The sequence below is a fragment of the Teleopsis dalmanni genome, chromosome 2 (genome assembly GCF_002237135.1).
Source record: "Teleopsis dalmanni isolate 2A chromosome 2, ASM223713v2, whole genome shotgun sequence".
NCBI lineage: Eukaryota > Metazoa > Arthropoda > Insecta > Diptera > Diopsidae > Teleopsis > Teleopsis dalmanni.
The window spans coordinates 142,269,766-142,341,854 of record NC_051847.1 but is presented as its reverse complement, the minus strand read 5'-3'; the positions used below and the strand labels follow the sequence as shown (position 1 = coordinate 142,341,854).

At 30.0% G+C, this 72,089-nt stretch overlaps 4 protein-coding genes across 5 annotated transcripts; 3 read left to right on the top strand and 1 right to left on the bottom strand.

Moving 5' to 3' along the window:
* The first annotated feature begins 10,470 nt into the window (after positions 1-10,470).
* Positions 10,471-21,264, top strand: LOC119675864. The gene is given in 7 exon segments (XM_038087083.1): positions 10,471-10,504; positions 14,463-14,528; positions 18,969-19,064; positions 19,144-20,461; positions 20,528-20,638; positions 20,699-21,011; positions 21,078-21,264. Coding segments are annotated over 7 exon segments (2,097 nt in total). The 3' UTR covers positions 21,237-21,264.
* Positions 21,265-28,107: 6,843 nt separating this feature from the next.
* LOC119677359 (nicotinamidase-like) lies at positions 28,108-69,569 on the top strand (the record flags this gene model as incomplete). Of its 2 annotated transcripts, none has more annotated exon segments than XM_038088667.1 (8): positions 28,108-28,277; positions 54,631-54,779; positions 58,596-58,782; positions 65,275-65,379; positions 65,717-65,851; positions 65,928-66,225; positions 68,790-68,932; positions 69,030-69,569. In XM_038088667.1, coding segments are annotated over 7 exon segments (1,095 nt in total). In that variant the 5' UTR covers positions 28,108-28,277; positions 54,631-54,693.
* On the top strand, positions 34,192-35,460 carry LOC119675863 (protein ALP1-like). The gene is made up of 2 exons (XM_038087082.1): positions 34,192-34,276; positions 34,333-35,460. Exons 1-2 carry the CDS (start codon positions 34,217-34,219, stop codon positions 35,458-35,460), a joined length of 1,188 nt encoding a protein of 395 aa, XP_037943010.1. The 5' UTR covers positions 34,192-34,216.
* Positions 35,689-36,445, bottom strand: LOC119675862. Its single transcript, XM_038087081.1, has 2 exons — positions 36,180-36,445; positions 35,689-36,122 (listed from the first exon to the last, which is right to left on the bottom strand). The coding sequence occupies exons 1-2, from the start codon at positions 36,277-36,279 to the stop codon at positions 35,689-35,691; spliced, it is 534 nt and encodes a 177-aa protein (XP_037943009.1). The 5' UTR covers positions 36,280-36,445.
* Positions 69,570-72,089: the final 2,520 nt, after the last annotated feature.

Here is a 72,089-nt window from a genome sequence, read left to right as displayed (position 1 = left end):
TCGAGAAGCATTGAAGTTATTATACATATAGTATTTTATTAATATAATATATAATAATTATGAGGAAGTAACACTTTTCATATAGATTTAAAAACAGATTTTAAAAATATTGAATAGTTGTTATAGTACTTTATAATAAATTTTTTTATTTAAATAAAATGTTTTATTTAAAATATATTACCTAAATACTTTTTATTTTATAATGCAATCATTATTACTTTTACTAGAGAGTAAAAGTAAGTACTGTGTTTAATTATAAAAAAGAGTGCTCTAAGGAAAAGTTTGATTGCTTCCGGGTTATAAAACTTATCGCCAAAATAAGTAAAAGATATTAATATATTTAAACATTTGAACTTCAGTTTAACTTTAAATTAAGACGTATCCACACTATCTCATTATCAACTAATCTCATAATTATACATTTTACCAGATAGTTTTTCCAATAAACGTGACTAACATTTTAGGAGAAATTCAGGAAGTTGCAATGGCAATGAAAAGCAAAAGTTGTTGCGGTTTTGAGTTTTTCCACTGCTTGCATCTACTGTTGAAGTTGGAAATGCAAGTGCGATATTTGTAATTTTATAGCTTCAAAATGGTTGGAAGATTCAGTGTTGTTGTAATTTATCTTGAGTTATGCAACAGTGATAAATTAAAAAAAGTAGCAAAAATTTAATGATAAAATAATTTTAAATTTATTTTTAAAAGAAAAACGCGTTTTCCATGCATGACAAATACTGCAAACATAAAAAAACAGTAAAACTTGCTGGGAAGCTGGGAACTCTTGAACGTTGCTAAGCTTCAAGACGAGTGCGAATTGCATGGTTCGAATTCCAGTGATACAAAATATATGAACAGCAATTTACAGTAAATTTACAAATATAAATAATTTGACCAAATTTTTTTAATTATTGTTTATTTTTATTAATGACTCTTTCTACGCAAAATTATTATAAAAATGTAAAAATAAAATTAGTAGTTTGCGAATGGCAGCCGCGACAAAGCATGAATCATTGTTACAAAATAAAAGAAAATAAAAGTTGTTAACACCTTTTTTTACCCATAAGCACTTTCCGATTATGCACCAGTATCTCAACCTTACTCAATACCAAGCAAACAATCCGGATCCGTAAACCTAACCTTACCCAAGCAATTCATGGTAAATACAATTTTTGTGGATTGCGTCTTTGTGTTGAGCGTTGTGCCATTTTTCTTTTATTACGCATGGTTCATGGCATTTACTTACTCGTCGTATAAGTTATTGTTGAGAGCGCTTTATTTTCAATAAAAAACATTATACACATAAGTAAAATCCATTTGAACTTTCAGTAATCACAAATCACACACTATAATTGTTGCGTCTTCAGTACTACACTCAGTGCGGTTGTATTATTAGTTTGTGGTAAACGTCAATAACGTACTATACAAGCATATAGATAATAGAACAATCTTAATGTTTACATCAATCATAGATCGCCATTTAGTAAGTGCACTAAATTTTTATTAAATATTTGACTTTGAAGTAGTAAACATTTATAGATACGACAATATTTCTTTTTTTTTTTCTTCAGTGTAAAGCAGAATAAAATTCTGGCACTCAATCAGTTGATCATTGTGCCGCAAAAAAAAATTAAAAATTGCGGTATATAGTTTAAAAGATATCAGGTTACTCTAAATTGAATTGATTAGTTTTCTAAAAGAATCCAAGAATATTAGACAGAGAAGAAAAAAATGAAGACAGTAAGACAGAAAAAAAGAGAAAGAGAAAGTGGGATTCAAAGAGATATAAAGCAAGAAAGAGAGAGAGAGATACAGAAAGAGAAAGCAAGCTGAAACATCGTTCATACTCAAGACATCACAAATCAACAATTTAAACCTATTTTATGCAATTGCTGCGTAATAACAGAAGAAGTACTCTGCGTTATTCCATTCCGGAAACATAATTTGGATCCGTGTTGATTATAATAGTGGATATGACTCTGATCGGTACACTGAAGGCCTGTGTTTGTAGTTGCATAAAAAATTTTACAAGAAATTTCCACTGCCAGGTTTTATTGTAAAGCGTTTCGGTAAGTTGTAGGTTTTGATTTCCGACAATTATCTTGAATATTATGTATTGGATTACTATTGGACTTTTCTTGATTGTATATTATATATGTTATATACAGTTACTGGTACAATCATTACCAAAAACCGACTTGAAAGGATCATATAACAGCTAAGAGGAATTAACTGAAATAACGTTTTAGTCAACTTTGTTGACTGTTACATCCAAATTTTTATATATTACTTATGAATAATTTTTTATTCATAAGTAATTTTACTTTCAAATTTTTTTTTTGGATTCCAATCTGTTCTTATTGCTCTGAGATCAACAGAAACAATTAAAAATAATGACAATATTTGTTAATGCTGAGTGATACATTTCCTATACTCTGTAAAATATGCTCTAACCACATACTAGTAAAATTGACCTAATCATTTTGTTAGAGAAATTTTACCTCATGTGGTGAAGAGTAAGAATATTTTGACCTGAGATTTAGTTCAAATCAGGTTAAATCAACCAAATTATTTTTCTGAGTGTACTACGACATTTATTGCGAACTTAACATCAGTCTTGTTACAGAAAGAATAAAAAAAGTCAGCCTAAGATACACAACTAAATTGATGGTCAATGCAAAAATGAGATTTGTACCTATCACCCAAAGAGGTACAATGACGTCTAAAACGTGCCCAACCAACTGAACTAAATAATTTAAATTTTTATTTAGTTAAGACTTAATTAAGCTACACTTATTAATCTTATTTATACATACTTGTATATATATTATTTATGTATGAATAAATATTTTTTACTAGATGCAATGTTTAATCTTTACTTTTTATATTATCATAACAAATACTTAGTGTTGTATAAGTCATGTGTAATAAGCACTAAGAATAACTAAAATTATATAGTTATCGAAGAAGTTAGTAAAACCAGACTTAGAGTGCTACGAGTACATATTTGTATCTTTTAATTAAATACGAGTACGTACAGTAGCAATTTAGTTTTGAAGTTGTTTTATTATTTTTGATATTTAAGCTTCTTTTTGAGCCAATTTGTTTTGGGTTTAAATTTATTTATTTACTTATGGTTTCGTTTTGAGAAAGTATGTCGATCTTTTGTTTAAGTGAGCGGTACACTCGTACGCGTAACGAGCCCGGCTTACGGATTGACGTTCATGGTTCAGTTAAAGTATTTTTGTTATTATTTACTTTAGCCACTTGGCGCATAATATTGTGTCTGTGACATAATCTTTTGATATGCGATATGCAATGTGTGTTGTAATGGAATTTTTTTAAAGTTCCTTAATCAACAAATAAAATCTTCTTTTAGGTTTTCTTTAAAAAAAATTGCATAATAAGTATTTCAAAAAATTAATTTATTTTAAACGGAAAATAGATTACTAAGTAGCATTAAATAAACAATATTTGATTTTTTAGATAAATATTAATGTTCCTAATCTCAAAAAAACAACATAGACTTATTAATTATAATATAATATTGATGTTCAATAATGAAGTGTGACGCAGTAGTCAGTTGAAAGCGTATTTTATATATAGATCAAATTAACGTTCAGCAGAACAAGCATGCAAATTGCAATAAAATATATACAAAGTTAAAGATAAAAAACCTAAAATAAATTAAAAATATGTCTTAACTATAAATACAAGATATGAGGTTCATTTATTAGAAAATTAATATAACAAAATCGTACCACGAACCAAACTTCATCATGATTAACTCGCACAATCATGATGAAGCTTTGTCTGCGACACGATTTTGTTATATTAATTTTCTTATAAATAAACCTCCTATCTTGTATTTATGAGACATAATTAAAAAATATACAATAATGCAGACCTTTCTTGTAAAACTAATTTAAAAATGTTGAGAGTGTAACATAGATGCACAATAAATATCTAGATATGAAAACTTGGACTAAATATAAAATATACTCACAGTAACTATTAAGATAATTGATTGAAGTTTATATACGATTAATGAAGAAAGATTTAATAGAAGCAGGAATCATTTAATGTACGTAAAGTACAGTGATCTACATAATATATTTCGTTTAGGGTTTCAAAAAGTCGCATTTGTAACAATGCTGCAAAACAATACTGTTCAGCTGGAATATTATTTTGAAGGACAAAAAAGATTTAGTGAATTGTCTCACGACTTTGAATGAGGCTTGGGTCTCCTGTACATGTGATCCTGTACCGAACGAACAATTAGAAAGTGTTGCGAAGCTGGTTCCACGTTTTCGGACCACGATTGTGTGCAGTAATCTGCTAAGAAGGCGTTAGCATCTTAAAATTTTTTGCCAGCTTTTTTCGAATTGATAACCCAAAAAATTCAGTTTAAAATTGTAATCTTTTAAATTAATTATATACCAAATTTCGTGAAAAAAGACCCGTCATATAAATAAAAATGATCATCCATCAAGACAATGTAACTGCTTAAGAATAAGAATTGTTTAAACAATCACTTTATATGCCACATTTAGCTCTCTATGACTCTATTTGACCATTTCATTAATATCAAACAATATTTTTTTAGTCGCAAATAATTTCTATTAAGCGATAAGGTAATATTTTCCGCAAAAATGTATTTTGTAGATGTTCCGGAAAAACACCGTAGAGATGAGATTCCTAAATTGGAGGATGGTTAGAATATGTGTAGTTAAAGTTGAGAGAGAATATATATATTGAAAAATAAAATTCTTCAACAAAAAATCTGTTTCTTCACATCCCTCCGTTGCTAGTTCTTACAAACATAGCATTAAAGTATGGACTAACATAATTAAAAAAGAGATATACACATACATTTAATTTATGATCTTAAACTTAGTTATCTGTAAAATTCGTCATATTCAATATGAGTTTTTTGTTACTAATTTTCAATATTTATGAAATATATTATAGTTTCATATTATTAAATATTAAATTAGAAATATTTTATATTTTTTTATTTCTCTGTTCCAAAATGTTATTGGTATAAAATTTTTGGGTTAATCAACATTCACTTTAATCCAGAGTGAGTTTAACTTAAGCCGTGGCAAAACCGATGTATTTAATATGTTAAACATATATTAATATGTTGAGTAACAGGTTGAGCGTATAACAAGTTAAATTGATGCATTAAACATGTTACATCTACATGCAATTTCACTCAGTGGTGCACTGTAATTAAAAGAGGAAGTCTGAACTTAAATTTCCTTTACTTACTTTTTAAACAATCACGTTTCGAAAATAATAAAAGTAAAAATTTACTTTAAAGAGCTACTAAACGTTTTCACTTATTGTGACTTCATTTAAAGATTCGTTCGCTCGATCCTATTTACTTTTCACCTTATACAAAAACACAACTAATTATTTTATGAATTACTATATTATTAACAATAATATTTATTTTATGAATGTGGGTTGATGTGTTAATTTATTAAAATAAAATGCAGTTTTATAAGCCTTTTTAATGTTGTTGTCATCTTTTTTTTTGGTTACTTTTTGTACACTAAAAAGATTTTTTGCAAATTGTTATAAAGTTTTTGTTATGAGGAGAACTGATTTTAATTTCAATAAAAAATTGGACTTAATTTTCGTCACTTTCACTTGAATTTGTAATAAAAAGTGAATAATAAATATTTACAAAGATTGTGGGTGCTATTCATTGAGACGTTGGCCGACATCTGGTACACTGAAAACCAGATGAACACTCTTTTGCACTTCATTTGGGTGTGCATTGTCGCGATTTCAGTATTTCAGTGCCTTTGTTAAGCCAAAAATAATTAAAGACTCCGAGAGTGCAACCAACGACTTTTGTTGGTATTTCTTGTTTAATTTAATTAAATAAAATTATTTGCGCACGAGTTTTTATTTTGCAATTTTAAGTATTCGAAGAAGTGCAAAAATATAATACAAAAATAAAAATAATAATAATATTTAAATATCCGTTTTGTTGTAAGAAATTCACTTTTTAAAAAGTTTTTACTTCAACGTAATAAAATTTTGTTAATTAGCAGTTATATCAGATTCAAGTAAGTAATGTAGTATTAAAGTCATGTTTTAATGTTTTTTTAATATAGTTTATTTATTGAGAAAGATTAAAAAAGTATTTTCAGTGGTTATATAAAAAACCTTGTGGAAGTTAAAAATTTGTAATTACAGTTTTAAAATAAAATGAGGAATTCCTTATATGAAACCAATTAACTATGCATTAAATTAATCATAAAATTATATGTTTTTAGTTATTATGAATTTGTGTTGAAAATATACAATTAAATCTTATATTTAGGATAGCAATTATTATTTTTAATTAAGTTTAGTACAAATAAACTAATTTAAATCATGGTTTTTATTTATATGCTAATGTTATATGATAATGTTTCGGCATAGAAATCTTATAAAGCTTTAAATAGCAATAATAGCATTATTTATTAAAGGTGCTATTAGGAATAAAAACCTTCACAGAGACTTTTATAAGCGAACTTTTTAAACGAAGTTCATTGATGTAAAGTAAAGATACAGTAAAAGGCTTAGCGAACACGTTCATCCTACATCCAGAAATTAGGCATTCATTAATATAGTTTCGAGTTCAAAAAGAGTTGAATGCCTAGTCACCAACCCAAATTAGTTAAAAAAGCGAATAAGATATTAATATATTATTAATATAAATATTAATATGAAAATTAATATATGTCGAGGCAATTCAATTATCTAATAAAAATTTATTCCACCATTCAATAAATAAAATTATCATTTTTAAACAAAGCAAAATTTTAGAATGACTCTGTATGCGATTTTCAAATACTAACAAATATAGTTAAATCATTCAAACTGACTTGTAAAAACTCCAAACAACAATTACGGCTGAATAATTGATTAAAATTTTAATTTTACAAAAACAATAAGTCCAATAAACTAACTTACTTAGACCCTACATCTCATTATAATACTACTACTACTACTTAACACAGAACTTTAACGTTATAAGAATTACGAAAAATTTGAAGGCAGGATTATTTTGATCGTAGCGCTGGATATTTCTGTGAGAGAGCTAAAGACAAGTGACTAAGAGGTTTGTTCTGCTTCTAGCTAAAGCTGAATAGCTGTAGAAAAGCTGTTCAACTGTTTGTTTCTCTTTCTCATCTCCATAGCATCTGCAATATTTATAAGATAGTGTCCAATAAATCATTGTGATTAGTTATACATCACACGATCGTATAAATATGCTTTCTTTCTTGCTTTTTTGGTCTGAGTAAAGTTCTTGATAGTTTCTTATTAAGTTTTGGCAGTATTAACCTAGAGTCCCTTTTCTGTTAAATATAATTAAAAATAAAATAATTAATAATAATAATCATTAATTTAAATAAAAATAATAGTTTAAATTCTAAAAAACAAAATCGACTTTAAAATAATTAACAAGTTGTAATAGGTATTCCAATATCGCTTCTGCCTATGCTTAGGGGGAAATTAGTACCTCATCTGACAGGTTCATCAGCCTTGCAAGTTTACATTAAAATCGTTATGTCCCAGAACTCTTGTAAGGCGTACTCCAAAAACGGTGCTGATATTGTTTACAACTGTCAGACAATCCTGAGCACCTTTCAAATTTATACGAACGATTTCATAATATCATTATAGTATATACAGATATTCAACGTTGCTATGATTATAATCTGTTTGCATAGGTAGAAAGCTATTTCATTCAATGCTAACACCTCTGTCAAATTTATGAGAAACAGTACAGTGGTCAGGGAAACGATTAAACAATACCAGTCCTAAGTCTTTGAGTTTGAAAGACCCAAAACCAATTCTTTCGTTAAGCTTTAAACCACTTATGTAGAAGATCAGTCTCCTAGTACATGTATATGTACATGTATATAAAGAAAATAAAGGATAAAACAAAAAAAAAAATTAATTTTTATATAAATTAAAAAAATATTAAAAATGCCACTTTTGCTTTACTTTAGTTTTTTATGTAAAGCAACTTGAGTAGAAGTAGCACAAAAGATCAATCATGGTCGCAGTGCTCTGCTCAGAAGGGAGCTAGTACCCCGTTCTTTCTTAACTTGAGTAGAAAGGCACCTAAGCTACAATAAGTTAAAAAAAAACATTATTTATTAATATAATTAAATGAGGCTTTAAAAATATACTTATAGTATATTTATATATATAGTATACATTGTGACCGAAAGGTTTTCGGAGGTTCTCATTTAAAATTCGCGCGCTGTATATTTTTCGATATTTTAAGTTTATGTAGTTTGGCAGCACTGTCCTTAATTACTATGCCAAAAATGAGCGCGATCTGTCAGACAGTTCGTTTACGGCAGCTGTTGAAACCAGTTCACCTCAGTAGTGCGTTGCGAAAAAAACAATGGAAAAAAATATTGAACAAAGAGTTTGCATCAAATTTTGTTTTTCGAACGAAATTTCGTGTGCAGAATCGTTGCGAATGCTACAAAAGGCTTATGGGGAATCAGTTTTATCGAAAACTCAAGTTTATGAGTGGTACAAAGCCTTTCAGGACTGTCGTACGACCGTCGAAGACATGCCGCGTTCTGGACGACCTTCGACCTCTACCACCGACGAAAACATTGAAAAGGCAAAGGAAATCGTGTTCAAAAATCCTCATGTGAGTGTTAGAGAGATAGCACGAGAGCTAGGCATCGGTCGTGAGATGGCTCGTTTGATTTTGGTGGACAATTTGTGTATGCGACGTGTCAACGCCCGGCTTGTTCCGATTCACCTCAATTTGTTCAACATTATCAACGATTTTAAGGCCAAACATTCAATAAATACCATCGAACAGCCACCGTATTCACCTGATCTTGCACCGTGTGACTTTTTCCTGTTTCCCAACCTCAAATTACCACTCAGAGGAACGCGTTTTGAATCCATAGAAGACGTAAAACAGAATTCGCAGAGGGAACTCAAAGCCATACCGGAAAGCGCCTATAAAAAATGTTTTGATGATTGGAGAAACGTTGGCATTTGTGTATCGCTTCTAATGGAGCATATTTTGAAGGAGATAAAATAAATATTGATGAAGATTAAGAATTTTGCGTTTTATTTATTTATGACCGGAAACTTTTCGGTCACAATGTATATTATATATATAATATATTAATATATATAATATAATATAGTTTAATTAGCTCAGTTTCTCTGTGATACACTTCTTCTTCTTCAAAATTCTGCACCCAAAAACTTATTAAGAATATGGATACAATGTATGCAAATTAATTAATTTCTTATTGGATAATAAATAATAAAAAAATAAATGAATATATGCTATATATAACCTTTTATTAATTTTATAGCACTAGTTGTAAAAGCATTAAATACTTAACATTAGCATAAAACTAATTTTATATTAATCGCACCAAAACAATTTATTTAAATTATTATTGGTCAATTATTATAAGAAATGTATTATTAAAACTTTTTAAGTTAAATATATAAGTGTTTATTAAAAAAAATTATTTTTATTTAAATTAAAAAAATCTTAAAAATGTCACTTTTGCTTTACTTTAATTTTTTTGTGTAAAGCAACTTGAGTAGAAAGTGAGATTGAAATTGAAATATCTGTTGTGCCAAGTGATATCGCAACGATCTCCAATATCTTTAAATTTGCATACAATACAGACATTTAGAGCCTGAAGCCATTTTTCAAGATAAATTAAAACAGTAGTAAATTTTTTTTACTATTTGCTAAACAATAAAAGAAATACTTTGAATTATTTCGTTAACTTGTTGATCTAAAAGAATTTTCTCCAATTTCTTTTTTCAACTCAACTAAAACAGTTGTAGATATTTCTCAACATCACAGATGAATATCTTTAGGTGAAAACCATTTAAAATATATCACATTTATTTTGTGAGAAATTACAAAATAAATTAATGCCCATTTATTTTATTTACATTTACCTACAGAAATTTAACATTTAGTCGTTAATAAGTAAATTGTAGTTTTCACAAGAATATTTGAATACAAAAGTCTTTGTTTATTAACAATATTAAGGTATGAAACTATTTACTGTAAGGAAAATGACAATTAAAAGCTACATATACCATATATCTCTGCAATCAAATAATATTCTAATAATAACGTTTATACAATAAAATTTATAAGCCATTAAGTCGGAGAACACAACAATAAAAATTTGAAAAGGAGGACACTTAGTATTTTTACTATTATATATAAGCTAACTATCCTCTATGGGTTCGGGGAAGTAAGAATGGGTTCATAGAAAGGTTTGCCTGTTATAAAATGCGACTTAAATTCAAAAGTACTGGAAAGAGTTTCGTGTGAGCATAAGCTAGAAATGCCAGACATATTAACAGCTAGGATATGGTTTAAGGTCTCGGAACGTAACCAGAACCTATGATTTGAAAATACATATAAGAACATGGAATGTAAGAACAATGTTGCAAGCAGGAAAAATGTTTGAGGTTGCTGGTAAGATAATACGTAACAGAATTTTCGCGAGTGAAGTTAGAACAACGAGAAGAGAAGGAAGACCGAGAAAGAGATGGAGTAATAGTGTTTGACAAGATATGAATGTCATCAACTGGAAATAAAACCAAAAAAAGGAAGAATGGAGGAAGGTTGTAAAATAAGCTTAGGTCTTACATGGATTATATAGCTATGTATAATATGATGATAAAAGCTAAGTGTTTTCAATGACCACTAAGCGAAAAATTGTTCTGAGAAACCAATGAGAATTAAGGACAGATATAGACAACATAACAATATGTACTTGGGAAATTATTATAACAGGATGATATGATTTAACTATATAAAGATATAGTATATATATTAGTGACATTACCTTGACTTATACAAAATCTTAAAAACAATAACAATTTTAATTTATATTCGACTTATAAACAAGAAAATTCTAAATAGATATGCAAATGTATGTAACATAATATATAAATAAACATAGTTTTTTCAATAAAACTTCATTCGTAATCAAAATTATAGACAATGCCATAACTCTTTTCAGGAACAAGAATATTTCAGTATAGGTCAGTATCTTATCTGTAGCAAGTTGGCATGTGTCTTTTGGTATTCATAACTTCCTTTGTCATTTATTTTTGGTACGTATGATCAACTAATTAGCCACTGCCTGTTTATTACTTTTACTAGTGATTCTTACTATTACTTACTATTAGTTTACTACTACTTTATGGTCTTATCAACTAATTATCGAATAAAAATCTTAAACAATATTCAGGTGTTGATAGTAATTTTCTTATAAACAATAAAGTAATACGTAAATGAATCACGAGTATGATCCAGAACTGTCAAAAATGGTAAAAAAAATATTGGCAAAACATTGTGTAAAAAAAAAAATATGAAATAATTGTTTTGAGTTTTGGTTTTTTAAACAAAAAGATCAGATCAGATCAACTTTAAATGGAACAAATTCAATTGAGGACATATGCTCGATTCTAAATAAGATCTGCATACACTTGATTATCATAGAAAGAATCGAAGAAAAGAATTTTCTTAGCTGCCAATACCTTACAAAATAAGCCGATGAAAACAAAGGTTAAATTGAATTGTTTTGAATTGTTTCCCTAAACCCGGTAATCTTTTAATCTGCCCTCTAGCGATTATTGAGTGATAAGTTACATTCAGTTATAAAAGAAAGTATGATGATTTCCTTGAACCTCAAATTTTTAAAATACTCTTTGAATATTTTTTTCCTTATTCATACTAATAAACGAGTATACAGAAGTTCAATGCATAGCGATTTTATATATTTGAGTTGAACCCAAAAATTGACCCTTAATTAGTTTTCTTAGTGCTTAGTCAAATTAAATGATTGTTTTTGATATTTATTAATAGTTTTTACAATAAACGTGACTAGCAATTTAGGAGAAATTGAGGAAGTTGCAGTGGCCATGAAAAGCAAAAGTTGCTGCGGTTTTGAGTTTTTCCACTACTCATGTTGGTGTTGTGGTTGAAGTTGAAGTTGCAGATCCCAGTGGAGTATTTGTAATTTTATAAGTTCCAAATGATTGGAATTTTTAAATATCATGATAACTTATTTTGAGTTATGCAATAGCAATATATAAAATAAACAAGAAAAAATGCAACAGTAAAATAAATTAAAAATAAAATTTAAAAAAACGCGTTTTCCCAACGTGAAACAACAATAAAACTTGCAGTCAATGTTGGCATTCAGTTAAGTTTAGGAAAGTCATTAATGGCACAAGTTACGGATGCCACCAACACAAATAATTTAAATGCAATTTAGAGGAGATTTTCGTTTCGTTAAAAGTTTATAATTTATAATGATTTTACTAAAAAGTTAAATAGTTAATTCATATTATAATAAAATAAGCATTTTAAAATTTACGATTAACATTCAAACCAAAGTGCTAACAGATCGTTTTATTTTATCACTATTCGATCATGCATCAGTTTCTTAACCTTACACAATAGTTTGCGAACATTCTGGATCCCAAAAACCTAGCCTAACGCAATCTATTTCTGGGAAAACCAATGGTATTATGCCATTTTTCTTGCTTTATCTTCTGCTCAAAAAATATTCGGATTTTGTGGTTTGTTATCTACTCCTTATGTAATAGACCTTTTTCAAAAATTTTTGTTGTTATGTTGGTACACCCTTTATTGACATATGGTACAAATTTGAGCGCCATCTATCCATTAGTTTGTTTACAGCAGCTGTTAATGTGAGACTACCTCAAGTGCATTTATCGATTTTTATTATGGAAAATTCTAGTTGTACGCGTTTTTTTGACCAAACACGTCACCAATGTCATCGCTGAGGCACCATATTCGCCAGATCTGGCGCCTTGCGACTTTTTCCTGTTCGCGAAACTCAAATTGCCCATTCGTGGTAAGCGTTTTGAGTCGATTGAATAGGTAAAAGAGAATTCGCTGAAGGAACTAAAAGCCATACCTTCACGGGCCTACGAAAAGTGTGTTGAAGATTGGGTTAAGCGTTGGCATACATATGTTTATCGCTTCAGAAGGAGCATATTTTGAAGTAGATAAAATAAATTTGTAATAAAATTTAAACTAGTGTGTTTTATTTACAAAATCCAGAAGGTATGTGTAGTATAATCCAATTTAGCGTATAGTTTTTGTTTTCAATTTACTTTGAATATACATAAGAAAAAATGCATATAAAAGTAAGAACCATTTAAACTTTCAGTAATCATACATCATATACTTTAGATTTCCCATCTTCAGTACTTTAGTTCGGTGAATAGAATGCACTAAAGTTTTTGGCTTATTTACTCTTGCACGAAAGAAAAACTAACTAATTGCCAAGAAACCCATATTAAAGATTTGAAAGCTAATTTTAATAGGTAATTTATATGAGTACTTAGAGTTTATGAAGCCGAACCTAAAGCAGATACTTTATGGAGAAAATAATTTTTCATTTCTTTGAACAATTTTGTAAAATGCAATTTTAAAAACTGAAAAATATAAACCAGTCTCGATATAAAGTGGGAACTCTTTGACTACACTAAACAGTCTTCTCTGATTAAAACTTTTAATTAATTAAGGTTTTTTAACAGAGCGAGATCATACGAAAATGTATATATTTATATGGGTCATGAATGACAGTTGTTCCCCGTTGATGTTTTTCGACGCGACGTAAATATTCATGAGAATGTCTATTTTTAAAAAGTTTTCTAAAGTGGTGTCAACCAATGAACCCAACAATTTAGTATTAGAGAGAGAGAAAAAGACAGAGAGAGAGAGAGAGAGAGAGAGAGAGAGACAGAGATAGAGAGAGAGTTAACTCTCAATTCGTTGAACTTGTGCTTCCAAATAAAGCTGTAGTTTATAAGTTTATTCTAAATTAAAGCATGACTAGTGTTAATGTAATTAATTAAATAAAAAAGTGACAAAAAAACCTGGAACTAGAGCACTGTGGATAAACAAAACTAGGCTACTTGTGGATAAACACTCTTAGTCATCGCTTCAAATTTGACAGGTACGAAGTCTAAGTCTGGCACTTGCAGTCCAAACAAATTATATACGTACGGACTATAAACTAATTAATTAAACTAATAAAATTAACTATAATTTCCTTAGACACAGATGCTGCGTACTTGACAATACTCGAAACAGCGTTGTATGGTTAGCCAAATTTCAATAAATTAACTAAAATTTTTGTGTTTTCCCTTTCTTTCTTTGCTATTCGAAAACCCTCTAAATAAATTTTTTATCAATTTTTTTAATTGGTGCAATAAAATTAAGTTTAAAATAAAAAATGCATTATACTGAAATGATGCATATATATTAGCAACCTTATAATCGGCAAGACTAGCGATTCTGAGTTATGTAACTCGTAAGGAAATATATTATTATTATTGTAGTTTTAAGGTTATTTTATTCATTTCTAATATTTAAGCTACTTTTTGAGCCAATTTGTTTTGTATTTAAATTTTTATTTGCTCAGTGATTATTGTTTTGTTGTGGGAAAGTCTACGTCTGTCGATCTTTATTTAAGTAAGCAACGCACGCATAACGAACGCGGCTGACTGATTGGCGTTCATGGTTGAGTTGAAGTATTTTTGTAATATATTTCACTCAAAAAGCACTTGGTGTGTAATCTTATTGTAGTGACATAATCTCACGTTGATATGTATTGCAACTGTATTTTTTCAGGTTTCTTGGTTACTAAATTGCATAATATATGGAAAAACTTTTCTGAAGATATTTAATATAATTTTGGGTTTTTCTAGGCTTTTGTAATAAAAATTAGATTACATGCATATAAAAATAAATAAAGATTACGTTAGATTCTCATAAAAAAGAGTCAAGAACTGTATTAAGATTAAATTAAATAATTACTATAAATAATAAATAAGTTTAAATAAAAGTGAACAAATAAAACCTGCAATATTAGCTGACAAACAACAATACAATGTTATATACAACATTGTATTGTTGTATAGGATCTCAACTCATGCTGCAAAACCATATTCATCACCTCGAGTGTTGGCCATCTCTCAGCATGCCATATTAAATACATTAATCAAAAATGCAGTCTTATAACGTTTACCCTACAACGAAGTGACTAGCTCCGTTAATAAAATAATGGATAAAAATAAACTTTGAGGGACTACGTGAAATATTTTGTATCATGCCTATATAAAATTCTGATTTGGAACAAGTATATAGAAGCTATATAGAATTGCATTAGCTTATAAAAGCATCATCGTAGTTACTACTTGAATGCGAAATTCTAGTATATAATTTGTTAAGAAAGTCCATATAGAGTTATGGCATTCAAATGTGAAGAAACATTATTTCGATTAAAAGTTGAAATACTGCAAAGGTTATAACCGATGATCTTGAAGGTCGTAGTAAGTGTACCATGGATTACAAAAAAAGTCATTGTTTATAGAGATTTTGTGGGTGGTATAAAATGTTGCTCGATATAGCTGGCAGTATCCGTCAAAATCCCAATCAATTACTTTTAAGCTCTCACTTTGCAAAAGTTGACTAATAAATCGACTGAAAACGAGAGATGGTGTTGCCAATCATTATAACTCTAAATTATATAACTGATATTACTGTTATTTTCCAAGAATATTCAAGTTTTTTAAAATATTGGATATATAGGTTAACTAATACGATTCCATGTGATCATGCTTAATGTCAATAAGATCAAATAAAAAAACATTAAAAAAAAAGGATAATCAAGAGGAACATCAAGAACGAAATTAGGAATGAGACTTAAGATAGTGTAGAATATAGAGATAGATACAAAAAAGGTTCTTACATATATTCTGTCCCTAATTTGTTGAAGTTGTTGTATTTACAATAGGTTTTATTTAACAAGTAAGAAAAACACATGTATTTGATCAATTTGAACGTGTGTCTTGAAAAATAAAGTATTACTCTAGAACCTAGATTTGTGTAATCTTTGATAGTGCACAAATAATTTATGCACTATCATATAATTAATCATAATTATAATTATTATAAATAATAATTATAGATTTATTTATAGTAAACAAATGAATCCAGAATTTTATGTTCTCTAATGGTATATAAGACTCTTTGATAGTAAATAATTATTTAATAACAAATTAATCTGTGTGTACAAATATTGAAAGGTTCGGTATATAGCAAATCTATTATTTTTTTAAAATAATTTTCTATTTTTTGAATTAATTAAATGTGAAAATGAAAGTGTATTTAATTTCCCTGCTGATAACAAATATTAATAAGAGCACTCATAGATCCAAAAAATTGATAATGAATTAGCTTTAATAAATGTGCCAATCAAATAAACGATTAAAGTCAAGGTTGATTATTTTCTATTCATACAACTAGTTTCATATACATGTGAAATTATCTTTATTTGTAGTAAAATCCAAAAGCACCTAATTTGGAACAAAGCTATTTTTTGGAAACATTATGTATAACTATAAATCATTAGTTTGTGTGGTTTTTACGGTAAATAAAAATATAACGAAATGTTACAAATAATTCAACTGATAATAATTGCAGTGTAAAATAGTTTATATATACAATAAGTAATTTACCTTGTGAAAGAACATAATAACACAATATGTATTTTTTTTTAAGATACTATTATAAAGATACTTTTTTAAATCAAAAATAGAAATTTTTTCTTGGGTCTAAATAATTAGAAGAGTTTCTTATAATAGAAGAATAGACAAAATGTTGTGTTAGCAAATTTCGAAGTAATTTTTTATTTTCACTCTCAATGAAATTGCTTTCATCATTTATAATGAATTATTTCAGGAGAAATATCAATTATGTTATAATAATAAATTGCTGAGTTAATTTATTTATAATAAAAATTTGTTAGTATATTTAATTTAATTTATATTTTTTACTGAAAAGTTTTTTCTTATAATTATAATTCTCTTTACAAAAAAATAATATCGAGTTCTTTTAGTAGCATTGAATTAATTTCTATCACTTTCACTTAAGTTGTACGTAACAAAAAGCTAATAATAAATATTATACACAAATTGTGAATGAATCGTTTATCATTATTTTACATTGCAAATTTTTTTTGTACTTTGAGTATGAATTCTGGGAATTTTTAAAATAAATATTTATGGTTATAATATATTTTAGTATAATCATTCAAAAACACAAAAAATGTCATATAGAAATTTTAAACAGAAACGATAGGAAAGAACACTGAAAATCATTTCCTAAAGTAACTACATCAGTTTTTTTAGATTAAATGTATATATTTTTATACTTCAATTAAATACAAATTAAAACAAAACTGCACTTAATATTAAGTTTTTGGACTTTGACGCAATATTACGAGGGCGGTTTGATAAGTCAGCAACTTTTTGAGTTTCCCGCGCAGTTACTCCAAATGCAACAGTGCTGTCGTCAGCTGTAATCTACCAGTGAGCAACTTTTTAATTTTGGACAAGCTACGTCGTTCAGTTGGTGTTAGATAGCCGTTCAAAGCAGACAACCTCGTGAAGTTTTACGAAAATGGAAAAAAGACTCTGCTTTGAACGGCTATCAAACACCAACTGAACGTCGTAGCTTGCTCAAAATTAAAAAGTTGCCCACTGGTAGATCACAGCTGACGGCAGCACTGTTGTATTTGGAGTAACTGCGCGGGAAATTCAAAAAGTCACTGACTTATCAAACTGCCCTCGTATATAAAATTTCGGCAGTGAAATGCAAATTAACGCAATAGTTTAGCTAACTAAAGGCTAAGCACTAGCAACTTATGTCCCGGGGTCAAGTAAAATTTTTATAATTGTTTCAATTTTTTTTTCATTTTTTTTATTTTTTATTTTTTATATTAAATTGATTTTTAACGTGATTTTTGACGTAGGATACTCTTAATATAAAGAGTGCCTTTATTCTTAATATAAACTATTCTTTTCAACTTTTATAATTTATTAATTAAGTGAATTTCTTGAAATTATTTCTTATATGTAATTATTTGTACATAATTTTTTGAGCCTGCAAGCACCAAGAGTTAAACTCGTGAATTTGTTTTTACTTAACAATAATAAGGTATTGGTTCATTGTGAAAACAGTACACTTCATAAAAATTGTCCTAAATTTAATTTATATCAATAAGTCACATTTAATTGAAATGGTTCGTATTATTGCGAATATGAAATCTTACCCTCGAAGACGACTATTGTCTATTGAGTGTTGTTTCCAATATACATATACATGCAAATAACGAAGTAAATATGTTCACTTAATTTACGTTTTAAGTCTGTTTTCAACTTAGATCCAATATATGTGCAGATATTGTTATTTTATTATTAAGGCAGACCCCATAAATGCAGTCTTGGGACTCACGAAATTTTGGACCTGTTTTTCTATATTATGGGATAATCTTTCATTTTCCCACACAATTCTTATTAACCATCTGGTCTAAATAAAAAATTTTGAAAGTTTTCGTAGATTAACCAAATTTAATTCTGCCAACTCCTTTAGGAAGAAACTTCCCAAGAAATCACGTTTTTATTTGGAGAGAGCTTGGCATTGACATATATATTGTTGTATAGTTTTCTCTAAGTCACTATGTCCCTGCAAATAATAAACAATAACCAATCAAACAATAACCTGTAATGAACGGCGTCAGCATATTAAAACTACTTAAATTGTTCAACTTAGGAAAGTGTTAGTTTCAATGAACTAACACTCGTGCCAAGGAATGACATGATATTGTGATGACCTCCTTCAAGATAAGTTTCTGTGAAAAATGTCTATTGAGTGATTTATTACTTTAATATTGTAGTTGTAGATGACTTCATCAATTATTCACTAACCTTTACTAAGATAAATAATCATCGTTTACTTTTTACTCAGATATGTAGCTACGTCATTAATTATCACTTCATTAATTAAAAAATAGAAAACTTGAATGAGAAAATATTATTTTTGCTTTCAGTTCTTATCAGTTCCTGCTTCGTTATATGTAGAACATTAGCAGCTGATGAAGATTTTGATGATGATTACACACCTCGTCACTTAATGAACGATCAAGGTAAGTTAAGATGCCTTAGTAATTGCTAAGCAAACTAGTATAGTGTCAACTATTGGATTCATAACTACTTTTAAGGCAGCGTCTTTTTTTCAGTCTCCATTCTCACATGATAGTGCCAGAAGAGTGGGTAAAGCACAAAATTTAGCCAAAGATGAAACAGGAACTGCAGAAACATCATCTTTATCATCTGATTCCGACTCTGAAGATGAAGATGATGATGATGAATACTATGAGGATAGTGATGAGAGCATAAGCGAAAGTAGTAGTGATGAATCAGTGCCACGTTTATTGTCGCAATCTGCATTTAATCGTATATCTGAGACTTTGGGTGCTTTGAATACGGTTGGACATCTACTGGTAGATATGACACGTGGTGGACATGATGTTAAGTCAGATTCTACGGAAGTTTCTAGTACCACAGAAAATATTAAAAGTATTGGCACTACAACAGCATTTGCAGCAGTTAGAACAGAAAATGATGTTAATCCCACCGTGAGAATTATAACTGATTTAAATGAGAATAGCTTAAGAAACAATGGCAGCATAAATAACATACAAGTAGCAACTAAACGTATTGGTCAAGAAGAACCACTTGGTAAACCTATGTTTATTGAAACGAAAGACACAAAAAAGAAGAAGAAAAAGAAGAATAAGAATAAAAATAAAATAAAGAAACCAAATTCTGATTTGCCAGTAGAAGGCACTACTGCTAAGATCCAGTTAAGTAAATTGCCTACAACACTTAGACCAACCACAACAACATTAGCTACAACACATAAACCTATAGATTTATTACCACTGGCATCTGACGAATCATCAGCCAAAGATGTCGAAAATCGTTGTAAAACTCCAAACGGTAGGCCAGGACGATGTGAAGATCTTAGCAGTTGTCCAGCATTGCTATTAAATTTAAGCAGTCTGCGAGAATCTCTATGTTTTAAGAGTCTTTTTGTACCAGGCGTTTGTTGTCCAATTCCGGAAAGCTCCACCATATTAACTACTCAAAGACCGTTAAAATTAACAACTAAAGCAACAACAACCACTGCACGTCCTTCTACACACAAACCAGCTTCAAATCCAAGTTTGGTGTTAATACCACAACAACGACCAACAACAACTACCACCACCACAACCCCAAATCCACTTGATGTTATATCAAATGAATTAGATTTGTTGGGTGGTAATAATATAATAGATCCAGAAGAATGTGGGCAGCAGGAATATTCAACTGGGCGTATTGTAGGTGGTGTAGAGGCACCTAATGGACAATGGCCATGGATGGCGGCAATTTTTTTACATGGACCTAAACGTACAGAATTTTGGTGTGGTGGTTCTCTAATAGGCACTAAATATATACTCACAGCGGCACATTGCACGCGGGATTCAAGACAGAAACCGTAAGTTTTTTGTATAAATATATATGCAGTTATATTATTTAACTACGTTATTTCACGTCTTTTTAGTTTTGCTGCTCGTCAGTTTACAGTACGTCTGGGTGATATTGATCTATCAACAGATAATGAGCCATCGGCACCAGTTACATTTGCGGTTAAGGAGGTTCGCGCACATGAGAGGTAGTAAATGAGGTTTCAAAATCAAATTGAATTGATATACAATGAAAACTTTTGTTCCAGATTTTCAAGAATTGGTTTCTATAACGACATTGCTATATTGGTACTTGATAAACCAGTACGCAAATCAAAGTATGTGATACCAGTGTGCCTACCAAAAGGTACTCGCATGCCACCAAAAGAACGCTTACCAGGACGTAGAGCGACTGTTGTCGGTTGGGGTACCACGTACTATGGCGGAAAAGAATCTACAACACAAAGACAAGCGGAACTTCCAATTTGGCGTAATGAAGATTGTGACCGTTCGTATTTCCAACCAATCAATGAAAATTTTGTATGCGCTGGATATTCTGATGGCGGTGTTGATGCTTGTCAGGTAGGTGGAACTGTATTTTGTCATACAGCAAATTAATTATTATATTATCTGTTATGTTCTATTTAGGGTGATTCCGGTGGTCCACTTATGATGCGTTACGAATCACATTGGGTACAACTTGGAGTTGTATCGTTCGGTAATAAATGCGGTGAACCGGGCTATCCTGGTGTATATACGAGAGTTACACAATATTTGGACTGGATACGAGATCATACAAAAGATTAGCTACACATAGAACTGTTTAGTTAAAACTATTTTAAGTAATTTTACAAATTACTAGTCTACACTACTTATGTAAAATAATTTTGTATCTTTTTCTATTTATTAACAACGAACTATATTTTTAAGTTTTTAAATTATTTTTAATTTACGCTGTAGAATAAAATTGTACATTATAAAAATTTGTTTGATTTATACCATTTGATTATATAAAATGATAGGTGGACACTAAAATATGTATGTGGAGCATTAATATACGAGAGTAGAAGGAGAGATAAATAAAACGATCTGTAAAAATAGAGAGCGCTAAGGAAAGAGAGAGATAACGAAAAAAAGACTGAGAAAGAAATTAATTCACTCGCATTGCATTTCTATTGTAAATAATTATATAGTCATTTAGTTACAATCTAGTTTTCTTAAGAGTAACAATATATTTTTATATAAACAATGACATAATTGGAGAACTTGAACTAATGTGAAAATCATTAAAATTTGCCACAATTTAAAATATTTTGTTTTCATAAAATTTTACTTTTTTTCTTTGACTAAAATAGTTTAATTTTCTTATTATTTTTATTAATAATGTTTACTACTAATCACATTTTAAGTTATCATAACACTGTACGTAAGACCACGATAAGCAGAAAGCAGGTTAAGATAGATTATAAACCACGAAGAGAGAAATTACCTATTAAAAAGTTCCGCTATTTATCGTGATATGGTAGTTCATTAAATTCATCTACAAAGTGAAATCCCATGGAATGTGTGTATGATATAGTTTCTCCACCCTATTTGTGTTAGTGAACAATTATAATCAAATAATCAATAAAATAAAAGAAAACTAGGATTTCAAATGATTTATGCAATTTATAATTAAAATATACAACAATTTAGCATTTATTGTTTTACTCCTCTTAAATGTGGAGTAGTTTCTTGTACTTTATATCATTATCACTTTCATTTGTGTATTTTGATTAATTAACCCTTTCTTTAATATTTTTATAATTTCAACTATTAGAGGATTCATATCAAGAGTACTTGTGCATAGTACATGTGAACTTTAAACAGTCAGATTTCATTAACAGATATGTTTAATTATATACAAATAACTAGACTTTTATAGTATTGAAACGAATAAAAATTACAGTCCGGGCATCGATCAGGTTCAATTAAAAAATATTACACATCACTCAATAGGTGTTCGATCTTGTTAAGAAAAATACATTTTTGTGAAATTCGACTTGTCACAGCTCTTTCCTAGATTTCAAAAAATATGACTGCATCTACTAGTTACTAGAGACTAGACCTAAAGAGAATAAGATGGGTGAAAAATCGAAAAAAATACATTTAATTTAACCTTTTTGGTTGGATGAAAGAAAATGCGATACTCAAATATTATTTTCTGATATCTTTAATGTGTCAGATATTTCACGTAATTTTAAGGATCTATCGCATTCTGCAAAGAGTATTGTTTTCATCGATTTGTAACTTTTTGTTTTTGGGTCCAGTATAAGCAAACGCGTAACCCACTTCAAAAGCAACTTACGTTTCTTCAAATTTGCGTGTTGAATTGTTAATACTCGTTTCTGATATTTTCAAGATCTTAGCTTTTTTCAGTCATATCACTTTAGGGTCATTTACAAATATTTTTTGGAATACTGCAGAATGTACAGTGGCATTATTTTTGCATGATCTTGTTTAAATTCATCATACCAAAAATCGGTTTATTTTTGCTACAGATACTTTATAATTTGTTGTAGAAATTAAATAGTGACTTATCAATCCACAATTTGAACTCAACAACATTTTTTCGCAAAAAAATTTTTGTAAATTTATCTACTATAAAATTATCAGAATGTCTTGAAATTTTAACATGTGTCAAAATTACAATTATCTAAATTTTTATGTATACTCTCTACATATATTATGGATTTGTTTGTAGGGTCAAACAGGCTTTTCCATACATTTAATACTGTAGGCTTGAGTTATGTGATATAATGTTTTAGTTACGGATTTAGTTCCGAAGTATTTATATAATTGCTGTTATTGTGGTATTAAATTGTTACGGCTACCGACACCACAATATATTTAAATAGGGAGCGAATATAACAGATCTTTCAAAAATTTTTAAGCAAAAAAGCAGGAAAAAAGGCTGTCTGAACTCATATTTAAGTATATAGTTATCATTCGAACAACTTTCATTCTTAATATTTTTCATGTTTTTTATATACGCGCGTTTTAACATAAAACTCCAAAAATAATAATTATTATATTATTAATAATTATTATTATATTTATCAAAATCTTCGGGGGAGGCTGTAACCCCTAGAGGATGCGTCGCAGGTGGCGGATAGCGGATGCATTTCGTTTTAACGAGTGGTAGGAGGAAAATAAAATACCTCCCGCAGACCAAACAGTCCAAAGAAGGTCACTTCCCTAAAAAAACCTCTACTCGCAGGCTACCCACTGGATATTCGGAGGTCGTAGGTTGCGGATAGAGTTGCATGCTTAGACAGGAGTCTGTAAAAGACATGGCGGCGGAGGAACCGTAACTGGTCAACGGCGGCTCTCGCATACCTTCAAAAGGAGTACTATCACATCATTTTTCTGTCGCTCTGGAGGCAACAGTTGGCAGCCCCAATCGGATGCGGTAGGCCAATCACCTGCCAATCTTAAATCAACCGATTAACGAAACCGTAATAATTAATAACAGAAATAGCAACAACATATCGATGACGACCTTGAGCTTGAGCATGAAAAATAATACACGATTCGGAACCTGGAATGTGAAGACACTTTTCGAATCATCACGACTTGCGCAGCTGTGCAACGAATTTCAAATCTACAAACTTAATAAACAACAACAGGCGGGTACACTTAATTTTCTCTGGTAGTGGAATAAACCTGACCCGAAGAAATGGAGTCGGGTTTTTCTCTCAAAAGAGACCCGCAAAGCATTGATGAACTGGCAGGCTTTTTCAGACAGGGTCATTTCCATAAGATTACGGACCCTAGCTAGAAATGTATCTTGCATTCAATGCTACGCACCTACCGAAGATACGGACTTTTTCATTAAGGAGGAATTTCACAACTCCCTTGATAAAGCTATCTCATGTGTTCAGCGAGGCGATTTACTAATTGTAATGGGTGATTTCAACGCCCAAGTTGGCGCTGAAAACACGGGCTTAGAAGGCTGTATGAGCAAACATGGGATCGGTAGAAAACATTAAAATGGTTCGAGATTTACTGGAATGTGCGCAACGAACAACTTGGTTATAGGAGGGACAATATTTCCGCACAAGCGCATACATAAAATCACATGGATGTCGCCAGACCATAGAACTGAAAATCAAATCGACCACATCACCATCTCTAAGAAATGGCGTGGATCGATACTGGATGTACGGAATCGCAGAGGAGCGGACCTTTTTAGCGATCACCTAATCAGCGCCACATACGACTAAATATATGTGCAATAAGTGACAAGAAAGTCAAAATGCCGAAGAAAAATATCCAGTATTATGACAGGGTATACCAGTCATTTGAAACGTCACTAAACTCAACAACTACCGAAGAGTGCATGGAATGGCAAACTGTCAAAACCATCTTCACTGATGACGCTAAGGACCAAATTCGTTTCTATAATCGTTCACACCAACAATGGATGTCAGAGGAAACGTGGTGCTTAATTGAAAACAGAAAAGCTAAGAAAGCTGAAATAAATCATGCAAGCCCTACAACAGCAATATAAGCAATATAACCGTTCACGCAAGTAAAACGCAGTGCACGTAGCGACAAAAGAAAGTGGTACAATAATATAGCCAATGAAGCACAAACCGCAGCTGAACTACATAGAAGAAGTGATATGTACAAAGCTACTAGAAAGCTTACTGAAAATAACACCAGGAGCAGTAAGCCGCTAAAAGACGAGAATGGAGTACTGGTTACAGACCAATGCAAACAAATGGATCTGTGGTCCAAATTTTACAGTAATATGTTAACAAATGAACGTTCCGAGGCTCAATTGCACTGCGACTGTGATAGTCATTCTGAAAATAGCAACATTTCCACCTCCTGCCCCGATATTGCAGAGATTATAAGTGCAATAAAAACACTAAAGAACGGCAAAGCTCCAGGACCCGATGGTTTAGCACCGGAACTTCTGAAAACTGACCCACATACAAGTGCACAGATCGTCCACCCGTTAATAGAACGTTTTTGGTAGTCAGAGAACCTTTCATCCGAAGTCAAACAGGGTATTATCATAAAGCTTCCAAAAAAGAACGATCTCACAGAAAGAACTAATAGGCGAGGCACTACTCTGTTGAACATGATTAATAATATAATAGCGCATGTCATCATCAACAGACTTTCAACAGCATTAACAGCAACTTTGCGCAGAGAACAAGTTGGATTCCGCCCACACAAGTCTTGTTTTGATCACATAAACAGCCTAAGAGTAATCGTCGAACAGTCTGTAGAATGGAGATCAACTCTTTATTTATTATTTATAGACATCGAAAAAGCCTTTGATACACTATGTCACACCATCATTTGGAATGCGCTTGTTCATAAGGGTGTGCCGCAAAATATCATCAGGCTCAAGCCCTATACGAGGATGCAAATTGCCGGATACTGCACGAGAAATATCTAAGCGACAAAATACTCATAAAAATCGGCGTTCGACAGGATTGCGTAATGTCGCCGTTTCTGTTCAACATCGTCCTGGACGTAGTCTTGGCAGATGGGATTGGATCAAGGTGGCGGAATAACTTGGGGTTTTCAAGATAGCTTGTGTGATCTCGATTACGATGACTTATGTTTGATGGCACACAGATATAATGGTATATCTCGCAACCTAAATCGTTTGATAACTACAGCAAACAGAGCGGAACCTTGTTACGAAAACAAAAGTTATGCGCATTAATGCTAGCGTCCAAGATCATTTTATTATAAACAACTACTGTCTTGAGGATGTAGAGTCTTTTCGCTATCTTGGAAGCATCATATCAAAAAATGGTGGATCCAGTGCGGACATTGACAACCGTATCAAGAAGGCAAAACAAGCGTTCGGTCGCTTAAATAAAGTCTGGAAATCATCTCAGCTATCGCGTTGGACTAAAATACAAATATTTAACTCCAACATAAGATCTTGCCTTCTATACGGATGTCAATCCTGGAATACTACGGAAAACAGCATCAATGCACTACAAGTTTTTGTATAACAGTCATTACGCAAAATTGTTAAAGTTTTTTGGCCAATTACAATTTCAAACGATCGTATATGGTCTGTAACTCAGCAAACACCTATGAGAAACGAATTTAAAAAGCGCTCGGTCACTCTTTGCGTAGACCGACTGGTGACACCACAAGAATGGCGATTGAGTGGAACACGATGGGTAGCAGAAGAAGGGGCAAACCTGCTGTCACCTGGAGAAGACAAACCGATACCGAAATGTCACACATGTGGAAAGGCTAGGGAGAGTTGAAGCTATTGGCCATCAATCACACCGAGTGGAAGTTATTTCTTACGGTCCTATGCTCCTCCTAGGAGTTAAAGGATATATATATATATTTATCAAAAATAATTCTTACATTTTACTTTTTAATTGAAAATTCACAAATAACTGTTATTTTTGCCTTATAAATACAAAATCAAGAATAACACTTATTTTTGTAAATAAAATATAACTAACACTGGCTTGCCTGTTGTTTTTAAAAATGAAAATATAAAATGCATTTTTCATACAAGGTAGTTGTTTTTGTAATTTCATGCAAAATGTATTTAAGGATTAGTGCAGGTAAGGAGTTTCTTTTGGTTTTTGTATTTGTATTGTTTTGTGTACAAAAAAAAAAAATTAAACTAAATCTTTACCAAATAACAGTTATTTGTGCGTTTTAAAATAAAAAGCAGAATTTTAAGAGTTATTTCTGCGTGAAAAAATAAAAGGCACATGATAATAATTATTTTTAATGAATATACTCGTAATATAAAGAAAATTTAATGAATATTTTTTGATTTTTATTTTAAAATGCAAATGATAAGAGTTATAAGGTGATTTTTATTTTTTTATGATAATTGTTACGGTTCCTGTATTTGAATTTGTTATGAAAGCACGAGAACTCAATAATAATTATAATAATGATAGTAAACAAATTATATAAATATAGGAGTTATTTAGTTTTAATGAAATTAGTACCTTTTGTAGTACCTTTTTACTATTATTTATATTGTTCAAATTTGAATATATATCTGCGCGCCATTTACCTAATAACAAATTCGGTTGTTTATACATTAAGTGCTTTAAAATTCCTGTGAATCATTTTATGACCTGGATTTTTTCCATAAACATATCTATATCCATAAACAAAAGACATTAAAATATCATTAACAAGGGTTTTTAGAGGTATCTGTGAATGAGGCACCTAGTCTAGCTCTGAATTAAGCACATACATACATATTTATTTTAATCGAATTGTATAGATACAATATTAAATATTTTATATTATTATTAAAACTTAATCGTACTAGCGTCATAGCCCTTTAGCTAAAGAAATTAATTTTATTTATTGATTTCAATTAAAATCGAAATACAATAAAAAATTGTCATTCAATAGTTTTAATTAATCATTTAATTTTGTATTTTCTTGCGATTTAATAAAATTAAAAAATAAAAAAAAAATCCCAACAACAAAAAGCATGAGTAAGCATTCTTTCATATATAAACAAAAACAAAAACAAAAATAAAAACATGAATAATTTTTTAGCAAAAGTACTTATCTTCAGCATCGATTTGTCATAAAACCGGCAAATTCACAGCTGCTTTAGTTCGCGCTCTGCTTCGACGTTCACGAAAGCTTCAATTTTGTTTAGTACAGAAGAAGCCGTCGGTCGATTTTTATTTACGTTTCGTGCGGAAATTTCGGTGGCAATTAATTATCAAATTCTTTTCTATGATATAATTATATTTATAATGCATTACTAACAGAATAAACTTTGTCGTAACACTTGAATGATAAAAAAATCAACACAACCTATAAATTCCGGTGGGTTCTTATCAATTAATTTGTATTTTATTTCGTCATAATTGCGCGCACGTTCTTGTTATCAGAACCGCATTCACTCTCACCGCGTAACACGTGTGCAATAATCCAGAGAACTAATTCTTTCCTCTCGATGCACTTGTATTTACTTGAGTTGTGCATAAATTGTAGGATAGTTGAGTGCACTTTTATTAAATTTTCAATTTTATTTAATATTCGCACAAGCTTTGATGTGAAAAAGCCGAAAGAATACATTTGCATGTGAAGAGAACAACACACATTTTTTATTGTAGACTCATTTTTTTTATTATTTTATATTCTCCAAAAATAAGCTTTTCATTCATACACTTTTAAGCTTTCTATGGTGAATTCAATGTAGATATTTTGACAAAAGGTGGCGCTGTTATTTTTCTACACAAAAGCCATAAAGCACTTATTATAAAGAAAAATTTGTATATAAGTGCTTGTATTTAATTGTGGATTAGACGCATTTATTTAAAAATGTTGGCAAATATTTCGTTCTTTATTAAGAACTTCATCAGTGCTATATAATAACAAACATTAATTTAAAGATAAAATACTAACATCCAAATATATATACCTTATTTTTTATAAAATGCAATAATTTTCCTGTTCCACAATAGTCATTAGTAATTAAAATTGTATTAACAAATAAAAATAAAAAATTAAAACAATTAAAATTCACACATTAAAAATTAATAAACAATTTTTGGACATAAATAACGAGCATAACAAAACTAAAAAATTTTTTTTAATAATAATATTCCGCCAAAAATATTGATAATAATAAACGTTCTCTTTTTTATATCTCTTATTACTCAATAAGAAACTTAACAGCTGACTTTTATTTTCATTTATCTCTTATTTTTGATTAGCTTGTATTTATCCAATAAATTAGAGTAAAGTGTGCTAAAATTATCCGTGTCTCTCTTGTAGTTTACCACCTGTTCATTATTTAATATGATGTTAATAACTTCACTCATTAATCTTTTATGATAATTATTTTCAATTTCCAGAATTATTACTTTATCAAAGTTAAAGCTATGTCCTTTAGACATAGAATGTTCAGAAAGAGCTGTTTTTTTCCCATCATCTTTACGTTTACACGTACTTTTATGTTCACCAACTCTTTTTGCCAATCTTTGTTTGGTTGTTCCTATATAAGCTCTATTGCAATCATTACAATTGATCTTATAAATAAGATTTGACAAATTTTCTTTCTTTTCTTTGTCTTTAATCTTTGAGAATAAATTTCCTGTTGTTTTCAAGTTGTAAAGTACAATATCAATTATTTTCTCTAGTTTAAATAATTTTGAAATTTTTTGAGAGAGTCCCGGTATATTAGGGAACTTACATCTAGGTTTATTGTTATTGACATTGTCAACTGTATTTTTTGACGTTTTTGTGCATTTATAGGACAGAAAGATTTTATTTATAAAATACTTAGGATAATTATTATTCATAAGTATCTGTCTAATTTGTTTCTTGTTATCATCCATAAACTTGTCATCGCTGAGACTTGTAACTCTGCTAATCAAGTTTCTAACCGTATTAATTTTTTGGTGAATTGGGTGGTCTGATAGAAAATTAAGTAACCTTCCCGATGATGTAGGTTTCATATACCAGTTTGTAATAACTTTATTATTGTCCGATCTTATCACCATTATATCTAAAAACGGTATTGTTCCATTGCATTCAATCTCATAAGTGAATTGAATACTCGGATTTATATTATTAAAAATCTCTACTGTCTTCTCTACCTCTTCTTTTGGTATTGCAAAAAGAGTATCATCTACATAATACATTGCCAATTTTACTTCATATGGGAATTTTTCCAAAACATTTGATATGATAATTTCCATAATAAAAGCTAATGATGGTGAAGATGGGTTTCCCATTGATGTTCCATCCAATTGGTGTATAATTTTGTGATTGAATTTGAAAAAACTGTTGTCAAAAATAAACATTACAATTTCAATGATTTTAGCTTTTGAGATTGTAGTGTAACAACTTAAGTAATTCCAATGTTTTTTAATCATTTCAATCATTAATGTCCTGGGAATACTTGGAAAAAGAGAGACTACGTCTAATGAAATTAATATATATCCTTCAGGAATACTTGTTCTTTTTAAAATTTCTATTGCTTCAAATGAACTTTTTACACTTCTGTGAAAAGTTGAGCATACTTGGGAAAAGATTTTTTTGTGAATATAAGACGATAAATTATAAGTAGGAGAGTTGATGTTACTTATAACTGGTCTATAACCTATTGTATCTTCTTTGTGAGTTTTTCTAAGACCATAAGCTTTAGGACAAACACTATTATGTTTTTTCAGTTGATATAATTCAGTTTTCGATATATCTCCTGTTTTAAATAGCGAATCAATAATTGAATTGCTTTTATTTTCAACTACTAAAGTTGGATCTTTGTTAATAAACTCATATAGATGATCATTACTAAACAAATCGGTCATGTGTTGAATATATTCATCTTTATATACAATAACTGTAGAATTTCCTTTGTCTGCTCTCATTACTAAGATGTTACTATTTTCACGTAAAAATTGTTTGGTGTAATTCACATCTTGTCTTACATTAAGACTGAAAAGTTTTCGGAAATTCTCATTTAAAATTCGCGCGCTGTATATTTTTCGATATTTTAAGTTTATGTAGTTTGGCAGCACTGTCCTTATTTACTATGCCAAAAATGAGCGCGATCTGTCAGACAGTTCGTTTACGGCAGCTGTTGAAACCAGTTCACCTCAGTAGTGCGTTGCGAAATGTCTTTGACGGTCGTACGACCGTCCTGAAAAGCTTTGTACCACTCATAAACTTGAGTTTTCGATAAAACTGATTCCCCATAAGCCTTTTGTAGCATTCGCAACGATTCTGCACACGAAATTTCGTTCGAAACACAAAATTTGATGCAAACTCTTTGTTCAATATTTTTTTCCATTGTTTTTTTCGCAACGCACTACTGAGGTGAACTGGTTTCAACAGCTGCCGTAAACGAACTGTCTGACAGATCGCGCTCATTTTTGGCATAGTAATTGTCCTTAATTGCTGCCAAACTACATAAACTTAAAATATCGAAAAATATACAGCGCGCGAATTTTAAATGAGAATTTCCGAAAACTTTTCGGTCTTAATGTATGTTATTTGATTTGTTAAGACAATGTACATTAGAATAGAAATTGGTAATAATGTTTATCCCTTTCATTCTTAATTGATCTAATTTATTATTATTATATGGATGTTGTCTTACACCATATTCAAAATCTTTGATAATGGTACTCATGTTAACATCTTTTGCTTCTATTTGAAGGGAAAATTTTGGACCAACTTCTATTACACGTTGGACTCGTATTGGTATTTGAACATTCGTATAATTATTGATAAACTTCTTTTTACAAATTATGGTGTGTTCGTCATGTTTTATTGCTAGGTTTTGGAACTTCTTACAATTATGTTTCTTTGTTTTATCAAAAATGAAATTATATCTATGTTTTAATCTGTCATAAAAGTTGTTTAAAGTTATTACATCTATATATCGACTCAATTCTAATTTAGTTTTTGTTATTTCTTTGTTTGTTCTATCAAGTTTCCATATTGTTATTTTTATTTCAATGTTCAAAATTGATCGTCTGAATTTTTTTAATAACTTATCAGCTACATGTGGATTAGGCCATTAGATTTTTACAGGGTTAACTACTTTGTGCTTGCTAAAGTAAACGCATGAGTTAAACCATTTAATTTATATAGAGTTATTCGTTTTGTGATTCCAAAAGTAAACATAAAAAAGTAAACTGATGATGTTTGGTATCATCTTTTAAATGTACTCCACAGATCATCTTACAGAAATGTTTGATGACTTGAGAGGGTGGGAGAGTTTGAGGTTTGTGTCCGCATAAACATGATACAAAAAAGTGCAGTACTCCTAATTCACATAAAATATAATAAATTAAGTCAAACACCTGGCAATTTCGCACACAACAACAATAGGACGTACTGTGTGATTTGTGGCACCGTCCTCCTGTCAAGCTGCTATTTTCTTGTAACACCGATTTCAGAATGGATTTTAGTAGAGTCAGCTATTTTATATAAATTTTTTTACTGCACTATTTGCTAATATTGCTTACTACTCGGTATATCGATATTTAAAAGTGATATCTTTTTACATTGATTAAACTAACAGGAATTACACACACCATCTACTGTCAACTAGTAACAATAAGTCTTCTTGTTCTCGGAAAGTAGAAAACATTTAAATATGGCATAGTAGAAAAATCTGTATTGTGACAGATGGATGTGCCCGGGGAAGAATCATGACCATATTTTGATTTATTTGAACGTCGAAATATTTTAAAGACATTGCTTAATTGGCAAAGTAAAATATTGAAATTAACAACAAATGCATATTCAGTTTTTACTTGCTTCAGAAGATATGTAAAAATTTCTGTAATATTACACTAACAAAATCTATTGCGTTGGTTGGCTATAGCAAATTGTTACGAACCTCGAGACTGTCCACTTGGGCAGTCCTATGATTGAAATCTCATACAGAAGAAGACTCCATTTCCAGCTATTCCAATCAAGAATATGAAATTCAAGTCTGACATCAAAACTACAATTCATTTTCAAAGAACTAGAAGAAACAATTTTAAACATTCAAAACTAGCTTACACAAAAATTACAAAAACGTATATTCCCAAAATGAGCAGGCCACTTGTCTCTTGTCGTATTGAACTCAGTTGTATTTTAGGCTTAATATAAAGTAAAGCCAATGAGAATTTTAAATAATGTATTAAATAATAAACCACTTCAACCAAAAACAGAATTATAAAGGAATGTATTTTGTATCACAACTCTTTTTTGTTATGGCACACTTATCAAATGTTCTAATATGCAAGGGTAACACGATTAACGTAATTAAATTTTGTTAATAATTTTCATTCGGTTTAATTTCCATTTATAAAAAATAACTGAAATAATCGTAATGTAACGCAAGTCGGTTGCTCTATGACGTCTACTTTTTTGTGTAAAAACACAGCAAATTTACAAAAGTCCACTTTCCAGCATACAAGTTAAGTATGGATTTGGCGCAGTTGGCTAATTGAACACTGACTCTGAGCTTCAAATTTGGCAGGGCATGAGTTCAACATTTGGTACTTGCAGTCGCAAAATATTATTTACGGATAAATAAATATAAGAAATAATTCCAAGACCACTGATGATTGGTATTTGGCAATAGTCGAGACAGCTGTATGGTTAGCCATAAATTAATTAATTAAGATAATGTAAAAAAATAGAATTTTTGTTGTTATATTTCACTACTTTTCTCTACCAAATATACTAGTTTCTTTAAGTAAAATAGTTAGTTCCGTCTTATCAGACATTAAATTACGTCACTCACAGTACTAAGCGAAGTGCGATCAACTGTAACTGCCATTCATGTTACTGTCAGGGAAGATAATTATTCGAAAATTCGATATTCCTCAAAAAACATATTCCATGTCGATTCTTTCAGTTTAATGTTAATAAGATCCCATTTACGTAAGAATTAAATCCATTATTATACTGCAATATTGCGGTCAGGAAGGAATTCACTTCTATTTACGAAGCTATCACTACGTTTACGCGAGTCTTAAAATCACTTTTAAAACTGATTTTAAAATTTGTTCTTAGAGCGTTTACGCACAAGAATTAAAAGCACTTTTAAGGTAACTGTCAATCAATCAGCTGTTTAACAGCAAACATAAATGTTGATTTTAAACATTTTAAAAATGAATATGGTAAAACTACAAATTGTTTTACTTTTATTGCAAAAAAAAGATATTATAACCAAAATTGTAGAAAATAATAATAAAGCAACAATGCTGATTTTAAAATCATTCCGTAAAAAATTTACAAAATTACGAGAAATGCGATTGCAGCTCTTTAATAAAATGGCAATACGTTCTGCTAATGAGGCTTTAATGAATGTAAATGTTTTTATAAAGTTTTTCATAAAATATTTAGAATGCATTTTTGTTTTTAGCTTCCACCACGAATAAGAACTTTTAGCAAAAGGAAGAGAAGTTCGGAATGGTGGGATGTTGAAGTTCTGCAGTTCTATGACGATGAACAATGGATTGCTGATTTTCGAATGAATCGACAAATATTTTTCAGGCTTGTAGATTTGCTTAAGGATAAAATGGCACCAGCAGAAAACACTTTCGTTGAAGGGTTGTCTGTTGAAAAGAAAATAGCTATTGCAGTTTACAAACTTGCCTCTTGTGCTGAATACCGTGTAATTGCAAAGGGATTTGGAGTATCAAAAAGTACTGTTTGCTTATGTGTTCACAGTTTCTGTAAAGTTTTAATTGAAAATCAAGTCGGCAAAATATTATCCTGGCCAAATGCATTAGAATGTGAACGCATAGCCTCGAGATTTGAACAAAAATTTAAACTGCCAAATATTATTGGTGTTATAGACGGCACTCATGTGCCAATTAAACCCCCAAAAGACGGTGCTGCAGATTTTCGTAACAGAAAGGGTTATAGTTCCATTGCAGTGCAAGCTATTGTGGATGATCAATATTTATTTAAAAATATCACAGCACAAAATCCTGGCTGTGCACACGATGCATCAGTGCTTAGGGGCAGTTCTCTATACAAAAACCATAATACATTAATTCCTGAAAGCCATAGGGAAATCGCCGGAATTTACAACGCCTCAAATGAAGCTATGCTTTTTAAACTTCCTTATTATATTATTGGTGATGCAGCTTATCCGCTTTGTAACTGGATTATGAAAAATTATAGGGACGAGTTAACTGTTGAAGAGACATCCTTCAACTTATATTTGAATCAAGCACGAATTGTTGTGGAGCAAGCATTTGGTCGCTTGAAAGGAAGATGGAGAATACTTTATAAGAAGAGCGACCTAGATGTTTACAATATGCCGCATGTGATAATAGCGTGCGGAATTCTTCACAATTTTGTGGAGATATCTAAACAACGTTATAATTCCTCATGGGATGTAGAAAGAATCCACGGTGAAAGTGAATATCCCCAACCTGAACAGATGTACAATCGACAAAATTCGTCGTCCGGACATCTTATGCGAGATCATATATGCGCGCACTTGGCGAGAAAATATCCACTTCTACATAGAAGCAATTAAAAAAATAATGTAGAAAAAACCAATTTTTAATTAATTAATTTATACGTTTATTTATAACTAACAATATAATATATATAATATAATATATTTATAACAATTTATGTTTAATAATAAATTTAAATAATTGAAAATAATAAATTTAATATTAAATTGAAATATTTTTTCAATTTTTAGAGAATAAAAAATAAAAAGATTTTCAAATATAGAATAAAAAATAAATAATTTTAATTAATTTAAATTCTGCGATGCAATTAGACCTCTGATAGCACTTTCAATTGTCTCATTGCTACTACGCACCAAATTTTCATTGTGCTTACGCTGCTCTTCCAGCATTTTCGTTTCCCATTCACGCTGTTTTTCCGCTTCCTCGCTAAAGAATTTTTCTTGGCGGCTAATCATAATTTTGCATTCGCGAGACCAACTTTCATGAAAGCTGGACAATGCCTTTGCGTAACTTCCTCTGCCCTTCGATCGATCTAGTCGAATTTGCGTTGTGGTGGTATTTGATGAAGTTGACGTCGAAGGCAAGTCATCTATTCCTAACTCCCAATTCGTTTCATCTGCGTTATTCTGCGAGTTCAAAAATGCGGATGTCGAAGGCAAATCAAAGTCTGAATTGTGCTCATCTGTGTTGTCATTCAAATATTCTTCATTCCATTCGCCTACAATTAAAGAAATTAAAGTTCGGTAACAATATATTTACTTTTATGATAAATTACCATTTAAGTGTTCAATATCAAGAGTATCGCACCCGTTATTTTCAAGAATTGATGATGGTCTTGAGTCAAGGATTTCGCACATCAATGGATGGTATTCCATGCAACTGTTACCACTACAATTGTTATGTTTTTTTATTTCAGAGTATTGTCTCTTTAATACCTGCCACTTTTGTTTAATTTGCTGTACACTTCTGTACCAGCCACTGATTTCCAGTTCTTGGCGAACAATTTCATAAATTGTGTCCTTTCTATATTTTTTGCCGTCTAACAATTTAATTATTTGTTTTTCTGCAAATATTTTAATTAAACATTCTTCCTCCTCTTTCATCCAATTTTTTCTTTTCATTTCCCTTTTCTCCATATTTTTAGTTATTTGGTTAGTGTTATTTGTAATAAAATTCAAATTATTTGTACCTATTTACTGTTAACAGCTGACAATTCAAACCTTAAACTGCTTTTAAGGTGTTTACGCAAAGCGTAAAAGTGACATTTCTTACTAAAAGTGATGTTAAACTACTTTTAGTAAGCTAAAAGTGCTTTTAAGCAAAATTCAATTTAGGGTGTTTACGCGATCTTAAAATCGATTTTAAGAGCCTTAAAACAACTTTTAAGGCTCGCGTAAACGTAGTGTATGTTAATTAGTGAAATTGCAGATTGCAGTATGTACTGAGTCATTTGGACGGGTGGAATGATACTTATGGCCGAGACATGTTGAACGATTTGAATTTTATAAATGTGTTTTAAGGAGCATTTGTTTTCAATAGGATAATATCACATGTTTTAGAAATAAATCCATTTTCTGCCATTAATATTCTGTAATCTGACGCCTCTATATGGGTTTGCTATTTCAATAATAGTTTAATAAATCATTAATTTATGTTACTGAAATAAACTATTTCTACAAACGAATACCGATTACAGTCTTAAAAGTAAAAAAAATTGAACGCAAATTCGTCATTGGTATGTAGATCCTCTAAAGGTCAAATGTCCGAAATAATTTTTTATCATTCACTTCATTTATTTATCTTTGTTTCAATTTCAGAAAATACACCTTTGAAAAAAAAAGATCGTGTATTACTATAGTCTACATAGTTAGTAAAAATAGGATTGATCAGTTGAATTTATATTCAAAGTTGCATTTATAAGCTTTTATTTCGAATGTATTCTTTTATGGAAAACAAGTATTTTCTGAAAAATTTTAAAGGTAAATAGACTAAAATAGAACACAATTATCTTGTAAAAACTTTTAATGACGATGGGTGATTATTATATGGGTTATAGTGGAGACTTACGCCCAAAGCTCACTCGAGCTCAAATACAATGACTTCAATATATAATAATGTGATATCATTATATAGTTGCTATATAAATATATAACTCTGATTTGAATAGTGACTTTTTAAGAACTTTGTGTGAGAGTATTTAAGCCGTAATAAAACTCTATTTTCACAGCATAGGATTTTATTTACATAGTTTAAAATTTAATATGTTAGTGTTGCAATGTTATTTATATCATTTTTATATTATGAATACACTTTTTTAATGGAAGTAGCATATGAAATGGTGGTACCAACTGTTGGTCGGTGCAGATGATGAGTTGTGTTGCAGTAGCGAAAGGAGCAACACAACTCATCAATCTTTCAAACGTTTACACGTTTTTATTGCTCCAATAAGTTGGCAATGTTTTACTGGCCATTTTTAACTTCTTTTTATGAGTTTTTAGCATTTGTTTAGGTAAATTTATTTCTTGCACATAGCAAACAATAAAAAATTTTACTCAACACTAAATCAAGTAAAAGAATTTTTTATTGCACTCCTTTTCCAGTTTTTCACTTTTTATCTTTATAATTTTTCCATTATTTTTGCTATTTTTCTAATTTTTCCTCAGTTTCAAATGTCCTTTTTTGTTTCTCTCAGAAAACAACAAATCCGCATCTATAATTTATGGAGCAATTATGCAAGTGTGAGTTTGTGTGATTTTTTAATACCTTCTCCAACACCTAAAATATTCAACAATGTACGAGTAGTTTTAGGTTGAAGTTTTGCCATTTTGGCATTTTGTAAAATAAACCTCAAGCTTAAGGATTTGTCCTTTTTATCAGAAGCATTTTATTGTCACACTTGTGTACAATGCACAGCACACAGATTTGCCAGGAAGTCAAGTGAGCAGACTTTCAACCTTCTTTTCTCTTGGCATTTTTACCTTTTGACTTATTGCTTTTTGTTAACTGATTTTTATTGTGTTCATATCCGAGCCATACTTGCATGCGGTTTGGCTCGGATAAGGACACGGGTATGCCCGTCAGTATGGAGTACAGAAACACCTACTCTAATGCACACAAATGTAGTTACGTGCCGTTCTAATGTTTTTTGAAGTTGCTATGATGGCTGACACCAAATGTTACCAATTTTTATTATTTTTTTATATGCTTGCCTAAAATTATTATCCATCAGATACTCAGATACGAGTACGAATACAAAGAATTGTATCTCGTGTATGCAACAGAAACCCTTTTTTATGGGGCATTCAACGTTTTGTGTGTGGGAAAATAACAAATTCGCTTTTTCATTGTAATTTGTTTTATTTTTTCTCTTCTCTCTTTGACAATTGTTGCTGTCACCAATTAAATTCCATTTTCCCCAACATCAGTTTAGCTTCGAAATTGTAATGTGATTTACGGCTTTTCGTTCAATGTCAATGCATACACTTAATTATTGCAGCCAGCACAGAGTCTGCAACATCAGCGGCAACTGCGATGCGAAAAAAGTGGAATTTGCAATTTCGAAATTGCTGTTTTGCATATTGGCTTTTATCTGCCGTAATTCAATGTTGCAGTTGTTATCGCACTAATTGTGGAAATTCCATTTATTGAACTGAGGCATGACAATCAGCCACAGTTGTAGTAGAAAGCACTACAATCCGTAGTGAGTTTCGGTTTTCAGTTTGGCTTATTACGTGATATAACTCTTTATATATGTAACATTTACTAAGTATATAAACCATGCTTAAGACTTAGTAGCAATGGTCTTGCATCATAGCATTTGCAGACAAGTATTGCAGACAAATAAGTATTAGTAAGTCGTGTGGCTGACACACAGATGGCGCTGTCATTGTCAAATCCATATGATGTTTATGAAGTACCAACCTTCAAAAGACCATGTGTAAAACTTCATGACATTTCGATTAGTCAAAAATAAAGGGACAACCATTTAAGTGAAGCTACTTTTGTTATTTTCAAAACAATGGATTTTGTGTGTTAATTTAATTTATCATGCTTCTTGATGAAAAAAAAATACTGTACAAGCTCAGCTTCAAAAGTGTTATCCGGACTCTGCTCCATTTAAATTTAAATGAAGTCGTACCATTATCGGTGTTGATGGTGAACCTTCTGATCGTAAATTGAAGTTGCGTGAGATAGCTGAGACCGTAAAGATATCAGCAGGCAGTGTGTTTACAATTATGCATGAACATTTGACCATGAGAAAGCTCTTTTCAAAGTGGGTGCCGCGTTTACTCACAGTCGATCAAAAACAACAACGTGTTGATGATTCAGAGAAGTGTTTGGCCATGTTTACACGTAATAAATCAGATTTTTTGCGTCGATATGTGACAATGGATGAAACATGGATCCATCAGTTCACTCCGAAATTAAAACGATCATCATCTGAGTGGACAGCAGCCGGTGAACCACGTCCGAAGCGTCCAAAGGCACAACAGTCAGCTGGGAAGGTTATGGCTTCAGTATTTTGGGATGCACATGGTATAATATTCACTGACTATCTCGATAAGGGAAAAATCATCAATAGTAACTACTATACGGTATTACTGGATCGTTTGTGAAAAAACGACCGCATACGGCAAAGAAAAAAACTTTGTTTCCCCAAGCCAATGCACCATGTAACAAGTAATAAAAACAATAAAAACGATGGCAAAATTTCACGAATAACACTTCGAATTGCTTCATCATCTACCATATAGTCCAGATCTGGCCCACAGCGACTACTGGCTATTCGCTGATCTCAAAAAAATGCTTGCCGGTAAGAAATGCATATCAAATGAAGAAGCAATTGCTGAAACTGAATCCTATTTTGAGGTAAAAGACAAATACTTTTACAAGTACGGCATCGAGAAGTTAGAGAAGCATTGGAATGATTTTATTGCCCTTGAAGGAGATTATATTGATGAGTAAAATTGATTTTTAGCAGAAAAAATTTGTTTTTCTTAGTTAGTCACACGACTTATTGAGTGATGTGCTATATGTCGGATTTTTATAAATAAACTATTTTTTTTAATTTAAATAATTAACTTAAAAGTTAGTAACAATTTTGAATAATGAAATAAACAATATTAGCTGATTAAGTAATGAGAAATTATTTATATTTAAAACACTTCTATTTAACTTTTTCAAAAAATTAAATATAATAATATTATACAGTATTGCTTAAAATACGCAAACTCGATTGTTTTCATAACTAATTAAGGAATTTTATTGCTTTGGAAACAAATCAACTGGAAAGTTCAAGAACCAGCCTTTTTCATTGTTTTATAGTAGTCGCTAGACAATGGGAAAGAGGAATAAAACCACTGAATGCACAAAATATTGGGCAAATATATGTAAAATAAATTTTCACTGAAAAACGATTACAGAGTGCTGTCACACCATTAGGTTATGAGTCTTACTTTTGTCTCAGTAGCTTTGTTAATCAAAAATAAAAATTGACACATTTAGACTAAAATAGAGTAAAAAGCAATCCATTAGTTACTTATGCGGCTCAAAAGACCACTGTTAAGAACTGAAGCCATACTTATTGAAACATAAAAAAAATTGAAATATCGTCGTCAATGATGTACGGAACAAAGGCATTAACAATGATTTTTATATTCATGTGGAGGTGCAAATAACTGAACGATTTTTGGCTACTTGTTATATTGTCAGAGACATTAACGAATTATAAAAGCATATGTTCGAAGACTAGATGGTCTCCAGAAATGTTGCAATGGTATCTTTCTAATTATGTGATTTACTGACAGTAGATATTTTAAGTGTTTCATTTATGTGGATAAGTCTACAACGATTTCAGTCATGAGTAGTCTATGTAAGATGTATTTGGTAATATTGTATTAGTTATAAATATTTGAAGGATAGGATTTAAGTTTTAAATATTTTTTCCCAATTTATAAATAAAATTTTACTTCACTAACTTGCATTAGTTTTCTTTTGAATTTAAAGCCTACCTCTACCAAAAAATATTTTCTTTTTTTTTATTAATTAATTAATTGAATTTTTGGCTGACCATAGAGCTATGTCGTATATTGCCAAATGCTCATCATCAGTGGTCTTGGAATTAATTCTTATATTTAATTAATCGTAAATAATTTTTTGACATTGCAAGTACCATGGGTTGAATTCGAACTTCGCCAAATTTGAAGCTCAGAGCCTGTGTTCATTAGTCAACTGACCCAAAGCCGTACTTGACTTGTATGTTCTGACTTAGAATTTTATTCATTTGTTCCGAAAGTTCAGTAAGAAATGTATTTGCTGTAGTTTATTAGAACGAAATCATATACCAGCTGTAGAATAATCGCATTAATTAATATTTTTCTTTACTTTTTTTCGTATAGAATCTAATTTGGGAACATAATACGGAAAAATTTGTTAATGCTACTCCACGATTCGTACAAGTGGGACTATTTCTTTCAAAACCTCTCTAACAAAATGCAATATTGTAGTTTCTATTAAGTAAAATAGTCACAAACTGACGCTAAATTACAATTTATTTAATAAAAAATGTTTCTTATTTTAACTAAATTGTGCACTGATTGCTTGAGTTACTGAGGGGAAGGTACATCCTACACAATTGATATGCATTCAATGTAGTGAAACAATTCATACGTCTATGGTACTTGTAAAATACGTTGTAATATTGAGCGTTTTTCATTTTTTAGATTAAGGATTTACTAATATTTTTAAATGAAACACTCTGTATACTGTTTTACAATATTACGTCATACAACTATTAATATAATTTCTACATGGCTTGTGTCGAATGTATCAACATACTATGACTGATAACTGTAGACACCACAAAAACTCCTTTAATATAAATATTTAATACAAAATATGGTAAATATAAACCAGAAGACTAAGGTGCTTATCTTAAGTTCAGTTTTCATTTAAATTGGCATAAATATGGAAGGTATAGATAAGTAAACTAAATTGCAGTGAAAAACAAATATCTATAGTGTAAAAACCAAACTGACATTTGTACATTAAGGTTACAAACTCATAACGACTATGACTGCATATCATTGTTCTAGGCTCGATAAGATATTTTGCTGTAATAAATATTGCATTTCTTGTGTTTAATCTCGATTCGATGCAATAAAACAATAATAAATTTGCATGTTCCATATTTGCCTGCAAAAGTAGTTCACAAAATTCTGCATTTGCTTTGTATTACTATGAGTTGCAGTGTATTTGCTGCAATATATTTTGTGAATGCATAACACAAAATGTCAGAGAAATAACACAGAAAAGGCTTTTTGTACATAAATAACATGAACACTCGTACATGGCTGATTTTGAAAAGATTAGGGGCATCGAGTGGGGCTACGTTCCATAAATTTCATGCAAATGTTACCATTAAAACTGCTATGCAGTTTTCGACTTATTTTGGCAGGTTTATCGATTAAACTTAACTGTTTGCTTCAAAGTTGATGAGCATCTATAAAGTGCAATTTCGTTTTCATATAAAATTTATACATTCTATATTTCATTTAGTTTGTTGTATTTGTGTTCTTGTTAAATCAACTTTTAATGTTTATTTTTATAACTTGACATATTGCCATTGAAACTTTTTAAATCGTTTCTTGAAATTTCTTTTCCTAAAACAAATTTCTAAAATTTGTTTCTTAATCTAGAAAAAAAAATGGTCTTTTGGTTACTTTGTATATAATACTATATGGTAATCTTAATATCTTATTTGAATATTTCACTTATTTCGTTAGATGTCGCGAGCTAAAATACATCCCAAATATTCCGTTAAGGTTTCATAAATCTTACATTAAAATATTTTTACATTTGTTGTGATTATCAATACTAATAATATTTTAAATAATGATTATGTCAAGTAATCGTTACATAGAAATGAGATATTAGATAGTACGGAATGCTTTTTCAGAAAAATTATTTACAAATGTATTACGAATTAATCATTCAAAATGTTCTGAGATTACTCTCTATCTAAAGAAATAAACAAAAAATCATCATAATTTTGTAATAACGACACTTAAAATAAACGTTAAAGAAATTCTATATAAAAATCTGAAATGCGAAAAAGAATACTAACCTAACCATCTAATTTTTCCTCTAAAACTAATTACTAATGGCGTCTACCATTGGTAAATCTGGATTCAATCTAGATTTACTCTTGATCTGTCCAATTTTATTGCCCAATCGAACACTTTTAAAGTAATGTAATATTTTTGTAGTTGTGTTAGTAGATATTTATATATTTCATAAATACTGTCAAATCATATATATAGTTGTTAATTTCAAGGTTATTTTGTTAGTATGGTAAAATATCAAGAGTGTTATCAATTAATCTCGAGTGTTATACATTTTACTCGAGATTTATCAATCGAAAATAAAAATTGCACTGAAAGTGAATCGCGATTGAAAAAGTTGCACTAGATTTACCAATCGGAAATAGTATAAGAATTTAAAAAATTTATAGCAAGAGTAATGAAATTATAGCAAGACATTATATACTTTATTAAACGATAATTATCCATTATCGAATAATAAGGAAATTTGCTGGAGCTAATGGTGTTTCGCCTAAATACATTTACAAAATATTGTAAGAATTATAGCAAGACAAGTGTCTCTCTTAAAGCTGCCGCAAAATGGGTGACTTTATTGACCTTGTACAAAAAGTCATCAATACTGGCAATACAAACAGTGTTCGGTCTTAGCTTTCATAAACATATGTCTTTATCGATCTGGATTGCAGCTTCAGGTTTTGAACTCTCATTTGCATTATTATTTCATGCAAATATGGTTTCACCATTTACCTTACATTAGGCTTCTTTTTATATATACGAATCACATAACTTGCCATCAGTGCTTAATTTTTTTACTGCGTTCACTTTAAGGTAGTTTTCGTTTTATTCTTGGGTGTAGAGTTCCCGAAATTATCCTTCACTGTAAAGTGGTCCAATCAATTTTCATAGAACTTTTCTTCCAAACGCGGTTGAGAGATCAAAGTGCTGTTCTTTAAAAACCTTAGTTCCCGACCCATATGTCATTAGTGGTAGAAATATTCTCTTATACACTAGTATCATGAATTTATGGTAACATTTCTGGACTTAAAAAGTCTTGATAAATCGTAACACGTTTTTTTGGATTTAAGCAGCCGCCTACATATTTCTTCATCCATATTATTGTCAGAGGTACTATTGATAAAACGTAATTGAAGGATTTCATCATTTTAGACTCGTACCCCACTACCCTGATTGATCAATTGTAGACATTTTTTATTATAGACGATGCCACCATTTTATTTGTCCTCGATTTATTATGTTCAGCCAAACTCTTTCTGCCGTCTTTTCTTGAGTAAGGCCTGTTGTGCCACTGATTGAGATCTTCCAAAAATGTCAAAGTTGTCTGCATATGCAAATATCTAACTGAACTTAGTAAAAAATTTAGTAACAAACATTTCAAATATTCTGTTAGAAGAGTTAAAACCATAGGGTCATTTTATACAGAAACATAACTGCAAAAAAGTGATTATAATACATCGGCTATCAAAAATAATCGGGATTAAAAAAGGAATTTTTAAGAATGGGAAGACTGTGTTACCAGTCGAGATATTATTTAACAAATTGGTAATAAATTGGTTAAGAATATTAAAACTAAATGATAGCGACTCCATTAACAAAGATAATGAAGTTGCTTGTTACAAAATAATAAATCGATTCGGTTGTACGACGAGTTTGGGTGTACCCTTAAGAGGAGTAATTTCAGAAGAATAAAGACCAGTTGAAAGATTTTTATTTTTGAAAGAGAAATAAAGTTGAATGTAGAAGTTTTTCTATGAAAAAACTGTTCAATGTTAAAAAAGATTCAATTGAGTTAGCATTCTTTTAATTAATAACTTTTATTAATGTTGATAGAGTTTTTTAAATTTATTATTCTTTGATATGCAGCAGAAAATTTCTTATTTCGTATTCTAGTCCATTATTAAAACAATATGCATGTTCTAAAAGAGTATCATTTTTGCCGTCCTGAAACTCTATTTAACACATATTATTAATAAACATTGTTTGTATAACTAGAAGGACTACGTGTTACTTAGTAACACATAGCTCCGCTTTTATTTTTTCTATATAAAGATTTTGTTTTGCAGTGCACGTGGGCACATCTTTCAGGGTGACAACTTATGATTGATTTTGAAATAACTCTTTTCCATATAAGGTTAATTAATTAATGATATTTCATTTTTCCTCGTAGAGCAAGGCTAAATGTTATGAAAAACCGAAAGGTTAAAAGTTGACATTTAACATTTATAAATCCAACTGCAGTTAAAATTAATTTTTCAATTTATATAAATTTAGCTCACTGTGAGGGAAAACGACATAAACGAGAATAAAATCAATTAATTGTTCCAGTTGACTTGCAACGCACCCAACTTCGGCTTCCTTTATTTAAAATAACCGTAATTTAAAACATGTCAATGCAACGAGCGCTCTGCGGCATTGTATTTCTTGGGAACCTATTGTTCCCCGGGTTTGTTGCCAACATCAAGCGAACAATGCGCCATTTTCCAATTCTTTTTTTCCCGTTTCAGTCATAATATTCGCATTATTCTCATTTAAACCTTCTAATTTTTTTCACTTCCTCTTTACAGTTTTTTTTTTCATAGAGTCTTTCTATTGTTTTTTGTTTTATTTTTCGTTTTTTGTTTTTCGTTTTAATTTTTTTTTGTTTTTTTTTGGGGGTTTTCTCAGATTTAAGCGCGTGTATTGTAAATGCAGTCGAAATGGCAATTTATCATTACGTGAGAAATTCACCTTTTTGTTGCTTTATTTTAGCGCAATTTACTATAGGAACTCGCAATGTGTGTGTGCGTGTGTAGTTTTAACGTATTTAGATACGACCGGAAAGATAAAAAAGAATATTCCAGTGATAGCTTCTCACTGTTTTGCCATTTTCATTAGGTTGCTAATAGACGTTTGCTTACTCTTGCCTGTCACTGAACGTTGAAAAGTCAATGTTGTGATGGCTTGGATTTATGGCGTATAGATTTCTGTGTGCTGCATAAAAGCTAGCATCAAGTCAATTTTAGATATTTAGTCGAGTTCAGGTTCGTTTGTCTGTGTATTGCAAATACATGTAGTATTTTTTTTTGTTGATATTAAACTTATATATTCATGTATGTAAATATTTGCATAAGTATGTATACTGTAAGCTACTTCTGTATTTAACAGTGTTAACCAAATTTGCCTTGTAACTTTTTAGTAAAATAGACGAACTCAAAGCATTCTCATCAAAGGAGTGGAAAAAATACACAAAAACTGCAAATATAAACATGAATTTACAAATAAAAGAAAGATTTCTGTAAATTTTTGATGGCAAGCACTAGTTTTGGGTTTCCTGCTTGTGTCTTGAGCCACGGTTACTCTTTCAACTTTGACATTTTGTTGTTTGATTACTTTGTAGTGAAACTTTTATAACATATTTCTTTTTTCTTTATACTTTTGGTACTGTTGGCTTTTTAAATATTCTCTTAAATAACATTCCAAGTCGGGGTTGTGTAATAAATATGATATATTTAATCATTGATATTGCTTACACTGGTTTTCTACATACATTTTTCATGAAATTTTTAGAAAATATGTCCAGAGATATGTAGAAAAACAAACAGATCTATTTAATGACATAAATAAAAAGCAGTACTGATGGCTAAGACATACACTACGGAGGGATCAGCTAAGTCTTGCAAGCTCCGCCGTTGTATGGATCATCATTGGAACAAAAACGCAAAGGTCTTCCTAAAACTACCGGACTCCATGGAAAGAAACAAGAAATCGGTTAATGAACTAAGATACTTGACTTAAGATAGGCTACTGTGTGTACGCCTGAAAATATGCCAATAATAATACGCCTGAATAATAATACTATATAGATTAACGCGGCCTAAGTAATAAAAGTGCATTTTTTTTGGAAAATTGTATTTTATGCTTTAATATAGTCCTCTTTTAGCTCGACACACCGAGTCTAACTATTTTTCAATATTTGAATACCTTTTAAATAATATGATACATAAAATCCTTCAAAATATTGCTGTTTTTCATTCCACTTCATCATTTGATGCAAATCTCTTTCCCTGCAGCCATTTCTTCAAGTTTGGAAACAGATAGTCACTGGGAGCCAAATCCGGAGAATATGATAGGTGAGGAAGCAATTGGTACCGTAAATCATTTGATTTTTCGATGACTTTTATTGGCGTGTGAGTGGAAAAAACAAAAATTTTTTTTTTTGACAAATATGATAGTTTTTCTTGTTTTCCTCATTCAATCCAATAATAGATCTAATAATATGCCATGTTAATCTGATGTTATTATTTTTCTTTTTTCCAAATAGTCTATGAAAATTATTCCACTTGAATCTTAAAATACAGAAACTAAAACTTTTTCAGCCCATTGTTGAGTTTGTGGTCGTTTAGGAGCACTACCCATTCTCTGGCTTGTTGTTTATCCTCAGATGTGAACTAATGAATCCATGTTTCATCAATTGTCACTGCTCGACGCTTACAGTCAGCTATATTATGCATAAACATTTCCAAACATTGTTTTGAATGACGAAGTCGTTGTCGTTTTTGGTCAATTATGAAGTAACGCGGCACCCATCTTCATACCAAAATATTCATATGAAATATTCGATACATATTCATATGTTATGTTTGTTATCTCTGCTATCTCACGCAGTTTAATTTTTGGATAATTCAACATAATATCGTAGAATTTTTTAATGTTTTTTTGTTAGATGCTTCTTTAGACCGCTCCTCATGTCTAAATTCAGCTTTCCAATTTATTGTTGTTAACGATGGTACAAAGTTGCATTAAACAGAATACATTCCAAAAAGAGGAATCGATATTCAATTTTTTCCACTTTATAAAAAATCATCAAGGTGAAATATTTCAATTGATTCCAAAAAGATAACCAAACATTGATGAAGTCGAAACTTTTACAACTATCGTTTAAAACTTGCCAGATATATAAAACATGACTGATTTTGTTCTGGCATTGCCATCTGTTGGGAAGTTTGTTGATTATCACTGCACCTAGTAATAACAATATGTAGAAACACGAGAAAAGCTAGGCATCTCATTCAGATAGCTGAAAACTATATGATCATAACAACCAGTCTGACAGAATGTTGGAGAGGTTTCAGGATTTAGACTTATCAAATATAATTAGTATGATACAATAATTAAGAAGCAAGTTGATCTTTTTGAAAATCAACTGCTTCCGTGATTTTTTCAATTTAATCACATTATTTATTCATTTAGTTTTAGTATTTTAGTTAGCATTTTAGCAATTTTGCCTTTTCTTTGTCTTTTTAAAGCAGTTTAGTTGGCAATTTGATTGTTGTTGAACAGGTGAAAAATAAGACGAAAAAGAGTTGAATTGGAAAATTTTATAGGGAAGCAAGAAAGAAGTGGAAGAAATGCCGTAAAATTTCAAAGAACATAGTAATTAGAATAAATTAAAGATTGTTAAAACTGGATAAGGCAAATGATGACAGTATTAAAAATTGCCAAAAACGGAATATTAGAAAAAGTATTAACAAAAAATGAGACAGTTAAAATTAGTAGAAAAATAATATAAAGATGAAGATATTGTGATGAGTTCAGCGAATGTAATAAAATGGTAATAAAACTGAATGAAAATATATAACCAAAGTAACATAATGTTAAAGAAGCCTAATGAATTATAAAATTTAGTAAACTTACCCCGTAATTACTGTTTGCATAACTATTTTGATGTTAATGCTTGATTGCACAGCCTTGAAGAAAATTTTCTTTACCTAAATCTAATGGATAGATAATATGTTTGCGTTGTAATAACAGCGATTATAAGTTAAAATAAAGTTTCTTACGGCAGCAAAACCGACATTTAATTAAGTGATATAATGAATGCGAATAATATCTGTAATATTAAAAACCATAAGTTTAACTTACTCTATACTCAAACCATTTATTTGGATGGTTGAATATGGATATAAAATTATTTAATAAAAATATTAATAAACATAATATTATTATACAGTCTCACATTAATATTCTTCTCCGACCCAGATGAACCACAGGAAACCACAAATAATATTATTAGAAGACTCACGTTCTTCTATTCTTTTATATTAGCAAAGTTGAGTTTGTTAAGATGGTAGCAAAAGTTAAGGTGCCCTGTGAACTACCACATTTATTAAATTTTACAAATAGAGTTTTACTTGCAGTATATTTCTTAACAAAAAACTACTGAATGGTGGTTTTCCTGTCGGTATGCTCCACCAGAAGTTTTGAAGAGAGAATCCCATGGGGCAATACATTGATTGCTCTCTATCAAATTATTATGCCTAAAATCTTCTATATAACAAAAAATTGTAAAATGTCACATTATTTGACATAATATATTTCAATTATATTCAATTTAAATTAAATAAAAAAAAACATTTTTGATTTCGAATAGTTATAGTAAAGCAATTACAAATAGCTCAAAACCTGGCTTTAAGAAGGCTGTTTAAGATTCCATGGTATATTAGATCAACAGACATACATAGAGATCTTAGGATTGACTCAGTGAAAAAATATATCAGAGACAGAGCTCTAAAATTATTCATTAAAGTTGATACGCTACTTAACCCCGCCCTAACAATACTTAAGTCCACTTCTGGACTCTCAGGAAGATATGCTGATTTAAGGTCAGTCATCAACTAAAAGACAAATTAATGATATGATTTCTTAGCCTAGTTAAAGTCTAGTGTGGGGTAGTGATAAACCCCCCAGCCATTATAGAGTAAAAGTGCGTAATAGCACTAACTCAAGAACACGAAAAAGAAGAAGAAGTTATAGTAATGTAGAGATAGTTTTTTTTATGGATAGTTTTTTTAAACGGTATGTGCACAGCGGTGGAAGGCAACGAAAAAACCATCACTATTATTTTTCCAAGTTTAAGATGAATAAGCATGAATCAAATTATCTAACATGGCTGAAAATCAAAACAACGGCCCAAGTACGGGCGCCCCTTAAATGGGGCAGGGGTGCGAAGAATCTCCCGTTCAGCTAAGATGAGTTTCAGTAATAATAAATCCTATAAAACTTGCACTTGGAATGTGAGGAGTATGTTCGAAAGCTGTAAAATTAATAATACAATATGGGAAATGCAGAAACATGAAATTGTATTTTGGGAGTAAGTGAAATGAGATGGCCAGACCACGGAAGCTGTTTTATAGACAATTATGATGTGTACTACAGTGGCGATGATGGAAGAAAAAAACAAACATGGTGTTGCAGTAATTTTAGCAAAAGAAATCAAAAATATGGTAACAAATGTTGTGTATCATTTCGCTCGTATAATAATGGTGCAAATGAAGGGGTGGCCAGTAAATTTAAATATAATTCAAATTTACGCACCCACATGTGATGCTCTTGATAATGAAATTGAAATATTTTACGAAGGAATTTAATTATTGATAAGAAGTACAAAGTCAAAAGATGTTCTGATGGTTATGGGTGACTTTAATGTCAAGATAGGCCAAAGTATGGTTGATGCTATTGTTGGCAAATTTGGGTTAGGCTAAAGAAATGAAAGAGGTGATCGTTTGACTGGATTCCGCAGAAGTAATAAGTTGATTGTTTCCAATACATTCTTTAAACTGCCAAAACGAAAACTTTATACCTGGAAGTCACCAGTAGATACAGCAAACATGATCATTCGTAACCAAATCGACTTTATAACAATAAGTGAAAGATATAAGAAATCAATAAAATTCGCAAAAACCTTCCCCGGTGCGGGGAAAAATCATGTTAAAATCAGCATTAAATTCAAAGCGACAAGCTCAACTCAACCGAAGAGTAAATTCTATGTACAGAAATTAAAAAGCCCAGATTTGAGGATGCGAGTTGAAAATGAATTTGAAACAAGGTTATTAAGTTTACAACCCGATAATACATATGTCCATTGAAGAAATATCTATGACAAATAAAAACACAATAATGGAAGTAGCAATGTGGGAAAACTATATCCAAAATCTATATGCGAGCAATCGATCAATCGTGACATTCCATCTAAGAGCTGATTCAAGTCCATATACAACCTTGGATGAAGTTCAAAAAGCAATTGATAGTGCAAAAATAGAAAAAACGGTAGGTTTTGACCAAATATCAACAGAATTGGTGAAGTTATTCAAATATAATGGCGTACGTAATTTTACAAGATTTTTTAATAAAATTTATAATACAGGCCAGATACCAATCTACGTTTATTACGATTCCAAAGAAAGCTACACCAAAAACATGTGCAGATTTTAGGACAGTCAGCTTAATGAGTCATGCGTTAAATATATTCCTTCGAATTATACATAATAGAATTTATCCAAAGGGCTTTGGTTTTCGCAAAGGGCTTGGTACTAGAGAAGCCTTGTATGGAATACGAGTCCTAATAGAACGTTGTCGTGAGTTTAACAGAGATGTCTTTTTATGTTTTATTGATTTCGAAAAAGCTTTCGACACTGTCGAACATGGCAACTCATAGAAATTCTGAAACATTGCAGATTAGATGAAAAGGATATTCGAATAATAACAAACTTATACTGGAAACAGTACGCAAATGTTTTAATTGATAACTACTTCACGCAAGAAGTAGAAGTAGAATGCACGGGGTTCGCCAAGGGTGCATTCTGTCACTATTACTGTTCAATATATACTCGGAGACTACTTTCAAAGAAGCACTACACGATGCGACAGATGGAATTATGATTAAAGGGGCACTTATAAAGAATTTGAGATACGCTGATGATACAGTGCTTATTGCCGATTCAATAGAGGGCTTACATAACCTGTTAGACGTTGTTGCATTAAAGTGCAGAGAATACAGCCTAAAATTAAATTGCAGTAAAACCCAATATATGGTGGTAAGCAAACGTCCTATTCCTGGAGGAAAACTGTCAGTATTTGGTTCAGTTATAAATAGAACCGATAAGAACAATACTTGGGATTCAGCAATGGGATAATATTAAAGAAATACGTATCCGAATTGAAAAAGCAAGGTCGTCTTTTATCAGAATGAAAAACTTGCTGTGCACACGAGAGCTTTCATTACCGCTCAGAATAAGAATGCTGCATCGATGAATAAACTCGAGGCTTTTGAAATGTGGTGCTATCGACGTATGCTGAAAATAAGCTGGACAGAAAAAATTACAAATACAGTGGTACTTCGGCGTGTCAACAAAGAGACAGAAATATTAGAGATAGTAAAACGCCGTAAGTTAGAGTTTTTTGGTAATATTCTGAGGCATCCGAAAAAGTACGGACTACTGAAATGAATCATTGAAGGCAGAATTCAAGGTAGACGTGGCACTGGAAAACGAAAAATATTATGGCTGAAAAATTTACGTCAATGGTTTAATAAAAGTACAAGATTACTCTTTCTAGAGGCTGTAGATAAAGTCAAAATAGCAATCATATTAGCCAACGTTCGAAGCAGACAAGGCACCGCTTGTTCGAAGAAGAAGTTTTTTTTATTTGATGTTAAACATTTCTGCTATATTTTGTTCGTGGGCCACCAATAAGTGGCTCAATATGAATGCGTACTTTGTAATGTAATAGTGAGTGGGCCTATACTACCTTAACAGTCAGGTCAAAGGGTATATGTCCAATCTATTTCAAATGCAGAACCTCTTACTTGATGCACAGAAGTAAGTCATAGGTATCTAGGTTAATATCTGTCTTTACAGAGCACATGACCATAGGATGGAATGGAGCTAGGCTTTGTCTACACTGTGGTATCACCTGCAACGCGAGTGCGCCGAATCACGAAGAAAAGACACCCGAACAGCTGTTGTGTCTATGTCCAGACCTGGCCAGAACTAGGGTTAGGTTTTTGGGGGTCCTCTTCTTTAACACATTCACCGATACGTCCAGTATTAACATTGGTCAGACTCTCGCCTTTATAAATGCTTCTGGCTGGCTCTAGTTCGACTTTCTATAATTATAATATAGTTATATATAACGAGGAATTGTGAATTCAAAACAGCTTTATTAGCTAATTTGAGGAGGATTCGTTCCTCCCTCAACTTCAATTAACTAACTGTTTAAGGTTGTTAGGTTTGGATTAGCTTTTAGCTGGTTTAGTGTAAAATCGTGGTGGTCCCCTAGTTGTTGAAGAAATTCAATGGTTTATCTCTTATATTTTTTTATATTAGTTTATTGTTTTTTATGCTGTTACAACCGTCAGGTCTCTATAAACTTTTATAATGTGAATTTTATTAGCCGCATCAAAAATATATTACAAAGCAAATCATTTAGAGCGCTTAACTGCAATTATTGTTGATATAAAAAAAAAATGAGTGAATATGATAGCGTATTTCATAGTTGTTGTGTCGGTAACTTTTTATGTAATTTATTTCTATTATAATTAAAAACTTTTAGTTTCCGTGAGTAACACTTTTGCGCATATATTGAAATATTCTATTATTTTCGCTAACACCGGTGTGCATCATCATTTCTAAACAAACTTATGTGCCAAAAGCGTCTCCAACATAAACTTGGTAAACCTAACACCCTATCAAAATATACTAGTCAACTTACACAGAAGATATAAGTAAAAAAGTAAAATATAAAAATAAATTCAGTTTTATTATACGAAAACCGCTAAAAGTATCAAACTACTTGATGTCGACAGTGCCATGGCAACAGAAATGTGGTTCAACTAATGCAGTTGATTGTTATTTCGATAAATTACTGAGGCGAAAAATTGATCTACACATCATTATAGAAAACATTTCATGACATTAGTTTATACTTTTCCGCTTCGCACTGTAGTCACAAAGACTTCGACGTAACTACGCCACTACGCCACTACACGTTATTAATCATATGTAGTTACCGCCATACACGGTGGGGCTGTCTTCGCCAAAATACCGTGTGCAAGTAATTTGTGGTATCTTTCGAGTGCGCTATTCGACCTTAGAACGTTGCCGAAGTCGGTAGAACTTTGTGCGCTTTGCTCTGGTGCAGTTAAGAACTTTCTTTTCGCTTAAGGTTGGGGGTGTGTTCTTCGCTTAATACTTTTTGTGCATTTGTGTACGTGGTTGCCATTTATTTTTTATTGCTCAAAAGTGAAACTAAAGTGAAAAAGTTTTTCTTATAATTTCCCTTCACTTGCAGCAATTGATTTTACAAGTGTAATATTTACTTGAGATCCATTGCAACGGTTACGTTTATATAAGAATGGACTCACCAACACCGTCAATTGTGTTCGAAGATTCAAACAACTCAGCAATGGACGCCTGCTTCACTGCATTCGATAAAGATGGGTAAGTTTGAATTTTTCATTATTTTTTTATATAAAAAAAATAAATAAATAAAACGTGTATAATAATAAAAATGTTAATTTTATATTAATATTATATGCAGTGTATTATATAATATAACAACACTTCAAGTAAAATACTTGTATAATTTTGTTGCGATAAAAATAATTAAAATAAAAAAAAATTGAAAAGAATCATAAGATACAAAAATTTTTGTGCATGGAAAAAAATAAATCAAATATTTCTTTCTTAATTGCGAATTAATAAATAATTACTAACAATTAAATTTAATTACTAATTACCTATTAATTACTTATTACTTGGTATATATGTCTGTAACAGTGAAATAAATATATCGGATTGTAACAATATATATATATATATATAAAATAATAAAAAAGTTACACTCAAAATAAAAAAAATTTAAAAATAAAATTTAATGAATGTGTTTAATTAGATAAAAAATTCACGACAGTTTTTTGTTTTAGTTTTTTTTGTTTTATTTAAAAAAATAGTAAAATTATATTATTAACTATATTTTTTTGAAATAGAAATAAGCATTTATAACAATAAGTGCATATGTGTAATTCGTGAAAAATTAAACATTTTTTTTTATATTTATTCGTAAATTGTGTTAGTAATTATTAATTATAATGCACAAAAAATCATTAATCAATTAAAATAATTTTGTCACCCTGAATCTAGACCCAATGGAGTGTAATACAACTATGTCGGTGCTTAACCCACCACTCGATAAATTTTCATTGACTAATTGAAATATGGCAATCAACTACATCAGTAAATTCTATTTATGTGGCCATAATTGGCTCCAAGCACATTACTTGAAGTGGTAATTTTAAATTCGCGAACCGAAAAATGTTAGTGGGTGTCTCGGTTTTGGTTGTTAGAAAGTTTTATTTCATATAAACACAGTAATAATTGAGATTGTGGACTATATACTCTTATATATTTAAAAAATTTTGAATAAAATATATGTACACAAGCCTATTTCCAGCTAATATTTTTATAGCTGCAGAGAAACGAAAATATTGAAAATATTTTTGGATGTGATGAGACATACGACGTAATTGCTGATTGGTATTTCTTTCAGTGTATACTAACACCATGGCTTATCTCACACAAAAAACTTCCGTTTAGAAAATAATGCAATAATCGAGCAGCTTGATGGACTATCTAATACCGAACTCTGGGCAATAAAATTCAGGTCTTTCTTCATTTGTTTTTTTTGGAGCCAACTCTATATTTGTGATAAACTTCAAATTCTTTATGCTTTCAAACTCTTATGCCACTTCTTTCCGGAGATGGACTGGATTGTAGTATGGATTATAGTTTTTCAATTGAAAATTGTGATTCTATGCTATACACATTAGCTATATTTTTTCAATCTTTAGAGCTTTGTTCACAGGTTCTAAGAGAAAATTTATCTGCGTCAATAAACAAAAATTAGTATTTTGAATTTTGAATCACTTTTTTTAGTAATTTTAATAACAGTATACAAAACTGGCTGACTTTATTTAAAATACACCTAAAAACCACCACATAGGTTTGCTAAAAATTTGATGTAAATGAAATCATCATCCAAAAAATTTACATTTGTTTATGAACATAAACAGTTAGATAAAAAATTAAAAATAAATACAAAATTGGAATGACAAAGCTTTGACTTAGTTTATAAAAGTATTTAAAGACAAAAATATATATTATTTAGATTAAAAATCGTTATGTACAAAAAAAAAATAAAATTGTTAAAAAACAATACCACGGAATATAACATAGAATTCTCAGAAATGATTTGTGACTATATATGGAAGTACTTTTGCAAAAAGAAAAGATTCAATAAAAACAAAAATTTTTAAAATCACAAATAGAATAAAAATTGTCATATAAGACAAAATAAATACAGTAATAAAAAATTAAAAACGATGGTATATAGAATTTTTGAAAGTGATATGAAATAATTTATATAAAATAGTTTTATAAAAAAAAAAACAAAAAACCAAAAAGAGTTAACGTAGCAGAAAACCGATAAAAACCATATGGTAATTATATTATTTCCATGAATTATTTTAATTAACATTATATATAATTGAATGTATACTTTAGTCAGATAAATTAAAAATATAATATCGTTAAAAGTTTTTATAATAAATTATTATTTTCTCACAAAACAAATTTTTTTATAGCTGAGATAAACTTAGATTGGAAATAGATGTAAAAGTAATTATATATGCGCTTGTACTTATGAATAGAACAGAGAACAAATTATACTATAAAGTTTAATTTCACACTAAAATTAAAACATCAAATTAAGTTTTAATTTAAATTAAATGAAATATTTTTAAAAGTATTTAAACAGCGTTTATAAGATTTTATAGCAAAGATTATACAGTTTTTCGAAAACGACGTATATTTCTTTTTTGACTGACTTTTTATTTAATTGTAGTATCTGAATAAGAAATTCAATAATGGATAAATAATCCATTTTTATACTGCTCACAATGTTGAGAATAATGGGTTTATTTTGTTATTTGGTTTGTCAATGCGTTTATAATGAAGGAAAGGAAGCGTTGGAGATCGTAAAAAATATATTCATTTTTAATACTAAATAAGAAGTAAATTAACATAGCGATATATGTTTATTGACCTTTTCACTGAAAGTCCATATCTCATGCGTTAAGTAAAGCACGATATTGACGTTTTATATAGACAGGTGTTACATTAAAACTTTATGTGGAGTAAAAAATAAATGAAGTGAAGAAATTTCTGGTATTCAACTTACCTATTACTGTGATTTGTTCAAATCTGCATCGATACAAACCAGTCAATTTATTTTGAAGACAATATTTTAAAATTGTTGGGTTAACGAGAGTAATGTTTAAAGATCACACATCAGGGTGGTTATGCGACAGGTCAATTTCTGTAAAAAAGTGTTGTTATTAAGAAGTTTCTTCAACAAGTCTAAATTTGCTGCTGTGTGCCACCATCTTGCTGAAACTAAACACTCAGAAAACTATGCTCTAACAAAATACTAGTTCAATTGACCTGATTATTTTGTTAGAGAAATTTTAGCTCATACGGTATAATTGAGCCAACATGATGGGTCGAGTAAAAATATTTTGACATGTGCTTTATTTAAAATAGTTAAATCAAACAAATTATTTTTCTAAGTGAAAACTTTCTCGACCATGTTCATGTACTTTTCGAAACAAGAAATCGTTCAATATAGCTTGATATCACCGCCATTGACTTAAGTCAACGAATTGGGATGTTTCTCGACAATAGTCTTACCGACATCGATAACAGTTGCAGCCCAAAAAATTATTCAATCGTTTTCTAAGAGCCTACTTTTTTGATCAATAATGTCTTTCGTTTTTTTAGAGCATTGATTTTGGAAACTAATTTGAAAGTTCATAATTTGTATAACGATTTCTCCATATAATGATTTGATCGTTTCTACATTAAGGATATCGACTCTAAAAACTATGTTTTACAAGAGTATCTTTCTCTTTTTAAGTAAGAAGTCAAATTTTGAATATATGCACGAAACTTTAAGGAGAAAATAAAAATAAATGAATGAAAATACATCCATGTATCTTAAAACATATCTTAAATATTTTCAATGTAATACACCTTTAATTTATTAGTGGACATATTTTTATGTATTAAGAAAAGTGTTATTTAGTAATCAAAAAATATTAATTATGTAAAGATGTGAATATTTACTAAAAATATATTTTTATAACTTTTTATATATGTATTCTTATTTCACAGAGTAAAATAATTTTTCTTTATTTACAGAGATGGTTTGCTTAGCCTGGCAGAGTTTACTGTAATTTGTCGGGCGTTATTTCGCAATGATAGAGGACACATCTACGAAGTGCCAGCTGATCGCTTGGAAGAAATTTTTAATGTATTTGATACCAATGAAGATGGTTTTATTGATCGTGAAGAATTTAAATTTTGTTGGAATCGTTGGATTAAGACGGTATGTTCCATATATACTTCTTTAGCAAAAATAAAATTATTATATTAAAACGTTATATTCTATAAATTACTAGAATAGTTTAGATTGTTTAAGTAATTCAGCAATACGTGACTTAAGTTAGGTATTATTTGTATATTTTGCAATTTTGATGGCATCTTAAATGGCTATGAATGTTTATGAGTGCTTTTTTCAGCATTTTGTTCTTTTTTAAACCATATCAGATTAACTATCTTTATATCTTAAACAATAAATGTGGAAGTACTTATAAACATATAAAACCGAAGCACACGTTCTTCAGATGAATATTTAAATAAACTAATTATCAGCATTTGTATTTTTTGTAAGTTTCTGATAATCATCTAAGTTATTTACACGATTATGATGAAAATAAACACTTTCTTGAAGAAGATAATAAAGTAATCTGATTTTACTTATGTCCGTTTGTTGATCTGAAATCGGTTTGATAGAAGCGACAAATGTAAAAAGATGCTTGACCTTATCAAGCATACATAGCTGAAATCCCACTAAGAAAGATAAGATATGAATAAACCGGATACTTTGGCAAACGGGTTATTAGCCAAGTGGAACACTGTGACAGTGAGAAATCTTTTGTACTCTAATCTACTCTAACTGCAAAGAAGACCTCTGCCATTATTATTATTACGAAAACACTCCGCGTTAGCTATTAAGGATATCTATCCTATTATCGGATGGAGATTTGAACTACCAACCCAATTAATTCCTGCTGGCTCAGAACAATGCCTAATAGTTAATTAAAATGTGGCTAGAGGTCTTATCTGCTTCCTACCAGAACTGTCTATTTCATTCTGTCTATTTAGATGGCTCCATTCTATTACTGGATAAATAGAGATACATATTTGAAAATGATACTGTGTTGTAAAATTAAAAATACCAAAGAAAAAAATATTATTATTAAATTATTGGTTTTTATAACTATATAACAAATTTAAAGAAAGATTATTGATTTTGTAATAAAGGATACTTAATAAATAAAGGATGCAAATAAGGATGGCTTAATTTGTGTGATGGGACGCTATACACTATTTGGTACACTATTGTGACATTAAATTTGAAATTTTACAGCAAGCAATCGAAATAAAAATAAGAAAACCAAATCTCATCTCAGCAAAAGGTTTGGTTTGTCACTCTTTACGGATTTCATTTTAACTTCAAATCTGTAAAAGTATTTAATAAGTGCCAAATAGCATATAGAGAGAATATACTATCGCTTTTAATAGCTTTGAAGTGGTTTCGTAGGTTTTAGACCAGATTTTTCTGTGTACTGATGTACAAATCTCGTGAATGTCGTCTAAAATCTTGGACGTCACTCCGGTAAAACTAAAAATTGATAAAGATTTAAAAGATTTACGAACTTGACTTTAATTGCGTTTCTGTACAGCAAATGTTATTAGGAATATCGTCGAATTTAAAGTAAACTTTAAAAAATGGCGCGTGTGCATCAAATTGGTCATGAAACCCATTTACTTATTTCATAGCACAAACAAAATATAAAAATAGTGCCCAGAAATTGTGAAATCAACCATTAAAACCAGGTAATAGAAATCAGTAACCAAAGTAATAATGTCAATATACTGAAGCAAGAATTATTGCTTTTATTCATATGAAGACTCAACATATGATATCTGCTATATGGTATCAAAAAACATGCTCACCAAAAGTTTTTTAAAGTTTGTTGGGAAACTTTTAAAAAAAAAACTACTCGATTATTTCTTGATAAGACTTCTGCTCATACTTCATTGCACTCTCCGAAGTTGAAGAAATTAGTCCCGTACTTTATCTCTCAGATCTAGCGCCATGTGATTTGTGTTTTTTAAAAATAAAAAAATTTCAAAAAAAGAATCTTCGTTTATAATAAGATATAATTAGTGCAGTTAAATTTAAAGTTGGAGACCGAAACAAGCAGATATTGAGTACTGTTTAAGAAAGTGGATCTACCGGCTATAAAAACATATAGATATTAATGGGTATTATGTACCAAAAATGAAAAATAATGTAAATCAATATTATAAAATTAAACCTGTTTTTATCAATGTTTTTTGTAATCAATCAAACGAACTTTATTAGTTCCAAATATTTGTATCCAAGTGACCCAAACTCTTTCATTTAATTAAGTAGATTAACGATTTATCATTATCCCAAAAGAGAATTACATATTCGAAAGAGTTAAGTTCAAACGATCCGTGAGACTAATTTATAAGATTAGAACGTAAAATTTTCAGCTCATCTAATGTTTTTGCAATGAGCTGATTGCATGTAATCTCTTGTTATAATGAAACCTTTAAAGCCGTTCAAATGAAGATCGTAACGTTCCAACCGTCAAAGTTTTTTAAAGGAAATGGATCAGTGATTTTAACAGCCCATAAACAGTAAAACACATTGAATATAAATCAACTCTGAATTATCAAAATGGTACCAACTAGAAATAATATGCCCAACTTAAGTATTAAACCTTAACAGAAAATGCCCTTATATAAATTAAATTTTTTTCTATTTTTAATGGCACAGAAATTTAAAATAGAACAAACATGATTGCTTTTATTGAAATAAAGTAATACAATCAACTTTCCTGTCGTTCCACATGTTTCGGCAAATCGAATTTCATAAATTGCCTGCAGATAAAAATCTATATAATTTTGTTCATTTCGTAAAAAATGTTTAAAAACATGCCAAAATATATGCTTTTATGTTTGTAAACATAAAAGTAATATTTTTGTTGTGCCTATAAATCGTTATTGAGAAATTTTTATAGCAGACGTTGTAGCATAATGTGGAGCTGTACGAGTACTCACAAGACAATTGTCGGCGGTAAGTCCCTCCCCCAATTTTGACACCAGCACATACTCAATAATGGCAAATAAAATCTCAAATAATCATAAAAATGTGTTGACAAAAATAATTTTATTACTTGACGTTCACGTTTCGTACTCCAGGTTTTATGCGATTTTTTCACATATTTTTTCTTTTTTATTGTACATTTATGAATATTTATTCGATCACATTTAGTATGAAATTCAATTTCTTGGCTCACAAATTAAACGTTTCCAAATCTATTTTCAGTGTATGAGAAATTAAAGACTTTGAAAGTTTACAGCTTTGATGGTAAATTTCTTGATCAATGTAAATAATTTAAAGTGTTTATTTTACACATGTCCAAGCAAATATTCAAACTCAAGTGAATATATATATTCTGCCTGGTTGTCAGGAAGCAAATTATAAAATATTGAATTCGATGTGTCCTTTGTACAAATACAAAGTAAAAAAGAAAAAGCTGTTATCCTGCCACATGCGATGCAGCAAGACACAATGCACGTAATGGAAGCAAACTTTGTTTCTATATGCGATACGAGTATATATGCTATATCTATTTGGAGTCAACTTTCTATGTATAGCCACTATGTGTGGGATAAGTTTGTAATCATGTCCCAAAGGCAAAGTTTCGGTTATTGCATATTCCTGTCTGTTGCACTGTGATCAAATTTTAACATCAAAACTGAAAACCGCTGTCATGCAAAAGGAGAGGGTTTAATATCGTGTTGGCATATTGTGAAAACACATCATTTGCACAGCATATGCAAGTGCTAAAGCAATTTCCGTTCCGAAATTGTTGAATAACCCCAAGTTACTTAACGGTACGAAATTATAGATTAAAATTTAACATGTACATTGCTGTTAAGTTGTAAAAAAATATACTGAAAATTGATGTTAGGAAGGAAGTTGCCATTTGACGTTATAAATATTAAACAATTTATATGTTTATTTGTTTACATTGTACTCAAGTATTTCCATTAGAAAAAATATTAGAAATTAAAAAAGCTCTTTAAGTTTCAATTTCAATCCATTATTAAAACAAGCAATGGAAAATTATCATTGGCTTTTTGATCCATAATATTCTTAAAAAGTTAGTTTAGTTTATTGTATTTACTATTATATTATATTTAAATATTTTTTTTTTGGTTTTTTTTTGGATGTATCTGGATTTATTTTTTGAGGTCATATCCAAAAACAATCCATATACGATTATTATTGTATGCAGACGAATCATCATTGAGTTAAGCAATTCATTAGTAATTAAAAATTGTGCTGCTTCGATTTATAAAATACCAGTGATAAAAGTATCATTTAACTAATTTATATGTTAAGAAGTAAATTTTTGGCATATAGATAAACAAATAGTTGACGCTAAATCAATTTGGGATTTATTGAAAAAGTATAATCATAGGTCATCGCCAGTGTCTTTTTAATAAACAATATTTTTCAGCAACAAAGCATTTTATTTCTCAACATAGTATTCTCGTAAACAACTAGCTCGTTAAATATACTTAAATATTTTTGCAATTTTTTTATCCTCACTGTAATCGAAATAGACATTGGTTTCAGTGATGATAACTGACGGCACATTTTCTATAGTTGACCCAAATTCCTTACCGCCTAGATATTTTTTTAGATTTGGAAGCAGGAAATTGTCGCAAGGTGCTTAATCTATGCTGGATTGGGTAGCAGTTTGTAGCCCAATTTATTTTCTTTTGCCATACCTTCTGCGAATTTGTGCATTGTCTTTATAAAGAAGCGCTTTTTTTCGTTAAATGTAAACGGTTTTGCGTAGAATCGAAGGCGAATCTGTTCAATAACTTTAAATAATATATATCGAGAAGCGGTTAACACTTTTCTAGGTGTTCGATTTAAATGACACATTGTCCATCCCCAAAAAATTGTCGCCATAACTTTGTTGGCCGACAAATCACTTTGGTCTTTTTTAATACATATTTAATACATATATTTTAATACATATATATTTTATATTGCAATGGATTGTACTGGATATATGCTTCGTTCACGATTACGAAACGGTATTTGATTAAAAAATGCCAAACACTTCTTTGAAGTAGTCACATGGGTGCGCTTATGGTCAACTATGAGCTATTGGCAGCATCAATAGCTCTTTCATGTGCACATATTCAAGTAAATTGTGATATACCACCGAGTCAAAATGCCCACAGCCTCAATAACCTGGAATACTGCATATATGGTGATTATTAAATTCTAAACAGAACGTTTTCAAAATAACTAACTACCATATTTACGCGACCATCTATTGGGAATTATATAAGCCGGTAAGGTACATGCTTTTTGAATAAACATTCAAAATTTCATGCCATTTAGACCATTAAAAGCGGAGGCATTGTATGATGTATGGTTGCGTTATCGGTTCAAAAATAGGCATTCAAAAAAGAATTTATATCAAGTTTTGTGTTCAATCGAGTAACAACATACTGAACATACCGAAATATGTTATTATATTCAGTTATGCTGAACATTATTTATCTCATAGTAGAGTTAAGAAGTAGCAAACAATGTTTAACAAAAACCAAAAATTCATTTAAATCATATTGAGCATCTCAAAAACAATATTTATTATATTTTGATCAAACATTAAGACATTTTTAGCTTCATTACTTTTTACTAATAATTTATTATTATTATTTTTTTTATTCCAAAGTAAACAGAACTTTTTATTTCATATATTCAATATATATTCAATATTATATCAATATATTTAAATGTATTGAATTTTTACTTTAAATGATATAACTTTTTGGAAAGATATTGGTATTGGTCATTCTAAATATTTTGAATACGCAGTACCTTTTGGATTGAGAAACACAGGTTCTGCTGGTATTGACGTAATAAAGATTTGAAATATCGGTTCCACAAATTTCGATTCCAAAACAAATGCAATATAATGAAATAAGATGAAACAATAAAATGCAGTACTTCTCAAAATAAAATAAACACATAAAAAAAAAAATAAATTAGAAGGTGTATAGAAATATAAGATACACGAATACAAACAAATATATAAAGATGAAGAAAGTAATATAAACTTTATTTCATAATCAGAAGCTTTTAAGTTGATAATACCATTATTAATTTAAATTAAATTGCTTACGTAATTACAAATACTAATACGATTATTCTATAAGGTACACATAAGAAACGAAGCTCATACACACTAAAATTCTTTTTTCCTTCTCGTCCTTATACCAATTTTTTGCTACATAGAGAAAATAATTTATAGCTGAGAACTTAATAACTTTTAACCTTAAGGCTTTAGCACTAACCATTTACGTAAATTATTATTTCCGGTTTATGAGCCTGATTTCGCGGTCTATGCATGGATGCAAACGTTACACTTCAAACGTTGGGCAAGACGCGCACGAATCAAAAACAGGAGAAAAAGCACACTAAAAATAATCTTTAATATTAAAAATATAATATTAATAAAAAAAACAACACAGTTTGTAGTTTTTTACAGTAAAATTTTTTATACTTAATCGGCTTTAATGCGCCGTACTGTTTTACGACTATGTCAGCCTCACATCCGGCTGCTGTTCTTTTTTCTTCCTCAATGTATCTCTTCCTGTATGCTTTAATTTTTTGTTTATTTTGCAGATTGTGCGACCCGTAAACGCATTTCTCATTGTTGATGTACAAAATGACTTTATAAGTGGTTCTTTGGATATAAGTAATTGCAGTGCACAGCAAAAAGGATATGAGGTGAGTACTTAAAGGGAATAAAAATAAGAAAAATGTGATACGCAAGAAATATGAGTAGTAAAAGTTGAAATGGTAATGGCTTCAGTGGTGGGCTCTAGTTGGGTGGTTCAAAGTGATACCCGTGTAAGCGACGGAAGTGATATGGTTTACATTGTGTGTAACGGGTGACGGGTGTGCCGTTCAGTAACGGATATTCTTTACTTAAGTCGTTTCCGTTTGTCGTTACTGTTGATATTGGTTAGTATTCATATGCAGCCAATAAAGTGCTCTAAAAGATAGGGAATTTCTTACAAATATTTATGCAGTTTTTTAAATATCTTACTTTTTATATTTATAGATACTTGAACCTATTAATAACCTATTGGAAACAGTTGATTTTGATGCTACCTTTTATTCATTAGATTGGCATCCCAGTGATCATATTTCTTTTATAGACAATGTTAAAATGCGTCCTATGGATGAATCGTCACCAGTTAGTGATTTATACAAATATAAAATAATAAGTGGAAATATTGTTTATATATATATGACCGCAATGTTTTTTATAGATTGATGCGGACTCTGCGCAAGTATTTGATACTGTGATATTTGCTGGTCCACCACCAATGAAGCAACGGCTTTGGCCACGTCATTGTGTACAAGATTCATGGGGTGCTGAATTGCATAAGGATTTGAAAATAGCGGACAACAGTGTTAAAGTTTATAAGGGCACAAATCCAGAAGTAGATTCATATTCAGTGTTCTGGGATAATAAAAAACTTTCAGATACTTCGCTAAATGCACAGTTAAAACTGAAGGGAACTACCGATATATACGTATGTGGATTAGCTTATGATGTTTGTGTTGGTGAGTTTAATTAATTCAATTTTTTTAATATATTCCACTAAAGATGAGTTCTGGATTTCAATATTTGAGGAAAATAAAACGAATCAAAACAAAACTAAACAAATCAAATTAAATCAGAAATCAACTAAAAAATCAGTATGTGAATCATTACATTTTCTATTAAATTCAAATATCTTATATGTTTGTTAATTTTTCTATGATATATATGTGTATTTGTTGTGCAAAACTATCGATAGAAGACAATTGGGTATTTGAACTACTAATAGTTATACAAATTTATATAAAGTGAAAAATAATAAAAAATCTTAATTGATAATTATAAAGGTAGATCAAAGACCCTTTTAAAAAATGTACAACTCAAATTTCAAACGTTCATTTGGTAAAATGAAAACATGTATGTTTATACACTATTAATACTGGGCGAAGGATCTAGCAGTCCAGTAACTCATTCTTAGTTAACTCTAAAATTAAATTTAATGTTAACTCACAAATAATAAAAATATTAACTATTAATAAAACAGCCTTGTATTTCTCAAGATGTCATGAAGCAATAAAAAATAAACATTGTAGTAAAACACACTCGAAGAGATCTTAGTCAGTAATATGTTTTTTCCCTCAACAGCTTGTTGAGCATTGTCTATAATTCCTGATAAATTTCAAAATTTCTATTAACATAATAAAGCAATACGCCTAAGTAGATGGTTGGAGTTGCTTAACCTAACCGCAATAGTTTTCATCTTAGTCTAAAGTAAGAGTTAAATTGATAAAACACTATTATCTATAGTTGAAAGAGTAGAATAAAAAATAGGAAATTCGTATGAATAATAATATATACTAAATAGTTCATACAAAAATATTTCGTCATAAAAATGAAATTTGTAGGTTATTTGTCAGAGATCGCTCACATTTTCTCAATGCTTCCGTGTGCTAGTTTACTTAAATTTTTTTATATTCTCTCAACTCTAATTAAAATCATATACTTGGTTATATTTGAAATAACAGTCGTTTTTTGTCACAAAATGTGCTGGTATCCAAACAGCTGGCGACACTGATTCAATTTTGTCAAACCAACACATATTTGAAGAGTGACATTTTAGGTCACATTTTTGTGAAGACAGCTGTGTAATTCGTCCATCTGACTAGCATTTATTTCGGTTTTCATAAAACTCTCTTAATGGTTAAAAATTGTCCGACCGAAGAGCTGCTAAAAATCACTTGGCCAAGTTTTTTCTTCATAAATCACAAAAGTTCTACACTCATTGATTTATGAAGCTATCCGAAAAATAGCAAGATGTCAGAAATAATAATGGTTAACAAACATATGATTGTAATTAATAATTGAATAAAAAAAGTTTTTGTTAAAAAATGGACGAAAAACGGAAGATACTTTTTAAAATCATCCAATGTACATATATAACTATATGCTTAACTTAACATGGAGGTTAACTTATGTGTACGTACAACCTCTAAGATCTATTACAATAGTATTAATATAAATACGTAAATAACTATAGTCATTCCCTTAAGATGGGAATGATGAATCTGTTCCAAAGAACAAAAACGGATAGAATTTTGTTCTAGTCTAAATTAGGAGAAAAAGTTTTCATATCTGTGCATTCTCTAAGTTATTAAATCACATTCTTAAAATATAATAATATAAGAAAAAAAAAAATATGAAAGAAAAAAAAATAAAATAAGATAAAAAAGTAAAAGCACAGAAAAAAATTATACTAATTATTCTTCAAATCTTTTTATAAATGTAAATAAAATAAAATTGTTTGCTATTGCGTACCAATTACGATAGAATAGCAATAATAGCAAAATTATACGTTTTTCACTGAATTAAAAATATACCCATTGCTCTGAATAACACTGATATATAAAAAAACTGAAGCAAGGAGTACTAAAATGTGATATTGAATCGTTTTATAAATGCTTACAATCGTGCCTTAAACACAATGTTTATATGTTAAACTAATAAAGTATCTTAATTTGCTGTGAGTCTACACAAAACATTACTATTATATTATCCCTACTTCCCACCTTTAGAGAAAAATTCGATAGTTTTTTAAAACATTGTTAATTATCATTAAAATCGATAGTATAATTAATAAAGTCATCGATAGTGTCATTGATAATTTGCTTTCACTGATATGGTTCATATGACGCTGTTATTTTAATTAATAATGCGAGTTAATTAATGAAGCAAAAAATGCTATAACAAGAATAATTCAATTTTATTAAGTAATAATTTTTTTGTATTTTATACATTTTTTCATTAACTTTTAAAATTATTTTTCACACTTCATCGTACCAATTATATTCTTGCACGTCTGGAATGCAAGCCTTAATAACTTCCTGCTTATTAAGCTGTAGGGTATATTCGTTGTAAATTGTAAACTCAAAAATTTTACAGTACGAGTATAGTTTCTGGCTTCATTACCTTAAATATTTAGTGAGCTGTTAATTAAATATTTTTACAAAGCTTCAGAACGATTTTCGTACCTCGTCCAACTATTTGCTTAACTGAGATATATTCACGTCACCTTCCGTTCTACTTCAAGGTGCTACGGCTGCTGATGCTTTATCCGTTGGTTATCGCACTATTTTGATTGATGATTGCTGTCGTGGCACTGATTTTCATGATATTGAACATACCAAGGAAACGGTGATTACCCATCACGGCGTCATTGTGCATTCCAATGAGGTGAGTCCTTGCAAATTGCTGCTATTATTATTGCCATAAACTGGTTAAAAAATGCAATTTGCATACTATAAACTTTTCATATTTCTTGTTTTAACAGGTTAAAGGAATGGCTGAAGGACGTGATCGTCGTCCTGAACTTGGTTACAAATTAGCTATGGAACTAAAAAATCCTGACTCTGCACTATCGCAGCGCAATGAAACACGTCCAGTTCAAAGAATAAGAGATGATTCAAATTAACTGCATTAAAATCAGTAAGGACGTAAAACTGAAGCACAGGCTTGGTTTCAAACTTCACTATTTTATTTTAAAAATGTACATCCTTCACAAAACTGAACTGTAGTAACGAGTATTTTGAAATAATATTTAGGGTTTCGTAATAGCATATCATGACTTATTTATTTATGGAAAAGTATATAGTATTTAAGCACATCTCTTATCTTTAATTGGTTTTATTTTCAATTTTATATTGTATTTTGTTTGACATTTGGTACTTAGAATACTTTGCCTTGAAGAAACATGTAACTTATTATACGATATTTATGAATTTCAAAGAGTTTTAACTTTCTTGTCTTAGGGGAATTAGTAATAATTTTATTTATTTTTATTAATTACAAACTATATATAGTTGGAATCATGGAATCATGTGAAAAAGTGAACAAAATAATTGCACTGATTAATTTTAAAGCAAAAATATTAAAATGGAATAAAGATTATTATTAAAACTGCAATAAACTATTTTGTTTAATATACACACATGTTGCAGTAATAAAAATTTATTTAAAAAAGTTTTTATGTGTTGTTTAAGTTTCAAAATTTTTTTATTTTTATTATTAAATAACAGAAACTTTAAAAAATTATCAAGATTAAAACAAATTTTTTGTATGAAATTTGAAACTAAACAAATAATTGGAAACCAGAAAATTGGTGCAGAATCTCTCAATCAACACTTTTTGCATCAAACACGTAATTGTTTAAGTATTTCTAATTCTAGATAGATTCACTTTTCGAATAAGTGAAAATAGATTTTTTGCAAGGATTTTGAACTGTTGATATAGAGTGGACTCACCACAATATTCTAAAGAGAAAAAAACCAAAACAATGGATTTGTAAGTTGAAACAACTCAAAAAAGTGAAGATTTTATAGTCAGGTGCTAAATAGAAAGGATTGCAGTCACAGAACTAAAATTTTAATTTAAAAATTAGATATTTATTTTTTCGTTTCGCAAATAGAAAGTAATTAAAGCAATTGCTTTTCTGATAGAGCCAAATTTCTGCCTCTTTTTCTTCTTCACTGTTTGATGAAACGGAAGTTAGTGTCTAAATCATATTTACTCAATACTGTCTGTGACTACTTGGATGATTCACTACAACACGTATTGCTCTGAATACTGATAATGAGTTATTTAGTAGAATTTACAGAACCACAGTTTGAAGTCGAGCATATCTTTGTGACGGAATATATATTGCATTTAATTTAAAAGAGTGCAATTTTGAATTAGTGTGGATGAATTAGTGCATCCACAGAATTAAAAAATTTCAGCGCTTTGTCTTTAATATACTTTTGCACACATTCGAAAATTAAAAAATTGTAAATGAATTATTAGAATATTGATAAATTTTGAGAAGTATAGTATGGAGAATTTTATTCTTCCGAATTGTAAGGGATGCCATATGTGTACCATACCAAAGACTTATTGATGATATCTTTTATTATTTTTGTCAAAAGTTTTTCCGTTATATGAATCGATATAGTCACATTCGTTGGTCATTCATTTGCATGCCATCAGTCCCTTTTTCACTAATTAACATTAAATTAGTTTATATTAATCAAATGAAATTGTGCATAGAAACCTTTTTGTTATTCTATGTAGTATAAGTCGACAAATTTTTTTTTTATTGTACACCAGTTTGTTGATCGAAGGGTCTAAGATGAACAAAAGCAGTGGAGCTGGAATCTTCTATAGATCTAAAGATTAGTAAATCATATCATCTCTGCGATTCTACCTCAATATTTCAGACAGAAATCTTCGCCATCCTAACTATCAGTTTGTTGACTATATCTTTTGACTTACACTTTCTAGCTTCAACTGTATTTTTCGTATCGTATGACTCATGTACAAAACATGTGTGAGAATTAAGTTTATATTTTATAAATATTTCATTATAATCGGATATTCCACGCGTGTTGTAATTTTCTGCTTCAAGTATCACTCTTTTCAAAAGTGGAAGATTTAAACTGAAGTAGATAAACCTTAAATAATTGTAAAGCTTAATTAACCATCACTAACAATATCATCACATATTCGAAAAAAAATGAGTTCTGCAAAAAGCAGACTATTTTTGAGTTGAAATTAATTCAAAATAATTTTTCTAGGACAGCTTACAACTAATTTAAGTTTGCCCTAGTTTTCTTTAACCCTTAAAAAGGCTTTATTTACATTTCAGAAAATTTCTCTTTATATCAAAATAATTTTGCTTGTTTTTATAACTTTTAAAATATTTCGAATTTAGCATATTTAAATACATTTCGTAAACATGCCAGAAAATATGCATAACAAACTATAAGACACTGAACATTCAACAGCATAAAGTGTACTTGAGGTGGAGTAAAGATGTAGCAAAGGGTTAAAATCTATACCCAACCGACGGCTATACTATGTTGGACGGACATTTAGCCTAGTTTTGTTTGTGCTCGCTCTTCTCGTTGTTTGTAGATAAATTCTTGTTTAGTTTAATTTTTATTTTTATTTTCATTTCTCGTTTCGAGTTTGTCTTACTATATCTGTACTGCTTATCCTAGAGGTCCTTAAATTTCTACAGTGTTTTGTTGTATGTCAGTTTCCGAAGCAGAGGTGCATAAAATACACGGACACACTTTTACTTTATCAGTTTTGTCAGTACTACTACACTTGGCCACATTTCTGTCTGACATTATTCCTTTGCTGACATTGTTGTTGTAGCAGTGCTGTTATTACTGTTGTTGTTGTTGTTGTTTTTATATGTATAGCTATTGGTCCAAAAGTGGCTTTTTCAACTGGTATCTTGTGAAACTCTTTGGATGATTGTCATACGGCCGTTGTTGGCTTATTGCCAAACTATGAGCTGCTTTTACGGTTTAACAGCATATCTGCGACTTTTTTCGGATACTTAAATTGT

Bases quoted from the DNA above. Each gene is read 5' to 3' on its own strand.
- LOC119675863 (XM_038087082.1), top strand. From the start codon at position 34,217: ATGCGATTGCAGCTCTTTAATAAAATGGCAATACGTTCTGCTAATGAG. The intron at 34,277-34,332 runs GTAAATGTTTTT...TTTTGTTTTTAG, and splicing joins CTAATGAGGCTTTAATGAAT to CTTCCACCACGAATAAGAAC.
- LOC119675862 (XM_038087081.1), bottom strand. From the start codon at position 36,279: ATGGAATACCATCCATTGATGTGCGAAATCCTTGACTCAAGACCATCA. The intron at 36,123-36,179 runs GTAATTTATCAT...CTTTAATTGTAG, and splicing joins TGATATTGAACACTTAAATG to GCGAATGGAATGAAGAATAT.